Genomic DNA, 71,714 nt, shown 5'->3' on the forward strand with positions numbered 1-71,714 from the left:
CACCAATATTTACTTGCTTATAAATTATATACGGGTACTGCTGGGTAGCGCACGCGGCGTGCACTACAAAGCACACACAAGACATAAATTAAAAAGGGGATGAGAAGATGAACGCAGCGCTAATAAACTAAGAGTGCCCGCAGCCCCGCTCGCCCCCAGCACTGCGGGGCGGCGCAGGGGTCCCCGCCACACGCCCCCCACCGGCGGCGGCGCCTCCCGCCGAGGAGGGCTGGCTCCTCCCGCCGGCCCCGCCGCGGCTGCTGGGCCCGCCCGGCGGCGCATGCGGCGCGGGAGGCGGGGGAATGGCCGGACATGGCGCTGGCGGCCGCCACGCTCCGGCGGTACCTGCTGCTGCTGGCGCAGGAGCACCTCGAGTTCCGCCTGCCGGTGAGCGCCCCGCGGGGCCGGCGCCAGGACTGGGGTTGGGGCCGGGACGGGGGCGGGGGGTGTGCGGGAGGCGGCCGGGCCCCGGCGGGGCCTCGTTGCTGCCCGCCCCGGGCGGCGCGGGGAGAGCCGGCGGGCCCCGCCCGGAGCCGCGTCGGTGGGCGCTCTGCGCTGCCCCTCGCAGCGGGCGCGGCCTTCCGCTCTGCCCCGGGCGACGTGGGGAGGTGGCGCTGGGGCAGCACCTGCCTTGCTGCTCTCAGGAGCCTTTGGGGCCAGGAGAGGTTGCCAGTCAAGTACCTGGGGCTCCAGATAAGAAATGGGAACTCTGATTAAAAAAAAAAAAAAAAAAAAAGAGTCTATTAAAATCTCTCTAAGGTCCTGTTTTGGTGACTCTTTAAGCTGCGTAGCCGCTCCCAGCCGTGTGATGTGGGTGTGATGTGGGTGTGTATGCGGCCCGTGCTGTGCTGGCGACACGAGAGACCCTCTGCCCCCCGCGTTCATGGAGCTGCGCAAGGCAGGAGGGTGTGGGTATCGTCATCTTCAGGAAGATGGCTTGAGGAGCGGCCCACAGGGCTGCTCTGAAGCCCCAGGGCCTGCACACATGCTGGGATCAGACATCTCCAAGGCCTTGGCCGTTGTCTTTGCCATCAGCCTCCCTCCTCGGTGTCGCACCGGTGGGTCGGAGGACCGCTGGGTTTTGGCTTGTAATGCTGAGTGTTTACTCAGCCCGATGCGGGATCAGGGAGAGCAGACCCGCTTTGCAGGGGGATCGCAGCCGGTCGGGTGTGGGAGCCAGCGAGTCCTGCCTCTGCAAGTGCCATCAGCTTGTCACGGACAGGTTTATGCCAGTTGGTTGCGAAATTTGGGGTGCAGAGTTTGTTCCCTGACACTAAATCTTACCAATTGCTATTCACAGAAGTCATTTTAAAAAAAAATAATTGTAACTTATCTGAAGCTCCCTGGTATTTTCAGGCCCTGGTGTTTTTCATGGGTCCTTGGTAAACGCCTGATTTAGCACACACTCAATTTCCATGTTTATAAGAAAACCCTCTTGTTCATAAATTTAACTTTTGATGACTCACAGAGTTACTATACACTGTAGAAATTTTGATACCTTTGCTGCTCTTCTGGGCACCATTTTGAAGAGCCAGTAATATGAGATCCAGGATAATATCTTCTTGTTTAAAATAGTGCTGAAACGCAGAGTTATTTTTTTAGAATCAGTAGGTCATCATTACACGTTTTACAGTATTTATTGTGTATCGCATCATTTATTTTCCTTGTTTTCATTAAGACTTTCTTCGCATTATTTTTTGCTATCTACTTTGTGGGAACTGGAACGTGATTTTATTTATTTATGATCAAACCAATTTTTCTTTAGGCAAGGTCATCAGATTAAGTAAAAAAAAAAAAAAAGACACAATCTGTATGTAACACGGAAAGTTGTTCTTTTTTCACCAAGGCTGTAGTTGCACCTGGTTGATTCGGCTGCTGAAGGAAGCAGTTCCATTGCCCTTCTCTTGTACTCTGGTGACTGCTCAGCCGTGTGTTTGGCTTTGTAATGAGCTGCGTTAGGGATCTGATTTGTCTGAGAACAAAATAAGCGAGGACAGATTTTTTTTTTTTCAGCCAAATCAGCTGCCCAGTCTCCATCTCTGCCACACCTGCATATGGGATACAAGAGGACAGCTTTTCTTCTGGTGGTAGTGCTGGGTCACAACAGCTGAAGGTGTTTTGGAAGTCCACACTTGTTAAGTGTCTGTAGAATAAAGTTCTGTGTTTCATATTTCTCAGTTGTTAAGAATCTTCGTAGTCAGGGGTCTCTCTTTGGTTAGGTCATATATTGAGGGGTAACATCACGTATCCTGTTTTCCAGCACTGGGTGTCTCTAATGGACAGACTGCTGCATGTCAAATGTTTTCTTATCAGTATCTTCAGGATCTTCAAGATCTGTTCCAGTTCTTCACCGTCTTTACTCTTTGAAGTTCTTCCCAGCCTCTCATCCTGAGCACTGCTGTGATCTGAACCCGGTGTGCTCATCTCATCTGTAGCAAACATTCAAAAAAGGTTATTACCTTCCTTTATCACAGCAACCTTTAGCATGTGTGGAGGTCGGGATCTCATTTCTCTCTGAGTCTTTCCTCACGGGTCATGTTTTCTCTGCTTCTCATTCCTGTCACTTTCCTATAGGTAGTATTACCAGTAGTGTGTGGAGATGCCACCAATTCATGTGTAAAATCTCAGATGCTTTTGCTGTCCCAGGACCATACAATGAAATTTATGCATAAACTTTTATTCTCTTGGAGCAAACCTGCTGTTTTTTCCAATGTTTTTTATGTCCTTTCTACGCAAATGGAAAGATGGGAATGAGTGGGCTAAAGGCCCCCTAAAGCCATGTGCTAGTGTTATGTAGGGGTTTTCTTTTCCTCCTTTTTTTGAGATACTTTATGGTAGTATTTTTATTTACTCACTTAGCTCAAATATAAGCCAATATAAAAATTCGCTTCCGTATTCTTTTGCCAGTAACGTTCAGAGGCTGCAGTGTGTCAGTTCTAGCAAAGAGGCTGCACCAGAAACATCCTCAATGTTTACCTCTCATTTCAGTTCAAAAGCCTTTTTAGTGGTGTGTTTATTTGTTTATTTTATTATTACATACCAGCTTGTTTCTTGGAGATGTGCTGTTTTGCGTGCTCAGTTTATGGTCCTTCATTTAGTTTACTCTGGAAAAGACACCTACTGAAGAAAAGTGTTGAGATACCTGTAAAGCAGAGAGGTAACAGAAGAGATTGATGCTCAGTGCTGGGCCTGGCCCTGGGTTAGAGTGGTACTAACGAGACATTGCTTTTATGTCAGTTAGAAAAATACGTTAAGAATAGATAGAATAATATTGCAAGAGGAATATTGTTGTGAGAGTGTAGGATTGAACAGTAAAGATTTTGATGAAAGAGAAAATGCAAACTGGTGCCATGCGGTTACTTAAGTTTGCCGAACTTGATCTTCTTGTGTGGTATACTGTGCAACTTTTCATAAACAAACCATAGCTCGTTCCTTTGCAACTGAACTCTGAGAAGGGTAATCAGCAGATTTTTATAGCAGGAGAGTTATTTTTTTTCAGTTCATGAGCAGTACATACAAGCTGAATTTATTTATGAACCTCTGCCCTATCCATACAACTACTCTAGGAGTGTTTCACTGTCAATTCCCACAGTAAGTTAGTAATAAACACCATTCTTTCTTCTGTTGCTGTCTCTAACATTTTGTTCATAATCCCCATGGACGTCACCATCTGCATTAGAATTTATGGTATGCTGCTTTTCCTTTTTTTTTTTTTTTCTTTTCTTTCTTTAAGACATTACTTAATGCTCATAAAGCCTGAGCTTTTTATTTCCACTTTAGGAAATAACATCTTTGCTCTCACTTTGTGGTGGACAATTCAGCAGCGAGCAGGAAATTCGTGTAAATGTAAGTAAGGACCAAATATTTTAGTTGAGTGGATGTATGGTATACAAGGATGTTCTGTATAGTTTTTTATTACATGTGGGTAGCTGAATAAATTTTGAAGTTTCTTAGGAAAATAAAGTATCTTCCAAAAATGACTAGTTCTCAGTTTTAGTAAGGACTCAGTTGAGTAAAAGACGCACAGAAGGCACCTCGGGATGTCTTCATTTAACAGTGTGAAAATAAATAGTGCCATCTGCTGGGAGGCTCTTTTCTGTTCAGAATAGCTGCACCACAAAAACATTCAGCAGCAGTTTGAATTTGGTGTTTCCCTCGCAATCAATGAGGAAGCGTATCCAGGAGAGTGAAGCTGGATGAATCTGGTCTCTGTGCTTCAGTCAGAGAACATCACTGAGTTTTAGTTACTGGTTGTTTGTAATGAAGTATTAATATTCTTTAGAGCATGTGTAATCTAGAGGAGCATAAACAAACAAATTATATTCTACCAAGTCAAAGATGTGGTGGGAAAATGAAATACGTAATAAAATTTCTTAGACATTCAAGCAGAGTATTCATTTAACCTCAAATGAAACGTTTTATCCTCACATGCTCTCTACAGTTAAGAGATTTTTTTAATTTATTTTTTTTGTCTTCAGCATGCATGTTCTGTTTTTATCGAACAGAACTGTTGAATTGTGTAATTTGTGTGACATTCTCCAGCTAGGCATTTACATCACTTATCTTCTCTTTATTTCAGTCTCCATTTTTGATTCTCAATATTCCTTCAGAAGAGATGGCAAGGGGACTAATGAAACGGACAGTATGTGCAAAGTAAGAGGTGAAAAATTCTATAAATTATAATGTAGGCTGTGGAAAATTTTCTGCTATATTGTGTCAAATACTAATTTTGTACGGAGTTTTGAAACAGTCTCTGATTACCTCTTGAATTGAGGAGGTGTTACTGGAGCCTGTAGGACTGATTATGTAGCATGTCAGTCCTCTTTGCTTTGTGTACAATCAATGCAGCAGCTTGAAATGATATCTTTCACTGCAGAGCCAGTACTTGTCTTGTAGTGTCACCGACATTTTCGTTGACTTGAATAATGTTTAATTAGTGGATTGTTCTAAAACTTGTATGTAATTAAAAGATAAAACCAGTGATAGGTAAAAACCGAAAATGAAGTTTGGAAGATAAAGGTGGTGATTCCTCGTGTCACCCTCCTAGTGCTGGTATCTGAGCCCTCAGCCCAGACCACGGCAGCAGAGATCCTTCTAGAAAATTCAAGAACACAGGAATGTGCCACAGAGTGATTGTTCCAGATGCTTTTGGTCCTTTTTAGAGGTGTCTGAATAAGTTGCTTTCCAATGCAGCCTGAGAGGTGGTTCAGGACGAGAAGCAGCAGAGCCGTGGTATGGCTCTCTGGCCACACTAAATTTGGGTTATCTGTGCTGTCCTGTTCAGGGCTAGTTGGGCACCTCTGCAAAGTGTTGCATAGTCTCTGTTGAGTGCTTGTTGTGTCAGATACTCAGTTTTACCTACAGTGACTTGGGCTGTCCCTGCCTAAAGAAACCCCAGGTATACAAAACTGTCGTTAGGACAGTATGTTTCCGATGGGAATAAACTGTACTGCACTTTGAAAAGCAGCCTTAGGCAACTAGGCAAGTAAAACATGACAAAACAGCTTGCAGATGTTCCATACACCATCCTCTTTCAACTAATGTATGCTTATTTTATGTAGAAAGCATCACTGGCCCATGAAGACCAAGAAGAAATTCTTGGTCTACTACTGGTTGTGGTGACATGTTAGTTTTAGAGTAAGATTGCTGAAGCATCTCCGATGCACTACTAATGAAAGTTAAAAGCTCTGAAGTGTACATTTATCAAAATAAAATCTCCCCAGCATTTTTTTTTCCCAATACGTATGTAAATGTTAAAGTGGGACTGAAGGTGTTACAAAAGTTTCTCCAACAGTTGAATAAAATCTGAAGATGGATGTTCAGTTCTCTAGTACAGCCTATGCTGTCAGCATTTTCATTGCTCTGTCTGTAAATAATAGTTTAAATTCTCACAGTAGTTGCATCAGGTGCTTTTGGAAAAAAAAATAGGCACTGTGAAAAATGTACTTTTTTCAGGGTAAATGCAGGTTAGAAATGTAGGTTTAAATAGTTTATTCAGGATAGGAATACTTTAACAAAATAGCTTACCACTGGACCTTGGTATCTGCTACTGTCCCTTAGTAAAACGTGGTTCTTATTTTTGAAGTGAGCTAAACCTTTGAACATTTTGAGGATTTTCCTGCAGGAGTCATCTTTGAAAAGGTACTAGTGGCCCTGCTAATTCTTAGAGACTGTGTTTATGGTGTGTTGGAAGTGCACATGAGTGTCTGACAGTATATGCAGTGGCACTGGGATTCCTGTACTAAAAGAATTATTCCCTTTGATATGGAAAGGGCATTTGTTTGGTATATTTGAAGGCTGGGGAAAAGGTCTATGATGTGCTGTTGTGCCTTCATTACAGTAGCATCAGTTCTCTCATCTTCCAAGGCAGTGCTTTTCTTAAAGCCGGCCGTATGGAAACAGACAAAAAAAAAGTGTAAGAAGACAGCATAGTGTTTAAACATCTGAAAATGTCAGACATCATGACCATATCTTAAAATGAGACAGAACTTCTGATGATGTCACTGTACATAGGATGTTACAGTTCCACAATTTGTTTTACTCCAGGGTAGCGTAGCACTTTGAAAGTCTGTTCTTGACCTTTATCAGCCTTTGCTTACCCCACCAAATTGGTAGGTACAAATGAGTTTTGTCTCATTTGCTAGTATCACTGTATGCCACAAAAAGGTCTGGTGGTATCTGAGGGTATTAAGACTGAAATGTACCTTTTAGTATATGTTAGCAAACAAAAAAGCATCACAGAAATATCAACTTAGGATTAAAAATAAGTGTGTCCCTGTTAAGAAAAAACTTAAGCGCGTGCTAAGAGTTAAATAATGTGCTTCAATACTCAGTGAAGCAAAATCTAAGTACATGGACCAACAAGGTTAAAAGGAGTATCTGTAAGGCATTTTCTTACCCCTCGTATGGCTGCAGTCTAAAAAACTTTTTAATTTCAGGTCTATATTTGAACTGTGGGGTCATGGAAGATCTGCAGGGGAGCTCTATGCGTCTTTGAAGAATTGTCCAATGGACAAGATGGTACGCTTGTAAAGAACCTGGATCATATGGTTCCTTAATCATACTGAATAGCACTGCAGCTGCACTAATGAAAGTGTCTTTGCCTTTTTTTTTTTAGCTTCCATATCTACAGTCAGACTCTACTTACAAAGTACATATTCATACATTTAATAAAACACTGACGCAAGCGCAGAAAATAAAAAAGATAGATGTAAGTAGATGTTTAAAAAATCTTTGACATTTAATGTATTCATGTTATTCTTATTGCAGGCTCTCAGTGTATTTAAGTTTGGATTTATTGAAGATCTTAAAGCAGTTCTTAGTTTGTCTTATCAGCCCTACATGAGACCTTTGTGTCTTTGCTTGATCTCAGTATTAGGCATTTATTGTTGCAGAATGTGAAACAACTGACTTGAGGTGCAAGCTGTGGATTGCGTGCTGCTTTCTTGTTCTCTCCTTATGCTCTTGTCTCCACTTGTGCCTTCCTCCTGACTATATCGGTATTTTAATTAGACTGTTAATTTTTGCTCTTCCACATTCCATTTTGGCAGCTATTTATCCTGTTTACTTCATTTAAAGACACTAGAATTATCTGTATTAATAGTAGCTACTCTTTCCTGTTTGTTCAGTTTTTGTGTACATGAAACTGCTGCACATCACTGAAATTTTAAATCCCATTGTTCATCATCGGTGTTGTTTTTATAACTTGAAGTTTGCATAATTAATATGCACCGTTCATTTCCTCTAAATTTGGGTTCTGTTCAGTTAATAAAAAATATCATGGTTCCTAATTTCTAATCCTTAATCATTTGAGCTACCTTTATTCAGTAGAAGGGCATTTCAGAAATCCAGAGAAAACTGAGAATGTACTTTCAGTACTAGTCTGTCATTTCTCACAAGTGGAATTGTGGTTTGTTTTCTGGTGTGGTGGTGACGTTTGGTTTTGTTTTGTTTTTTGTAGGGTGTGTATCTCAAAAATTTGACCCTGGTTTATTTGTGGGTGTTCGGTTTGGTTTTTTACTCTGTTTTTCTTTATTGTATAGGCCCTTGAATTTCTGCCATTCAAAGGAAAAGTAAATTTAAAGAATCCAGAACACGTCTTCTGGATTTTGGAAGATTATGGTATGGACCCTAATAATGTTCCAGAAGAGCCCTTTCATCTGTATTTTGGTAGATGGGTGCGTGCGTGCTCTTACTTCAGTTCTTATGAGCTTGTATTTTCAGGATCATTTTCTTCAATTTAAATGTAAAAAAAATTGTCTTGAGTTTTAAGGGAAGCAGACAATATAATTATGGCTGAATCCGTCACTGCATGATACACTGATGCAAGTCTTGAAAGTCCTTATTGTGACTAGGAAAAAACAGATTAATTGAGCAATTTGGAGGTGGAAAAAATTGAAGTCGTATCTGGGAACACACCTTATCTTGCCCTCTGAATATTCTCCGTGCCTGTGATTAATGTGAAAACACCGTGGGTTTGTAGCAGTACTGCAAACCATTGCAGCTGTTTTCCCATCTGTGCTGGATTCCTGAAGTGTTTAAAAATGAGTAAACCAACCTGAAAAAAATAGACAAATGTATTTTATTTACCTAGTAAGACTGATGTTGACCAGAGCTGGGAAATAGTGTTGGAAGAACTTTTGAATCTGTTTTCTTCCAGACTGCTTTGGTTCTCTTCAACATATTTTGGAAGTCTGATGTACAAATGTTAGCATTTGGCCTTTGTTTATTTTCCAGTAAATTCTGATCTGTCAACGCTATCCTAAATTTAGATTTTGAGCGTGACAGAAAAGCCAGTGAAGGTGGAAATTCTGTGTGACCTTAAGCGTGTGCGTGTGTATGCGCGCAGATGTGTTAACATGCATTCCTACTCATCATTTTGAAATTCTTTTAACTCTAAGTTAGCTCTGCCAGGAATTACTTTTCTGATACCTAGAATAATAGCAAAATTGCTTTCATGGTTATTTCTTCAGAAGAACTTTCCCTCTAAATCGCTCGTATATTTTTGATCTCTGTCTTGAAGAATTTATCTAGGTGTTGAACTAAGGTATTTGCTGCTTGGAAAGAAGTTTGTCATCTTTGCAGGTGGCAGAAAGCAAGGTGATGTGTCATGAAATGAAGAGTTACCTGTGTATTGGATGGTGTCATTTCAGCAAGTCCATTAGCCTGTCTTCTTATATCTTGTTTCTAAGACCTGACAGTGATTTTAAATGTTTCAGCAGATTGCAGATGGCCAAAGAGAACTTATCGAGTCCTACAGCGTAAAAAAGAGACACTTTATTGGAAATACGAGCATGGATGCTTGCTTGTCTTTCATTATGGCAAACCATGGGAGAGTAAAACCCAATGATGTTGTATATGATCCATTTGTTGGAACAGGTATGTATTTTTATTTCTGCTGATGGGAAGAACTGGGAGATTGTGTTTACTCTTTGCACCACACTTCTACCTGGCACAGTGCCTTCTGGTGTCAAATGATATTTGACATGATACCGAAAGCAAAATGGTTATCATAAAATGAATGTTTTGTTAACTAGAAAGGGATTTTGGGGGAAAGAGACCAACTTCAGAAGGTGTGAACAGTTTATTTTACACTTCTGACAAATCTGTCTTCACTATATTATTTTATGTAACATGACTTAAACACCAGTTCGTGGCGTCACGGGCTGCTTAAGATCCAGAGTGACTAAGAACTGGAATTTGGCTAGAGCACTCTCTGCAGCCACTTCCAGAATGTTACAGGGGCAGCATTTTGGGAGGTGGCTGTTTAGTGCTGAGGGCTCCTCTGGGCGTATAAGCCTAGCAATAATTAAGGCATAGCATTCAGTAGCCATCACTTCCTGGTACCATCACCTCTTGTCTTCAGGACAGTATTGTTCAGACCACATATTCGCCCCCAGCTGAACTTATTCTTAGTTATGCCAGGAGGGGGAGCTTTTATTCCACATATTACTGTATCTAGCATAGAAGTACTTTTTACTTAAGTGAAACTCAGGTGTTTTGTAGGTAAAATAGAAGATCTATGGTGTCAGGTTGTGCCATTTAATCATACTGTGTTAAGCTACCTATAGTAGTTTTTTTGAAAGGCATAACAAAGACTGTGTTTCTGACCTGGGTTTTGCTAAACTTTTATCAAGAAGACCACGTGTGAGATGCATACAATTAAAAATACATTAATGAGAGGATGAAGATAATTCACTGTAGAGAAGTTAGGGAGAGAGAAAACAACACTTCAGGGTAATGAGGAGGATATATTCTTATTGGCATGGGGCTTCTCTGTGCCATGGAAAACAGACCAGGGATATAATATTTTCAGAAACACAAGGCTTCGGTGAACTGTATAGGCATTTTTTCGTTTTTTGTCTTAAATTTTGCTTCATATACCACCTGTTTTGTTTTTTTTTTTTTTTTTTTGCATGCATAATAATGTCTTAAGAAATTTCCTCTTCCTCCTTGTGCTCGTGTTCCTTTCAGGTGCGTAGTACTCTGAAAAGTTGGGAGAATTCCTCTACTTCATCTCTAAGCAGTTTGTTTCAGTGTCTATGGTTTTGTATCTTTTTACAAAAATCTGCTAAATCTAAATCACAAGAAATTCTCTGAAAGCATTCAATCTCTCAGGAGTGAAAATTGAAGAAAAAGAAGGAAGGGTAAAGTTAGAGGAAAAAATCACATTGAAGTGGCGAAGATATAGAAATTCAAGATAAATATTAAGTTGTGTTTCAGTTCAAAAGGTAATATATACAAAATTCTCCACAAATTTCCCAACGATTTTAATTGCATTTTTTGTGGCATTGTTGCACAAGACATCTGTAATATACAGGTTTGAGATTAAAGGTACATAGAGACAGTGGAGAGGTACTGGGTGGCATGGCATATGTCAGTGAAGTGTATTTATGATTAAACAACTAAACAGGTGTCAACAGGTGTTTTTTGGTGCTGAGGGGTGGCACAGGGCAGGGCAGCCACCTGAGATGCTCCTCTCCATGCCACTGGTGAATGGGAGAACTGGTGTCACCTGCACAGTCACTGGTGTCACCCTCAGAGCCAGCTTGCGCGTGGTTCCCTGTGCTGTTCAACTCTTTGTCCTGAAGCCAACATCTCCTTCATTTTAGCAGGACTGTTTGCATCCACAAGCAGTTGACGTCAGTAGTGTGGGGTTCACAGCCATATTCTCAGTCACTGTTCTGTTTTAAACCATTCTGTTAGCTACATACCTCCTCATTCACAACTCGACAACACAGCGCTTTGGTAATCTTTTGCTGTCCATCCTTTGTTTCACATGGAAGCTGTTAAAGAGATAATGTCTTTTGCTCTTTTCTGACAGCTATTCAACCATTGCACAGTTTCAAGAGGAAATCACACATGCTTTTTTGGTAGGTTTTTTTTTTAATTAGGAAAGTACATCACAATAGTAGCGATTAAAAAAATTAGTTTTATTGCCTGATGAGTATGCTAATAAATGTACTGACAAAGTAGGTGATATGCACAGATGCATATTTTCTCTATAGCTTTCACGGTGCAGAACAATTACAGAAACTTTTTTGAGATTGCGGTTTACATTGGAGATATTTACATTTAACAGGTTCTTGACCATTGCTTCTTACTCAAGGAATGGCCACATTATACAACAGCTTTGATTTTTAGACACAGTTGAGGAGACTGACTTTGAGAATAGACGCAGTAGAACTGCTTTTCACTTGGACACGATTTTTCAGATTATTTGCCAACAATTTGAAGTTCTGCCACTTGCGAAGTAGAATTAGTTTTGGTTCATGTAATGATTAAGGGATCTTATTGCCTTGAAATATAGAAAACCATAAACAAACTCAAAAGAATAGTCTCTGGAGATAAGGAGTGACATAGGGCATAGCAAGATAAGGAAGATCAGATATAGCAGACAGGGACTTAGTGTTATCTCTGATTATAGCTGTTTAGTGATTCTAACCGGTTGGTAGTTTTGATTCTTTTTTTTTCCTCTTTCTTTTCTTTTCTTGGGTCTAGCTTTGGGTCTAGTGTGCTACTGGTGTAAACTCCTGAAGCTCCTGAGCAAAAAATCCTAACACAGATAACATTTATAACAGCAGTTTATACTTTTCCCCTTTTTCTCCCCGTTATAGGTGGCCTTCTAATCTCCTCAGCACACTTTGGTGCATATGTGTGTGGTACTGATATAGATTACAATACAATCCATGGATTAGGTATGTTACATATTTCTACGCCACTGAAATCTTACTCTCTGGAATTTAAGAATACTGATGGTAGTGAATGATACTTTGTGGATTTTAAAGCAACATTGATCTTCACAGGATTTATTTGGTCATGCTTATTTTTATTGACCAGTTTACATGTGTCCTAGATAAGCTATTCTCTTATTTTTTTTTTGCGTGGGAAATATTTAATAAAAGGAGTAATGCAAACCATAACAAAGTTCCGAATAGTAATTTCAACAGCTCTGCACTTTCTTAGCCTGTGATGTAGAAAGATTCTTGTAACCTAACACAGGAAGTCTAATCCCATTCTTAATTCTCTGAAAAACCGCAGTGCAAATTGTATCTGACTTATTGGACAGCATTATGACTGATGGTTAGTGCAAATGTCTTACACCCCAGCATTTTTATAAAATGTTCTGTGTCACCCTATGCAGATGGTGCAGCAGACCTGTTCTCATGTATTTTCATTATTCCTTCCTACTTGTGAAGTTTACTTCAAATACTTGTGACAATGAATAGAATAAGGCAGGAGATAAACTTTGGTTTTGTATGTGACATTTAAGTATTTTCTTTTAAAATAAGTGGTAGAGTATATGAAAGCTTTTCTTATAAAATAGTTTGAGTATGCTTTTTTTTCTGTTCCATGTCCCAATCCCCAGGCAAGGCAAGCAGAAAGAACCAGAAATGGAGAGGGCCAGATGAAAATATCAGAGCTAATCTCCGACAGTATGGTTTAGAGAAATATTACCTTGATGCACTAGTTTCTGATTCTTCAAGACCAATATGGCGAAAAGGGACACTATTTGATGCAATCATTACAGATCGTAAGTTTGTTAGTGCTTTTGGTTTCCTAATAACAATGACTAAAGGGTTATTGATTTAATGTCTTGATGAGTGCTGAGAACTGCAGTTTCCATATCACAAATATGACCATTGAGAGCAGCACTGCGACAGTTGGATCTGTATTTCACACCTCTGCATTTATTTTGATAGTTATGAGTGTGTAATAAAGCTGGCAATAATACTTTCTTCCATGGAGAGAGTATTATGTTTGTCAGTAGACATCAGTATGGCTGAAGATCATCCTCTGAAGAAGTCTTACTCAGTAAAGGCAAAAATTTGTTGATGCGTGGAGACTTGTCAGAATGGTCCATGTTGCTGTTGGGACTTGATCTGCAACACACCAAGTCTGCCGTGCAGCTCTGATGGACTTCTGGAGACTTAAATCTTAAGTGCTTATTGAAATGCTTCCAAAGGGAAATTTTAATGCATTTCTGATACATTTAACTACTAGAAGTACTAGTGGTGAAAGAATCATCTGCTTTTTTAGAAATCTATTTACTTAACACCATATGTCATGCGTGAGAGGAAGTAGAGGCTAAGAGAATAGAAAGACCTTGATACAGCCATTTCTGATCTCTAGTGCTGGCTCTTACAATGAGACATTCATATTAATTAAGAATAGGGAGTGTGACTTTTCTTTGTGGGTTTCCTGCTAATTTTTATTTGGCCTGATTGGCAATAAGACAATGTAGAATATTAATACGACTTAGAACTGAGTTTGCAAATTATGTCACAACTTCTGCATTTATAGAATAGTGATACTGGTGCTTCCATGATGCCGAAACAAGTTTCACAAAAACAAATGTGTTGAACATGAAATAGATATGTTACGCTATTAGAAATGTGCAAAAATGTATGAGAAAAATCTATTTATGGCTCTTCTTGTGTGTGTGAGAATTACCGTTTGTGTAATACGTTGGCAAGAAATTCCAATATACACAATTTCATTTTGAAAAAGGTTAGCAAAGTGCTATAGGGGAGGTGTTTGTGTCTGTCAGACAAAAGAGGATGGGATTATTTGTTACATGTTAGGAATGTAAGGAATATCTTTTAATGAACAAAATAGAAAAGCGTTATCTTTTGTAGTGTAGCAAACATCTAGGCAGCTAGAAGTATCTTACAGCTGAAGGGCTTTCTTTGAAACAGTTTTAAAGTAACCTTTTGGAGCAAGAAACTTTTAATAGATCATGAAGAAATTACCCTTACTGACTTTTACTTCGTAAAAGCTTTTTTTAAACTTTGTATAAACCACAGTTTGGGCACTGTTGTGTATGTATAATTGTTATTTGGGCAAAGGATGAGGTTCTTATCTCTGCATTATGCATTTACTTTTTTTAGCACCCTATGGTATCAGAGAAGCTACTCGCAGAACAGGTTCACCAAAGGAAACAGTTAAGTCATCTGAAAAAAGGTAGGTGGACTGTCTTGTCTGTTGTAGAACATAAATATCTTAATGGAAAGCCAGTCACAGTTTTAGAATCTTTATTACTTCTTGGTTGGCTCTCAGTAGTTAAAAAGTGATAGCAATAGTAATCAAAGAAGAAAATCCCTTTTTGATTCCTCTTGCGAAACTAGTATGTCACTTCCTGATATCCTCTTGGTTTTGTTCTGCCTACTTATCATTTGCATGTGTTCAGATTTCAAATCCTATTTCTCGTCTCTGTGAGCCACCATTACGTTGTTTCCTGTTCTCAGAAAGTTCAGTTCCTGCAAGCTGCAAACTCAGTCTAAAATGGAATACCTCTATTTTACCATAACCTTCTCTCTTGAATTTCTACTGCTCCTTTCTCTTCAGAGACAACATATGGCTTCTCTACTGCCTGGCCTTCCTTGTCATCTGCCCCGTACTCTAAATTGCCCTTAAGAAAGATGCTGTGCAAAATAACTGTTCCCAAGATGCTTGTGATTCTTCAACTTCCACAAGTACTAAAGATGATAGTCTAAAGAGCCTGCAGGGGAATTTGGGAAGTTATATTCCTTGTAGTAGAAGTTGCACTACAGGATTGTCCTGGGTCATTTTGTAGATCTCAGATCCCCGTGCTATTTTGTGGGGTTGCGCATGGTTCTGTGGTGTGTGGTGGTGGTTTTTTTCTGTTGGTTGGTTGGTTGAGGTTTTTTTGTGGGTGTTTTTTGGTTTTTTTTTAAGTTAAAATGCAGATGTTACCTGTGCTTTTACATTTACACTTGGAATTTTTTGTTTAGCACAGAAAATCATATCTTCGTTTCATCCAATTATCACCTAAGTGACATCTTTTTTGACCTGTTGAAGTTTGCAGCAGAATATCTGGTGATGGGAGGAAGATTAGTTTACTGGCTGCCGATATACAGGCCTGAGTACGTATTCTTGATTTCTGGTATGTAGCTTGTCAGAACGGATGTTGCATTCTCACTGTGCTTTCCTTTGGTACAGCTGGAACTTCCGTAGTAGTAGCATTTAAGAGTAATGCTCAGACTTCATATTGTAAAACTTCATATGAGGGAAGGCAGATTTTGAAATAAAGTTTTTGGATGGAGATAATTCCTGTCTATTATCAAAAAGAAAAAAGCCTTCACATGCCTTTGCAAATGCATGTCCAGTGCATTGAGGTTTAGGCTTAGAAAATTAGAATTGCAAGGTGCAGATAGATTTCTAAGACAGCAGTAGCAAGGCTCTTATTAATATATTTCTACTAGAGTAGTTGATGGAGGTGCATGACAAGGTCCTGTAAGAGAACAATATTGGCTCTTTGTGGTTTGGCATTGCTAATTTAGCCTTCTGAGAAATCAGAAGTGACTGAGAGATGGCAGTGAGAGGCAAGGAAGCGCAGGGGAGCGGCCCTGTTGGGGACCAGAGAGGCCAACAGAGACTGCAGGATGCTCCGCTGAGTAGTGAGGCCTGGGATTAGAACCGAGTTTCAGAAAAAAGACATCTTTTTGCATACCTTACTGCAAAATCTCTTAGGTAAGGTTTTGAGGGGGTCGTATGTGTGTGTTGGTTTTCAGGAAAACAAACAAACAATTTCATAGGAAACTGAGGAGCTGAGGTACGGTAGCTGTTTCTAGAGTATCTTGCAGATATATATAAGCTCTGAAGGCAGCTTCTACAATGTCGTATGTTTCTATGATATATAAAGTGGTTGTTGTCCCTGGTTTCACCATAGAAATGGTTTGTGACAGTCCCACATTTAATTATCACATGCTGTTTTGAAAATTTGGAAATCAAAAGGAATCATTTCTGTTACATGCTTCCCTAACAGAAAAGTGCACTTAGTAGCTTGCATTTTTTTTTAATGATAGAATTGGTATCTTAAACTTTTTTTTTTTCTTGTGAGACTATTCAGAGACAAAGCAATGAATGCCATTAACAGTATTATAGATAATTGTTCAAAATGTCAGTCTGTACATGCTTAACCCTGACAGACCGTGTGTGGTTGTGAATTCTTAAACTTCCATGTCAATAAACTCTGTTTGGAATTACTGACTTTATTCTGGTTGTCAAGATAGCAGAGATTTTTGTCTGCTCATTGAACGCTGATAAGAGCATGCTTCCTCAGTACAGCAGGATAAAGTGTTTAACTTTAGAGAACTAAGAACTGCACATTCTGGTTCTACTTCAATTGCTGTTTTGGGGAGCTCAGCTCTCTCAAGCTCTAGATGAGTTGCTTCTTAAAAAGAAAATTTGTACATACTACTATGAATTGACATGCAGTGAAGGCTAAGATACTGAAGTCACTATATTAGCACAGAATAGTAGTAATAGTCACTTTATTTTCAGCTGTAATGATGAACACAGGAACAAATATTAAAGCAAGTACACGGGGGGAAGATAAAATACTGTTTACTAATAGGTTGTGCTATCAAATATCCCTTGGCAACACCTGCCATCAGGTTCATGTGTTATTTGAGATACTTGTGCATTACCTTAAATAAGAAACCAAAACTGGATTAAAATGGATGTCTGTTGAAACCACTGGTACTATTGTTCTTATTTGATAATGCTCTGAGTTTTACCTGAAAGAATGTAGAAGTATATGCATTAATGCTAACAGACACAGCTTTTTAACAAAGTGATAATGATCTCGTCCTCTGCAAGATAGCATCTCACTCCAAATTTTACTGTTTCAATCTGACATTAAAATCATTGTTGAGTCTGAATTCTTTTAATTCCTTTGCAGGCAGGCTTTTATATGGTTATGAAGAGAAACTTTTAAGATGTGGTAGAGTGGTTGCCTTTGCAAGACAGAGAGGCAGTTTGGTGGTACTAGATGCAGCAAAAGTTTTGTGTAATAGAAAAAAACAGTTGAGAATTAATTTGATTCTCCTTTGTTAAAAGCATGTTCTGACTTGACCTAGCAGAGGTAATGACATGAGAAGTGGCTAAAAGGCTGTTTTGCGATCTGGGAGTTTTGGAACAATGCAAAGAGGCAGTACTGTTTGGGATTTTTCCTATTTACAGGTCTGTATTTGGCATTGTCTTGTTTAACAGCTCACTATTTAAGAAATGTCAGGATTTCCATCAGCACCTAGATGGATCCTGTGTTGAGTTGAGTTGTGTTTGATTTCTCTTGCTCCCAGAACAGTACATTTACTTTGTAAAGTGCATTCAGAAAGTTCACTTTACAGGAAAAATACAGAGCTCCTCCTTTGTATCTTTTAAGTTCAAGTGATGAGTGTGGAAGTTGTTTAGTTCTGTTTCTTAATGTCTGACTTCTGTTGACCCCCAAGCATTGGGGAATCATGAAAGCAAGCATTTTGTATGAAATCATACTCGCTGACAATATCAAATACCATTTTCTGTATTATGTTGTAGTAACTATTACAGGAAAGCTTATTACAAAAACTAAGACTAAATGGTTGATGTATATTTCAGTATAGAGGAAGAATGTCTGATCTCATATTTATCTTATCAGCTAGGTCAATACTACTTGCTCCTATGGTCCCATGCAAAGCTCTTAATTCCTTAAATTTCTCTTTCAGTATTTGGAGAAATAGAAGGATTGAAAGCAATCTAGAGTAAGGTATTTCTCTAGAAAATAGTGTGCTGAGGAGATGGGGGCATTTAAAACACTAACTGCTTGCTTCTACAGGCAGGATTTAATTGCAAGCCAGTGTTGCTACCATCTGATGTTAAAAGATAATGTTGTGGTTTGTTCGGGTTTTTTTTCTTCCCTTTAGAAAAGGTAATTACAACGTGGCGCATTTCTGACACCAAGCTCTGAGGTGTTGGAATGTCACTGTCTAATACGATCTGGTTTAACATAATTTGGAACTGAAGTGTAATGGTTTTCCTTTTAGGGAGACAAGAGTTAAGGCTCTTGTTCCTGCATCGTCATATATGTTGACTCTGGAATACATTTTTTAAATCACAGCTCTGATTGGATAAGTTATTACTCTTGGTTGGCTGAGATATTTTCCACTTGAAATTATACAGGCAGGCCTGTGTGCATACATTGACATCCTGTAAATACATGTAGAAAATGTATGGGAAGGTCACTTTACTGTGAAGTTCTAATTTATTCTACGCATTTTATGTCACAAGACGTTTGAAATGTAAAAACTCTGGAGCACCAATACCTGAATTTATTTCATCAGATTAAAATGCATAGCAGCTTTCTAGCATAAGCCATTTTGTGAAGAATCTCTATGAATTTTGTTTCAGATGCAAATCTTCCAGTTCATGAGCTTACAGCTCTATGAATGTTTATTTCTTCCAGATATACAGAAGACATCATTCCCCGTCACCCGTGCCTGAAACTTATTAGCAACTGTGAGCAGATGCTTTCCAGCCACACATCAAGGCGCCTGATAACCATGGAAAAGGTGAAAGAATTCAAGGTGAGCTTGAATTCTTGATTATATTGTGTAAAATAGTAGCTATTGCATTTCTGAAAAGTTTGTGCTATTCAACATTTGGTCCTTGTTTCTATCACAGTTGAGGTTTTTATTATGAGAGTTAGAGTTTTTGTAAAATTGCCACACGTTTCTTTAAAAGAAATTGGGTAGTGATTTAAGGGACCATTCTGGTTTTGGTCTTTTCTGTTTTCTCTCCTCAGTTTTTGATAAACTTTTCATCCTGAGCAAACCACTTAATAGTATGACAGCAATCTTTGAACTTGTGGTTACTTGTGAAAGTTGCATATGCTTTTCCTGGAAAACTGAACTCTGTGAATCCCGTCCACAGATATACCTAGATGCCTAAGTTCCCATTGATTCCAAAGTGTAATTTGGTGCCCAAGTAAACACTAAATGCCTTTGTGGGTCTTGCAGTACAGGTAAATCATATTAAATTCTGTTACTTCATTTTTAGAGTGGTACTTTTTTAGCTTTTGAGATACTATTGTAGCTGTGATGTAAGTACAGTGAAGCATGTTGAAGTTTTTTGTTTGTTTGTTTTGGGACACCCTAAGTGCTGCTCCTGGGGCACTGAGACCAGGGAATATTGCATTCAGGTCTCCTTTCCATTATTCCTGCTTCTCACACCTAATACTGTTAGAAGAGATGCCAAACAAAGGTGGAGCAAATTCTTAATGAAAACACAAGCAAGCAGGGAGCAAGTAGTTTTTAGTACATTCCTTGTCAGTTGGAAGAGCTACTTTAAATGGCAGGAGATACAGTCAGACTGCTGTGTCTGTGTGTTGCTTGCGCTAATAATCCAGCAGGGTTTCAGTGCTACGTTTGTAATGCTGATGATGACTTGACATCCTCAAACAACATCTGAAATTTTTTAAAACACTGTATGTGGAGCTTAGAGTCAGAGCTGCCAACTTCACCAGTAGCAAACCCAGAGGGTAAATTATGGAAGTTTCTGGCGTGTATGTCTAAGGGTGTTCATGGAGGTTTTCTGCAAGAGTTTTAATATTGCCAGTGCTGTAGGATAACATGTTCTGATTTAAAAAATATATCCACCTTTCTGTGAATAGACTTTCATCATTTGTTATTCATGTTCTGTGCATCACCTGTTCTTCAGTACATGCTTGGACAAGTTCATGTCTGGAAATGCTTAGCTCTGAGCACCTGATTCTGGTTGGCAGTCTTACTGCTTAGATAAAACTGTGCAGGTGCTTACACTTGGGGCTCCATATGTCTTCTGGATAATTTAACAATAGAAGAACCTGTGTACTGTTTCTGATGATGCAAAACTTGTCTAAATATCAAAATACATACTGACTCCTTAGGTAGTGCCTGCTTGGTTTAGGGTCTTGTTTGATATCTAAGTATTGAAGATTTCCCCATCCCAGTCTCTCTTACCTGGGACATGTCTTTTCCTGTCTTAATACCTTGAACAACCCTTGAATTGGCTATTTCTGACTTCCCAGATATGATGATAAAATTCGATAGTTGGAGCTTTGTCTGTTTTTCTTTTCCCCAAACGAAAGAGTGAATTTTTATGAATATACAACCATTTATGTTTTCAGACAGTTCCTGCCTGCTTTACCAAATGGGTTTGTAAGAGGCACTGACAAATGCCTTTTAATTCAGCTTAGCGTAGTACTTGCAAGTGGCTAAGAAGTTTTACAAATCATGTAGCATCGTTATGCAGTCCTTTGGTGTCCCCAGTGTTTGCCACTGATAATGAACTGCAGATTTCACAGCACATTCCATTTCACTATTAACAATCTCAGCTCTTAACTGGAGATGAATTCAGTCAGTTACTGAATGTGAAACTGGTGGTGCAGTTGCATTGTGCTTGTAACATAATGGACTCCAAAGTGAATGTAAAAGGCGAATGTGTTGAGTTGCTCTATTGATCTCTCATAATTAATCATAAGCATGAAGAACATAAAGGTTGGATTAAAAACATCACAAAAGGTGGTATATAACTCACTGTCTTGTAAGCATCCAGTCTGTTGTATTGAGGTTTATGATGAAATCGTGCTGACTGGAAAAGATTTCTGACTGAACGCAGTGTTGATACGAGCAGACTTTTTCAGCATGTTCACAATATGAGCAGAAGAGTTGTTTGGTTTTAAACATTTAAGGCCTTGTTTTTGGACAGTCATGGTGGTCATTAGGAACTCCCTTCTCCCCAGTCTTAAATTATAGTGATAATAATAAAAGTGAATGAAGGTAGTTGTTGTAGAGGGCAGCTAGCAGTAGCCAGCTAATGACTTCTAGTCTTCTAAACTCTGAAGGAAGAAGAATTAGAGAAGTGAAAAATTAGCGAAGTGAAGAACAGGAGTGTGCAACAGGGGAGGGAACAAAATAGAAGTGCTAGGAGGTGAGATCTTACTAGCCTGAGGTATTACTTCTTTCTGTGGACATTAATGTTCCTTTTTCTGATATTAAATGGATACGGATCTCCCCAGTATCTCTCTAAACCTGAAATAAAACTTTCTAATGGTTATCATAGTGGGCAGGGCTGTGTGGGAGTCTGCCCTCATTGAACTGTGGACACCAGTTCAGCTTTCCGAAGACTGCGGACTTTGATATGTGAGAACTGAAATACAGTGGTAGTGGAAGAATGAGCAGCTATTGGACAAGCAGTTTTGTGTTGTAACGTCTGTCAACTGTGATCTAGTAGGAGTCCAGTCTTCTGCCTTAGGTCAGAGGAGATTTGAATCAATTCTTCCAGCTTGAATCAAGTGAAAATGTACTTTGCATTGTGCCAGTTTATTTTTTAAAAGCTTTAAAAATACGTAAGATTAAAAGGTCTAAGTCTGTGCCACCCATATCTGAATTGTCATTATTTTGTTTAAATGTCAAATAAGTGGTTAATCAGTAGGAAAAATTGGAGTATGAAAACTTGAAGCACTATTACTACAAGGGGTCTTGGGAATCTGTATCTGGTGATCAACCCACTGTAGGGTTGTTTGGTGTTCCCTTTCTTTACCAACAGTATCTCCACCTTTGTGTTTTCTGAGGCTCGTTGATTTCTCCATGCTGAATTATTTCAGCTGTTGCCAAATTACTTGTTTTATTCCTCTGCTGGCTGCCTTACAGAAATACATAGTATCTCTTTGGCTGGTAAATGCTACCTGGTTCTGAAGTTTCTCATCAGGACTTCTTAAAAAAATATATCGGAGGAGAGATCTGTAATTGACAAGGGCTAAGAGAGACACCTAGAAATTATGTAGCAAGATGAAGGAGAAAACCTGACTGAAGGACAAACTTCGAGCATATGACTGTCCATGAAAGAACTGGAGCAGTGGGCATACAAATCCACCACGCTGAATGGGTCCAGCATTTCTACGTCACGTGGTCGCTCCAGAGTCGTTACTGGTGTAGAATTTTTCCTACTGGATTTAGCAGCATCTGTTCCTGGATATGAGCCTCTTGCCCCTGATTTGGAAATTGCTCAGTCTTGTTTATAGCTGTATAAAATTAGGACAAGTGGTTTCTATAGCTACTGTCCAGCACCAGATGTAGAGTGGTAGGAAGCTGTGATAAGGCTAGGAAGACTTTTTTTAAACAAAAACTGAATGTGGATAATTACCCTGAGGCTGAACTGAAGCCATGCTAGATTCATAAAAACCTTTAGAATATCACGTAATGCCAAGATTTAAAGAAAAACAAAGCTTGCTTGTTATCTTTAAGCTTCCTCCTCTTTCTTCCACCTCTTTCATTATTTATTGGAGATCTGTAACACCTTTTTTAGTGTTGTCTGTACAATAAGTAAGTATCGAGTTGAAAAACTCGAATTAGCTAAAGGCGGTTTGGTAGCACGCGCTTTGACCAGAGCTTTGTTGGTTTTCAGTTGTTACAGAAGTCATCGTAAAACATTTCAGAGCAGAAGTTTTATGTGATAACCATTGTTTGCAATTAGTCTGCTGTTTTGAGAATTTAAATTATTCAAAGTGAGAACCAAGGTGGTGATAAAGAATGACCAGGAATTAACAAACATCTTCAGTTCTGACTTTTACAAATAAAGGAAGAAGTCTTTGTCTTCTTGGTAGTGCTGGTAGACTGGGGAAAGAGCTGACTTAGTGCCAAGTAGGCTGATCATTGTTGCTCAGTCTTGGAAGTTATTTCTTGGGAAGTCTCATTGTTTTGTGTTGAATAATCAATTACAAACTTGATGCCTTGAGAAATACGTACAGTTGTTTTAAAGGAAATAAGTGAAAAAGCTACTCATCTCTAGATGCAGCTGTGTATCACAAGCAGTACTTCTTATTCCTCTTCCAGAGGAGGAAAGAGACTGTCTCCCTTAAAACACTGTGGTTCTATTCCATTCCCTGAATTTAAATTTTTTGTTCTGATATAAAGCAAGAGGAATGAAAAAACATCCATATTAACTGCATTGAACAGTTAATGCACTTGAGGGAGAGTTGACACCGCCACTGACACCCTCCATAAGAGATCTTCTCTTACTGAAAAACATTCCTGCTAAATATTTAGAGTGCATATTCTACCAATTTATGCTACTTGATATAGAGCTCAGCTGGGGATGTTTGACCGGCTTCCTTTCTGAAACGGGCTCGTGCCCAGGCAAATTGTAGTGCAAATAGTCACAACAAATTGTTTCATGAAGATGGTTTTTGACAACGTTTTATCTCTGTAGAGTTAAATGCAGCCTATCCCTAGGGTTCAGATTATACCCATTCAGCTCCCTGTGTAGATATAAATACCCTACGTTAATCAGTTCAGAAATCATTAGTTTCTGAAACCAAATTCCTTTTACTTTGATCAGTTCTCATGTTGCCCATAGAACTTTTGACTGGGAAGTGTCAAGTGAGTGACATCTCCAGGTAGTTCAGGGTTTCTTATTTTCCTTTCCCTTTTCAAGAAGCAATTCCCGATCTGTTATTTTTCTTTTAAAGCAGTTACCATCTTTCTTGGGCAGTCGTGTCTGTACAGTGGAGAGGTAGGGAACAGGAGCCCTTAAGCTGGAATTATTGTGATGTGAGCCAGGAGCTGCCTTTGTCAACTCTTCGAAGAATTCTGTCCCTGCCTGCAGATCTCCTGTCGTCCAGTGAGCGATGATTTGCACAGCTTTTGATGAGGCCTGGATTTACCAAGGGGATTCTACTGTGGAGTGATGCACCAAGCCCGTTTCCATTTGATGGATGCAGATGCTGCTCTTACAGCTGTGATTAACTTGAAGTTTGTTCTGTTACACATCACATCCTCTCTTTGCCCTAACCAGCTTGCGGGTAGAGGGGGGGTAGTTCCTTTCTTCCTTCCTCCCTTCGCCCTGAATCAGCATTTTGTTGCTTAAGGCATTAAGTTGAGTGGTGTACAGATGTATGACCTCTTGGAGGGTGTGAGGATTAATTTTTATGTTCAAATACGGTTGACCCATGTATCATTATCTTTCAGGGTCAAACATCCCATCCATTTCTCAAAACAAGCAAATTATGTAGAATTGTCATTAAAACACATCACAAAGTTATAAAAATATATTATATATTTTGGTCAAAGAAGGATTACTGAACTGCAAATTCAGGGGAAGAACAAGTGCTCTTTGCCTCAGAGTGACCCTGTATAAGAGACCTAGAGAAATGGGTGAAGGCTGGCCGTGAGAGGAGTGTGTCTTAAATCGTTCTTGTTTCCTGACTGCCAGTAGTTTGTGGTGTGTTGGTTGTTTTTGTGGTGTTTGTTGTTTGTTTTTTTTATTTTGTTTTGGTTTGCTTTTTTTCCTCCCCTGGACATGTTACAAGCCTGTTGATTATTGGCCTAAGAATAGTCTTAGACATGTCAGTCTCTCCCAGGTGACCAAAAGACAATAGATACACTGTGAGTGCAGTGGCTTTACTGAGGTTATTTTCTCCTGCTATTTTCCAGCATTGCAATATTTAAATAGAACTAATTGGCTGCTGCTGGTGTACGTGCTTTACATGTTAGATATCCACATGGCACTTAGCGTTTAGCAAGTTAGTTTAAGCCAGTGGCATGCTGCTGGTATCTGCTAGCATAGCAGCCGAGAGCTGCTTCTTAGGAATATCTCGTTGTGTCCAGAAGAGGGCACTTGTACATGCACATAAACATCTTGCTATGTTGAAAAACCTTTTGTTTCACTCCTTTAGAATGCATATTAGGATATCCAAAGCAAGATGAGGTGTTGATGTTGCTAGGTGAAAGCCTGGACAGGCTACAGAATAGCTGAAGGGGGAGATTGTCCACTACAGTTCAGTTCATCCTTGCATTGTAATGCTTCTGTAGTATGAAAATATTGATTTAAATCTACTTTTATGTTCCTGTGACTTATGCTAGAGCATTCAAGAGCAACCGCATTTTCAAATATGAACAAATAACCCTGAACTGAAACTAAGTAGTGAACCAATCTATGTTGCTGCACTGCTGAAAAAAGTGACAGTAATGAGGATACATTGAGAAAAAACATTTAGTGGAACAGAGCTTTAGTTCTGTTGTATGCTTGTTTTTATTTTTCTCTTTGCACAGTTCAGTTGTTCTATGTTAGGCTGTTTATCTCAGTTCTATCTTGATATTAAGTATTATAAGCTGATGTCAACTATAAGCATTACATGTGTTTTTAAAAAACTGATGGCACTCAGATTAAAGTAGGATGTATTGTGATTTACTGTGTCAATTTTAACTTTCAGAAGGACATGAATACTGCATAATAACCAAATCCTCTGATAGTGCTTCAGTACCTGTAGGAACTCAATTTAGTTATTTGTGTTCCTCTTCTGTTCATATCCACTTTCCACAGACCTCTGAGTGATTGAATTCTCCAGATGGTGTTTTTTCCAGAAACTAATCTTTATATTTTCCTTTATAAAAGTCTGTGTGGCATAGCACGTGCGCTCTCATTTATTCATGCAAGGATTGGATTCCAGTGGTGTTAGCGGAGATATTTCCAGTGAAGCAGCACTGTTAAAACTTCAGATGTCTGGTATTGACAACTTGAATCAGTTTTCTGTACAGAGCTGAATAACGAAAATCTGAATGAGTACATTAAAAAAACAACCAACCAAAACAAAAAACCCCACCCAACAAAAACTTGTATTTGATCAGTGTCAAATGAGAATCCACTGCATATGGATTTTCATTTCTGTTAAATGTTAAGACTTGGCAGTAGGCTGTATATGTTGTTGTTAGTCCTTATGGAAACCTTAGCATTCTATTTTTTTAATTCTGTAATCAATCTAATGACTTAAATGTTTGCCATTGAATTGTAAAAAGAGAAAAAAAAGCAAACAACCAAACCAAACAACTTTCCTCTTGCTTGTAATTGTCTGAAAAAGTCTTGGGGGAAAACCAGTGGTGATGCATGCTGAACATACTACTGTAAAACCTAATGCTTGCATTTTGATACCATGCAGGATCAAGATCAGAATTCTTACCAATTGGATGCTCAATATATGCCATACAGGGGACACAATTCATTCCGTGAGAAGTATTTCAGTGGTGTGACAAAGAGGATTGCCAAGGAAGAAAAAGACAATCAGAAGTAAAATATAATATAAACAGATTGAAAAATGAGGAAAGAATGAAGATCGTGTTTCTTTGTAAGGACATCTGGATATGAACATTCATTTGGATGCTTCAGAAAAATAAATACTGCTTTTAATTTTAAAACAAGATGAAAACCCACAACACAGGTTGAGAGCAGTTCTTTTTAATTAGCTTTGTTTATAGCAGATTTTATTGTACAAGTTTTTTGAGTCTTATTTAATTTATATTTGTACTTTCAAGTACTAATGATGATTGACTAAAACCATTATTGTTCTTTCACCATTAACGTTTACAAAAAAGTAGTAGTATTATTTGGCTTCTTAAACTGTGAACATCTGGCTGGTTTAGAAACACGTGGTGGTGATCAAGGATTGCTTATTAAGAAGATCATTTTCATTTGTTTTGTTTTTTTGTAAATGGCATACAATAAACCAGAAAAGATTGGTTTGAGTATTTTTTTTTTAAATTGTTGCATGCAATAATTGCTCCTATGAATTCAGATTGCTCTGGCTGAGGCCAGCAGTGTTTAAAACAAACAAAAAACACAAAGAGACAAATGTGCACACGCACCCCCCAAGAAAAAAAGCTTCTGTGACCCGACAAACTCTGGAGAGCCTATTAAACCCTGTGAAGCCTGTCCACATCTGAAGCTCATCTGTACCTTGGATTTGCTTTTGCATTCCTAAACCTTGACTCTTGGTCAAGCCAACTGTCTGCAATTTTTGGTTCAGAAACTGATAGTTAAAGCAGTAACAACAACAGCATAAAATCACTAATGGCTCCCTAATGGTATTAAGCCTAATCAAATCTTTGAAATTGAAGCTCTATTTGTTAAAGGGCAAACTTTGCTGAATCCACACCATGTCCATCATGCAGATACCTCATTGGAAAACCACTAAGCCCATTAATTCTGGATGTTAATGGCTCTTCTCATTTTGGTGGTCAAGTATGGTCTAATATTCTTCAGCAGGGCGTTGGTGAATGTATCAACTTGCCCCAGCCTCATGATCTTTATAATCTTTAAGTGGCTCTCCAAAAATTCAGTGATACCTAGGAAAGCACGAGTCATTGTGCGTGTTTGATCGAGTTCATTAACGGAGTTTACTCTTCTATGTGTTGAGGTCCTCAGCTGCAACCGGGTGAGCTCACATACTCAATGACAACTTTCTCTGACCTTCTGGATCTAATCTGTGGTGTGTTAGGAGGTTCTGAAATAGTGATTTATTTTCTGTGTTTCCATTATAAATCACTTTAGTTTGAGACTTCTAATGTCAGCCATATAATAGTTGTTCTGGGCTAAACTTGGAGCAAGATCAAAGCTCAGAAAATTTTTCAAAAGCAGAATTTGAATTGATCACTTTCAAATATTACATCAAAAAATTACTGCTTCTGAAAACCTGTCTTCATGTAACTTCTGACTCCAATTTTAGCATTACAATTTGGCATTCGGCTTTTATTACTTTACAAATTAAAATTACTTTCTCTTCTTCATAGGCAAGGAATTTTTCTAGATGGATTTATTATGCATTTATAACTTCATTTTCATAGAAGTTACCCTACACAGACATGATCTAAATGGTTATACAAGATGTAAGGTAGTGGCAAATCTGGCTCTGTCTATTCAAAGAGAATGATTTAGTTTTTTTCCTCTCTGCGTGGTCCAACTTTTAGTCCATTCAGCAGCGGTGGTGCGGCCTCTGTTTAGCAGTTCATACATAACAGTGCTATCATTACTGGAGAATACCATTATGAACAGAAACTGTAAGTGTATTTGGGGTACTACATCAACATCCGCTAATAAAAAACAGTTTAGAATTGAAATCAGATGTTCAAGCTGTGCTGATCCCCAACTTTAAAGCTATCACTTGGAAATATTTCTGATCGCTAAATTTCTCCTTGCTTAACGTGCGTGCTCAAGCTATTGTAGGTGCAGACGTGCAAGGCGGAGGCGTTTATAGCTGAAGAGCTGTACAGAGCCCCTGTGCTCACTCCCGAGGAGGACTGACAGGCGGGTGAGTTATCCTGTCGGCGGGACTTGGCCATCGATGGCCGCGGTTTCTGGCGCTTTCGTTCGATCCGGTTCCATCCAGTCTCCTTCCGTGAGGTTCCAGTTTCCCGTCCCTGGCAGGGAGGGTCAGTTCGTGAGCCCGCGCTGAACTCATGCCATTGTCATGCTCTCCTCCAGGGTGGTTTGTGCCCTTTTCCAGTTTTGAAAAATAAACATTATTTTTGGAGCGCTTCGTTGCGCTGCAGCAGATTGGGTGGAGGGAGGAGCAGAGAGCGGCTGCGAGGTCATACGGGCAGAGGCTGCCTGTTGCCGTACAGAGCGATTTCTTGAGGCAGCAAAGAGAAGGAGCCCCCTCTTTTCACAGAATCTCTTCACTGGGCAGTGGTGTTCCCGGCTCCCAAGCCTTCCAGTACCTGTGGCTGAAGGAAGTGAAAAAGTAGCAGAAATAGATTTTCTCTGCATTAATTGTGTGCCTACCTGCTTCTCTCTCTCTAATACCTTCTTTAATTTGTGGCCAATTTGAACAAGTTTGACAGCAGGTCAACGTTTGATAGGGTCTTGCAGATAACAGGGAGCTACAAATTTTGTTGAAATAGGCAAAAGTATTGAAGAAAAAACCTAGTTAATCTCTTGCAGGGAAGAAGTTGTAATATGAGTTCAGCTCTCATTAAACGTCAGAGAACCCACACGGAATCAAGACCTGGAGGCAAAACTCTAACCGTGATTTTTGTTGCCATTGCTGGTCCTTCTGCTTCTTAACTTTCTCTTTAAAACAGAAAGACTCAAAAGCATACAAAGAGTTTTTCTAGAAGGAGCATAAAGGTCTCATCTGAACTTTCCACTGCTTCTCAAGCTATGAGACCACCTCACAAACACTTACACTTAGTGGTTTCTTCTCATCACTCTGATGAAAGGAATCAAGCAGATGTGTCAAGTTGCAGAACATCTCAAGGAGAATGCAGGTCTCCCTTTAAACCAACCTAAGAAACTGGTGTCTGTTATTGCGACAACATCTGGCTCTGGGTCTCCTCTAGTAGAGCAGGCTTTTTGTTTCCACCACGCCCGTGCTGGACTTTGTGCTGGTACCGTGTGCTAAAGCAACTTCGCTCTTTGGATATGGCAGTCCTACAACAGCTCTTGAAGTTTGGTTTTGGTGGATCCTCTCTACCTGTTCAAATGGGACTGGAAGACTATGGTGGAAGTCCTTGACTGTTGGGCATCTCTTCTTTTTCCATCAGAGTAATATTTTAGCTTAGAGTTGTGACTTATGAGAAGGTCATTGGTACACGTGGAAGTTGGCAGTAGGCAGTCAAATTTTTGTGAGTTCTTAGTCAAGGCTCATCTGTCCAAAAATACTGAAAAAGGCTGCTAAGAAGAAAAAGTACAGGATTTCTCTTGAGCTGTTTTGATATTACAGTTAACCGTAGAGATGTTATAGGGAGGAAACACCGTAATAATTCTGAATCTTGTTTTTCCTTCTGTTTTTCTGATTCTATTTTTCCTTCCTTTCTTCTTTATGGTTATTTCCACTGTCCTCAGGACAACCCCACAGCCTCAGGGACACCAACCAGAGAAGGGTGTCACAGCGAAAGTGACCATGTGACTTTGCACTGTCCTCTGGCCACAAGTTTTCCGGAGTCAAAAATATCCTGTGGGAGAGGGCAAGACTGGAGCAGATGATCCGCACTGGTTACCAGTGTCCATGTTGGACAAGAAGCAGCTCTGGGGTTGGCTGACAGGAGGCTGATGAAGTCTCTAGAAGGTGAAGGTTGTTCTCTGCTGGCTCAGTTCTTGTCACCACCATGTTTCTTTTTTCTGACTCTCTAAGAAAAAAATAGTGAGTTCCACTTTGCTGTTTAGCTTGGTCTCCAGTCTAAACTGAGGTCCAGAGTTGAACAAGCTGTCTTTTCAGTCTTGAAATATCTTCCCTGCTCCTAAAAAAAATATAGTTGTGGCTGCCCAGGAGAATGAAGAGGCTGGTATCCCTCTCTGGCTTTCTTTTCTGTTTGCTATTTGGAAGGTTTTTTTTTTTTAACCTTATTCTTTTATGTAATTAATTTTGGTGGTCACATCATTTAAACCAGTGAAATATAACCTACCTGCCTCCATACTACCCTTTTTAATATGTTTCTCTGATGTTCTCTTATTGGCTTATTGGACTGTAAAAATCTCTGTTTGTGTATGTATCCTCACAACTTTTCATTATCGTTGTCTATCATTGCTGCTGTTATTTTGTACAGCTCCTCTAATCAGTTACAGCTTTCCTGAGCCTGTGTATGTGGAGGACACCTCTAGAGAGATGTCAGCTCTTTTTCAGCTAGAAGGCCCATCAAACCCAAAGTCCCAGAGAAAGGACAATCTCTGGCTACACTGAAGGGTATTGGACTTCAGGACAGATTTCCCAAGTAAGATCTTTTTAAATTCTTGTATGTTGCTTAAAATGAGGTGCATGTCAGGTTTGACAAGGAGAATTTTGAGTACAGCTGGGTGGAAACAGGAGGTTTTGCTTTGTTTAAAATTCCCCAAAAGTTATTTTTTTTTAAATATCAGTTTTCAAGTGCTGGAAAGAGACTATTTCGTACAAAGATACAATGATTGCCAATGATCATCTGAGATTCTAATCCGAAATTTCTGTTACTTTACATAAAAATGATTAAAACAAAAAGCCCCCATACCTTGTAAAAACATCACAACAGCATAGTATTATCACTGTTGTAATTCTCACCAAACCTACATTTTATTTAAAAATCACTTTTTTTTTTCCAATGAAAATGCCGCTTGCTGTATAAAATTCTAATTTAAAACATTCTTCATGGATTCATTCTAATAAATTTTGCACTAACGAAGTGCAAAATAACAGGTCGTGTATGTGATGGGATGATTAATTAATTCTAATCAAATACGTTACTCGTAACTGAACAATCTCATCTCCATAAGGGAGATACCATTTGCAAAATAGTCATGTAGCAATTAATCATAATACTTCCTTCTGTATCAGTCTGTCCCAAAAGATGGGATGTCTCTTAGGGATGACTAAGAGTGAATGTTTAGTGCCATGACTGGACAGCCCAGGGTGTCTTTGCTGTATCCTGGGACTGATTGGAGAGATTTCCACTGAAGATTGGCAATTTCACCTATGATTGCATTTTGGAGCAAGACTAATCCTTGATCTGTTTTCTGTTGAATGCAACACTAGGAGAGACACAAGCAGGTAATTCCAGTACAGGACAAATTAACCCATGAAAGTTCTTAATAAGTAATAGGGAAGGTTCAAAAATGTGGGTTTTGGCTAGAAATGAAAGATGTTTTTTGTTTATGTGGACAAAATCCTGTGAGTAGTTGGATGTGATCAATTAGAAGGACAGGTCCTTGCACACAGGCAGTCTTCTCCATTGAGTGTGGCACTGTTCTTCATGTGAATGAGGGGTGACCTCATCAATGTTTATAAGTATATAAAGGGTGGGTGTCACGAGGATGGAGCCAGGCTCTTCTCGGTGACAACCAACAGTAAGACAAGGGGTAATGGGTTCAAGCTGGAACACAAGAGGTTCCACTTAAATTTGAGAAGAAACTTCTTCTCAGTGAGGGTGCCAGAGCACTGGAACAGGCTGCCCAGGGGGGTTGTGGAGTCTCCTTCTCTGGAGACATTCAAAACCCGCCTGGACGCCTTCTGTGTAACCTCACCTAGGTGTTCCTGCTCTGGCGAAGGGATTGGACTAGATGATCTTTTGAGGTCCCTTCCAATCCCTAACATTCTGTGATTCTGTGATTCTGTGAATGTACATGATGGATGGAATGATGCTTCTCTGGCTGAAGTTCATGCCTTTATGAATTGTTCTGCTCTATAGGTTTGTTTTGAGGCTATTTGCATGACACTGTGAGATCCTGAGATTAGAAGTGCTGGGCAGGTGCAATGTGTTTATTGCAGTACCAGTTGTGGCAGAGACCAGGCTAACCAGCATCATGAGCAGCACCATGGGGGACACACTCCTGTCTTGGAGAGAGCCTTTTGTCTTGCTAATAAACAAACCCCTAGCAATTTAGGAAAGTTTTGGGAAGTTTCCACTCTCTCTCCAAACTGTGTATGTGGCAGCGAGGGCTTATATGCTTTCGCTTGTACCTCATTCCGTTATAAAACACTCCTTGGAAAAAGGGAATGAAATTACAGGAGAAAAAAAAAAAGGCTGGTTCACTTAGTAAATACTTGTCAAAGTTGGCATTTGCAAAATGTCATGTTTCAGTCTCCACGGCTTGCAACAGGAGCTGTCACAGAGGTGTGTGCGCACCCATGGGTGGTTCATGGAAAGAAGCTTCTTCAGCAGCGTGATGGCTTTGCTCGGTCCTGCGATTGCAGAGCAGCTGGTACAGAATCACAGAATGGTTGGGGTTGGAGGGGACCTCTGGAGATAATCTAGTCCAACCCACCTCCTAAGGCAGGTACACCTAGAGTAGATTGCACAGGAATGTGTCCAGGAGGGTCTTGAATGTCTCCAGAGAAGGAGACTCCACAGCCTCTCTGGGCACCCTCTTCCAGTGCTCTGGCATCCTCAAAGAAAATATGTTTTTCCTCATATTCAGATGGAATCTCCTATGCTTCAGTCTCTGCCCGTATGGACAGTGGTGAACACGCTTCTGCGTGTTGGATGAATATACACAAGTGCCTGAGCACCACCTGCGTTCGTTCTGCCTCCCTGTTCTGGTGTTCCCTGGAGTGACCTGACAAGCTGCAGCACTGCACTCGATAAACTACTGCTGGTTGCTGCGGGGAGTGACCTGCCAAAAAACTGCACAGGCCCCATGCCGCTGGGGCCAGGGAAGCGGGAGCTCCCCTCTCACCCCCAGCCGCCTTGCCTCTTTAAAAATCAAAGCACATTTCAACTACAGTAAGAAATTAATTTTATAATAATCATAGAATAGCATTTGTAGCCTTATGTAAAGATGTCAAAGGTGACAAAGGTATGGACTATCTCTTAATTAAATATAGATTTTCTTTTGGGTTTTGTTTTTACTCCAAAAGCAAACCAAAATATGTTTGTGCCAAGAACTGTTATATCCCACCCCCCTTTTTCTCTTTTTTTTTTTTAAATTGTATTTTTATCTGCTTGGCAGAATTAATGATGAAAATCTTTCCAGCTGTGACTTTGCCAGAATCCCTTTCTGAAGCTCCTACTAATTTGGATTAAAACTGGATGGATGAAAGCCTCAAACAGCAAATCCTGGCAGTCGACTTGCTGAGGCCCCACAGCATATACTTCTCCAACTGTTCTTATCTTCTGAGAAAAAAAAGAAAAAAAGAAGAAGAAAATAAGCAAACATAATTTTGTAATTACACAGTTGTTAGTGCTCTCCCTGCCTTTCCCCTCCCTGGGCTGGGGCAGCGGGTATCTGCTTGCAGGGCGCAGAGCATGGAGCCGGTGGCTCCCACCGTCCCAGCAGCCTTCCAGGGCTCCCTTTGGCAGGACAGACCTCTCTGGCCTTCACAGGGCAAGGGTTTGATGGCAGGGTGGTGGGGTTTTTAAGCACTATCTCATACCAGCTATTCAACCGGCATTTTAGAGAGAGTTGCCAGCACTGGGAGGTAACTGTTCAAAATGGCAAAGGTGGATGTACAGCCTTGCTGTCTCAGGGATGTGAAGCCACCGAGCACCCCGCGTCCCAGCTGCTGGGCTCTCACCTTGCTGGCTTAATTCCAGCAGCATTGACACCGTTTTCTTACTGTCCAGTCTTCCTGGAGCCAGCAGCTGCAAGCTCTCCTACTGCCACAAACAATTAAATTAATTTCTTTAAATGGGACAGATTGATCTCTGGCAAGTGGCCCATGTTCCTTCCTCTCCTCCTTCTTGCCAAGAGAGACTTCTGGAAACTTGTAAACTTACTAAGACCTTGCTCAGTGTGTTCCTCTCTTCGTGACCACACTGAGGCAGTGCCCTGGTCCCCTGACCCATGGCCTTGCCAGAGGATGCCCTCTCCACCAGCTCAGACCCTCCAGGTGTGAGGCTGTGGCTCACGAGGGCATCCAAAAGCTCACTGGTGAGCATGTGAGCTTTGGTGCCAGTGCTGGCTGGAGGGGATGGCCAGAGCTCCTCGCCGCAGGTGCTCCGAGCGCCTTGCTGACCTGCCTGGAGCACCTCCAGTGTGGAGGAGTACTACCAGTTATATTTATGGCATATTCTCTTGATCATTATAGACAATAGCAATGCCAGCTTTCCCTGATGGACTACTCAAAATGTCTGGTGAACCTGAAGGCTGTGAAGGAGGTGGTTGCTGCTAAAGCGTTATTTTCAGCCATCATCTTGCATATTTCCATATAAAACATGCACAGTTTTTGAGCAAGAAGTATTCCTTTCCTGATTGCCACCTTTGCAAATGCATTTTGAGTTCTGTAACAGCAAGTGGATTTTTTTTTTTTACTTATCCTGTTATGAGCAGAAAGAGTTCTTCAGGATAATGTATTCTCTTCACAAGTTCTTTATAAAGCTGTTGCCTTCAGATTGTGCCCTTGAAAACATCTGCCACAATTTGCCTGTTTATAGTATCAGTGCAAAAACAAGGCATGAATTTGGACCTACTTCTTCTTAAAGATACATTGTTTAATCATCTTCTAATTATCAACAATCATCAAATCTTGAATCCCAGTTTTGAAATAATAAAAAATATTTTAATGGATTGCTCTGCTTTTCCATCTACTTGTAACTCTTAGGCTGCCATGTTAGAATCTGAAAGCTGATAACCTAAGGCACTCGTCAGTCTGTTCTTCTAGAGCTCGTGGATGTGGATGACTCAGACTTGCTCATTTAAGAATTACTCTACGTGATAATGTCTGGTTTTTACTGAAACTCTTTGTTGACAGTGAGGCCAGTTAATTCACCTTCATTTCATATATGCATGTCAGCTGCTGCTTCTGTAATACTGGATAAGAATATTTATGAAATAGTTCTGCCTCTTCGTTTAAAACTACTTTGTCCATCCAAAAGTGAACCAATTTGTTTTTGATATACAGCAAACCCCAAGAATTTGACAAACACACAGGAAAGCAAACATGCAAACATCAAAATCTCTCCTTTCTTAGTGTCCTTTGGTGGTCACAAAATTTATTTCACTTTGTCATTTTGGCTGCCTTAATGCCTTTCTGGCTTATGAGTGGGGTCTGTTCAGCCTGGAGAAGAGAAGGCTGAGAGAGGATCTCATCAATGTTTATAAATATCTCAAGGCCGGGTGTCAAGGGGATGGGACCAGACTCCTTTCAGTGGTGCCCAACGATAGGATGAGGGGCAACGGGCACAGACTGAAGCACAGGAGGTTCCATCTGAATATGAGGAGAAACTTCTTTACTTTCAGAGTGTCAGAGCCCTGGAACAGGCTGCCCAGAGAGGTTGTGGAGTCTCCTCTGGAGACATTCGAAACCCGCCTGGACACACTCCTGTGCAGTCTGCTCTAGGTGAACCTGCTTTAGCAGGTGGGCTGGACCAGATGATCTCCAGAGGTTCCTTCCAACCCCAACCATTCTGTGATTCTATGAGTTGCTGCCTACTTTTTTTTTTTTTTTTCCTGAGTTATCTAAATATTTGTATGGCTAATTTTACTTCCCCTTTCACTAGATTGTTACTAAATATGATGCTTTGGGGAGCTGATGAGTGAGATACAAATCCTGCATGGGAGTACCAGATTACATTTCATGAAAGGTTCTGCAGATGAATTATTGCTCCACAGCAAGTCCTCAGCCTGCGGTTTCACAAGCAGGGAAGCCAACGTGGGAGTGTAGTGCTGCTGAAAGGAGAGGGTTTTGGTGCCTTTTCCCTGTTCTCTGGCCCTGGCTTTTCTCCTGCCGTGCTCAGCAGAGTTGCCCACACTTGCACTGACTCTCGTTCTTACTGGAGCCTTGTGCCATTTCAACTTACTAAGCCAGCAGAAAACTATTCTTTTTGCTGAAAAAGTTTGCTGCAAGGGAGTGAATTTCCTTCCGTCGGAGGTAAGCTGTTGGATCAGCTCACTGTGGCCATGAAACTGTGGTCTCTGTCACACTGCTCCTAGACGTCAGGTGGAGACTGTGCAGCTCCTTGCTGAATTGCCTGAGAACCTCCTGGCAGAAGGAAGGCAGCTGGTGCTCTTTTGTGTCTTGGTGGGTTTTGTTAAACATAAAATTGTGGAAGGTTGAAGAAGAAAAATCATTAGCTGCCTTTCTAAACACAGACTGACCATGTCTGTGAGAAAAGGAAAGATACACTGAAGTGAAAAGGATTGCCTTTGGGGATTATTTACTCACTTGCAACTTATGCTTTATTGTGTTTTTCTTTTGAATGAACAGCGATGTTGTTGCAGCTGAAAGCTTTCTTTTCTTGTGATCCAGGGACAGGGTGTACCAAAGTTAACTCAGAGAAACCGTGACGATCTGTAGTGGAGCCGCAACTGGGCTTTTGGTCCGTGGGATTTGGCACCTTGGAGGAGCATGAAGAGGTTTGCAGCCATGGGGCACTCGAGCCTCTCTTCAGGTTCTGGAGGCTTTTATGTAGAAAAGCTCAGCCACAGTGTTTGTGACAGCAGCAAAAACTTCCTTTTTGTGTGTGTGATTGTGGATCTTTTAGGTGTTCAGTGCTTTCTTTTTTAATAGCTCCCAATTGTTACTTCTGTTTTCCTTTCAGAAATTCTCTCTCCAAGCTGATTTGTGTCATAACACTTTCCAGCCCTGTGAAACAGGCCCTTTTGGAGCATAATGCGTTTCTGATTTGGTTGTTGTCCTGTTTGGATTTGCATCTCAGTGGCTACTGATTTTTACTGAGAAATCAGTTCTTTCCTCTCTGTCTGTCATCTGAGGGCTGGCCTGGGATTCCTTTAACTTAGATACTGCAACTCTTTGACCCAGGCATTTCAAAGAGCATGCCTGGGTAGCCGGTGTGAGGATGTGCTGCGGGTTTTTTCACTCTCTCAGTGTGGCTTGGTGAGACAGTCCTTGTCTGTGTGGGTAAGGTCTGAGTAGCAGGGCATAATCTAGACTCAATGTGTGAAATCACTGACTAGTTAATCCCACCTTTAGTAGGACGGGAGAGGAGCAGTGTTGTGGAGCGGGTTAAGCCGGTTACCCAGCAAACAGCAGCACACAGAGGAGTTTTGTGAGATGTTTGGAATGAGATGCTTCGTAGGTACTTGTGGGGGTATTTGTACCCCATATGCTGAGGTGATGAAGCAGTACAATAGTGACAGAGCAGCAGTTGTGACTGCAACAGGTACCGCAGATTTTATATCCTGCCTGAAGGGGTTTTCTGTGTTTGAAAAGCAAGTAGGCATTCATCTCTGAGGCTGAGAACATGTTCCCATGTGGAACATCTGCCTTGAGGAATGCAGGGTGGAGACTCCTTTTATATAGTGCTGTGGCTATTCTTTCTACAAATTATATGAAAACCTAGGATTCCTTATCCTACAAAGCTTCAATCCACACAGGTTGAGTAATTGTTTTATGTATTTATATAAACTGTCAGGCCTGGGGCCCCCAGCATAAGAAAGTAGCATTTAATATTTTAGTGCTTGTGGGCACCGTTTACATTGATTTGCTTTCTAAATGAAAAGAACCAATGATCCATAGGAATGTACTGAATGTACTGGCTGAAGGATCCTGCCGAAGCAGCTGCTGGGAATTGCAAGACTGGTTCTATAATATTTGTTCTGCTTTATTTTTCTCTATGTTTATTTAGTAGCGTTAGTAAAACGTTTTCAAATTTTCCAGCTTTCTTCTCTCTGTTCTTCTTTTCCTTTCCTCTCAAAATCGCGTGTCCTTAGTGAAAAAGGGGGCGGGGGGTGGAAAACGGAAGGGGGAAAGAGGGTTAAGGAAAATACATCTGCCGTGGTTTTCGATTGTCTCCCCGTGATCAAACCACGACAGATTGCTAATGTCAAGAAAGAGTAATTTATCTATGGAGTCTTGCTAGTCTGTGAGGATCAATGGTGCTGGGACTAAAATGTACTCATAAAATTTCATGAAAACTGGTAAGTAATTCCTGCTTATCACTCTATATCTAAAATAAGTGCCTGCCTTATTTGACTCAGTGTTGTGCTGAGGAAGTATGACAGACACAAGAATAACATTTAATTTTTAAGAAAGCTTTTTCTTATTTATGGCAGACCTTCACAGGAGTCATATGAGAACAGAGATGTCATTTAAAACTTACTCTTCTTCCATGTCACCTTCAGGCACGTTTTGCCAGATCTGAAATCTAGAGCAGTGTTGACACTATTCTCTCACTCCAGAGAGAATAGACCATTCAGATCCTCCTCCATCACTCAGCAGAGCTGTGACAAGGTGAAGAGAAAAACGTCACAACATTTCAGAGAGTCTGTCTTAGCCCTCTTCACAGGATGCAACACATCAGCGCAAAGAGAGAGGACAGGGTGGTGAGGTACCTCCAGCACATGCCTAGAAGATTATTTTCAAAGTTTGCTGTTTGTTCTTCTAGAAATGAATTCCTACGCTATGATGATGGATATTTTCAGTCTTAAAGGCAAGAGGCTAGGCTATCAGATTACTAGCTACCAGATATGGACAACCGATCGTGTTGACTGTTCCAGCAGCCCGTTTTTTTACGTTTGTGCTTAACTCTACCTTTCTAGCTTTCACTGCTACAGATGGTTACTGCACTGCTATTGCTAGGTTAAATTAGAATAATAGACGCTAGAGTTAGAAAAGTACTTAATGGTCCATTCTCCTATAGCTGCCAAATAGACTTTATTTTTAAAAGTGCAGGCAAATATCTTCCATGGCAGTCCTTTACCTTGAAATATTACATCCTCTTTATAGTCTGGGCAGAGAGCAGGAAATCTAACCACTTTTTGGCTTAAAGTTTTGCCAGTCAGTAAACTTGGTACCCAAAGACTATTTTGGTACCACTTGCCTTTTGCTTTGTAGATTTGGAGCATCTAGAATGTTGGTCAAGGCAGTTTTAGTGTGTCCAACTGATCTGTTGTGTTGCTACCTAAATTCTGAAAAAGGGGGTAAAGAATATCCTTTGAATTGCAAACATTAAGCACCCAGTCCCACAAGTTGCTGTATTTATAACTCAAAGCACAAGCACTGTAACTTTGCAGTAGTCTCTGCCATAACTGTAGGATGGATTTTTTTAGCTGCAATGGCTGGATGTACTTCACTTTGACTCACTGTCAAAAATATATTGTAGCTGTTCTGAGTGGGAGAATAGGGGGGGCCTTTCTGTGAAATGATCCCTGTCTGCTGGCTGTCCTATCAGAGACATAACTGCACTGTTGTTTCTGAGTTTCCTCAGAACTGATCTCAATGTGCGTTTTTATAAACCAGGGTTTTCAGCATTCAAAGGTGTGTGTGTTTGTGTGCGTGGAGGTGGGAGGGGAGTGTTTTTGTAAATCTGGACTCTGTAGAAGTAACTAAAATGCCTCATTTAAGTTATTGAACCTGTAATGGAAAAAATGCCCCGCAGACACTGTAAGAGTTTAATTGGTATTCAATTGCTTGTACTTTTTCAGGCTTTTAAAGAAAAATATCAAAGAATGAACCATAAAACCAGACGTATATCTCCAGAGACTTAAATTCTCCAGTTTCCAGGGACATGCTTTAATTCTCCTCCCACTTAGTAATTTTACATTGGCATAAGTCCTTTGGATAGGAAAGGGCAACTGACCCCTTCGAAATTACTCTTCTTACACTGAGCTGGAAATGATGGGATCTCATGAAATCTGTAATCTTATTAGTTATAATTATATATGTATATTTTTTTAAATTCTGAATGCTCTAGTTAATGTCTTGGAGGTGATCCAGAGGATGATTTCAGTCTATGCAGTTTTGCACGTGCTTAGGTGCTTAGCTAGCTTTAGAAATTACTATAGGTAAGGGATTACTGATGAACAAGCTTTTCCACTCCTTTCGCTGTTCCTCCCCCTCTCCCTTCCTCACATCGTTACTTAGATTTCAGTTAGTTCAGGTGCTCCCTGTTACATCAATGTCTGCTTGAAAGAAAAAAAAAATCAACAAAACTGAGCCCCAAAAAAGCCCACCAGAGCCTGGGTTTGTGTTCTGAAAGTCCCAAGTCTTTGTTTCATTTGGTCTTTGTGAGAAAGGGGGTCCTGCTGCAGCCGGCTTCAAGGTGACACACCAGCAGCCTGGAATGGGTGACAAGTCCCCTCTTCTGTGATTAGCACCAGCCTAGATGGTTAGAGGTGGAAAGGAATCTGTGCTCAGGTGTCCATTCTCCTTTCTCCCCACCATGGTAAGAAACCAGCACTGGTCTATTGAGCAGCTTTATTTTGTGCTGTCGATACATCTTCTGTTGAAACAGGGCATAGTGCCCTGAAGTGCAGGGCTTGGAAGGACCAAAATGTGCTGTGTGCTTGGCTCCAAACACATCTGCTTCATGCCAGTAAAACCACCCACCCCTTTCCAGATGGTAGAGCAGCCAATCTCTTGGGCTGGGCACTGATGACCTGAGTTCTACCTGTGCCAGCAGTTCTGGGTACATATTGTGGCATTTCAGTCAGGTAAATGGTTGGGACCTCTACTTATAATGTGCAACAGAGCAATAAGGTGGGGTAGGGATTTAGACCCAAATGAAACATCCTCTGTTTATATGAATTGGAAGAGAGTTTGAAATCCCAAGGTCTCATCTTGTTCTGGTTTCTTTGTGGGTTCACCTTCCTCTTTCCTACTCATTACTTATGACAGAATGAAGTTTACAGAGACTTTCATTTTCCTGACTTCTGTCCCAGAAGCAGAAATTCAGAATAAGGTAGGATCTATGCCAGCCTTGGTTTCTTTTCTATTCTCCATTGGTTATCATCTGAATATTAACTACGTTGATATACATACAATAACATATATATATATATAGGAGAAACAGATACAAAGTATGGTTTCTGCAAAAAATGATCACTTTATTTATTGTGGAAACCACGGTCTTGCCTGTTATCATTGGTTTAAAATATGACTAATTGTTTGGACAGACCAGCAGTTTAGTTGGATGGTTGGCTAAATTGTGTAAGTTGTTTAAGAGTGAAGTCGTTGATTTTGATGATTAAATATGCTCGAATATTATTACAGTTGTGCATTTGCCTGAAAATTGAGGGGAAAGGGGCTTTTTCTTCCTTTTTTTGGCTGAATTCTTGGTTTTCTTGGCCAAGGAAATTGTTCTGTGTCAATCTGATTTGCAAAGAAATTGTTCAGTGGAGACCCGTAATTGTTTATTAGAGCTGTTGGGGTAATGCTGAGATTGAGGACTTTTTGTTAGAGATGGAGGACAGAAATTGCTTTTGTTAAAGAGTCTGAGGAATAGAATTAGCCTAAACTTATTATTAATTCTACTTGCAAGAGAAGAAATTGGAAAACTGCAAAATAAATGGTCACTCATACACTTCCAGCTCCATTTCTATTGCAGCTAAGATTTTGGGAGACATTGATCTGTCTGTTTTAAGGTTATATTTTTCCCTTCTTAATCTAGCTTTGAAAGTCATATAGGAGAGAGAAGGGGAATTTGCAATGTCTTTGAATATTTTGACTAACAGTAGTATTTCTCAACCCTTCTTAATTGAAGAATGATCTAGTCTTATAAATGTCTATGAACCTTTTTGTATCCCAGTCTTTGTTAGATAAAGGGGTCAGTAATAATAAGAAAATCTTTGGCAATTGAGCTAATCACTTTGCAAAATCCTAGCTTAGTCTTGTAATCAAACAATTTGATTAGAAGTGTTGATAATAAAAATGTCTTTATGCCCGCCAGTGGGTCCTGCTGACCTATAAAACTGATGGCTGAGTGAGTGGCTCCCACAGTTTTCTCCAGCAGGCAGTGACACTTCCTAGCAAACCCCCTTGGAAGCTGCGGGTGTGTTTGAAGCAAGGTGTAATCATTTTACCAGCTGCCTCCTGATGTTGTAGAAACCCCGGTGCTCTGTGGACCTTGAGCTGAGTAGCAGAGATGAGATTGAGCAGAGCTGTGGCCCCTCACAAGCACTTTTCCTTCTTTTCACTCTTTTATAGAATTTCTGCTTTTGAGCTTTGACTGGACAAAGTGGGGATGCATTAGAGTTGCTTCTTGACCAGGAACGGGGAAGCAAATCCAGTGTTTCCCGAAGGAAGGAGAGCAGCAGTTCTGGAGCAGAACAGTCACTTTTCCTGTATTTTGCCTGGTGGGGTGATGGGCCTGAGCCTGGGGAAAAGGATGGAGAATCCTTCCTTGGTTACATCTTGAAGGAGTGAGTGTAGAGAAACACTTAGCGTGCCGCTGTCCTTAGGCCATGGCTAACCTAATGGGGCTCACTGCAAGATGTGCACGAAGTGATAATAAAACAGCAGAATTGGAAGCAATGCAGATTAACTTGTTCTACAAACCAAAGGTTTTCAGGACCATTATAGTAGAAATCGAAGGTGCTTTTTCAACTAATTACAGCACTACCATTGACAGCCTCTAGGATAAACTCTGAGAATTCAGAGTTTATAGAGCTGTATTCAGAGGTGATGTGTCAATTATTCCATCTTCCACAGACCCAAGTTTTATCCAGTCTTCAGCTGCCTCACATGAGGTGAGCCACTTTCTGTGACCCTTCCAGCTGTAAAATGAAGTCTGGGTTGTTGTCTCTAATGCACTGTAGACCTAGAAGTAAAAATAGAGCTCTGAATGTGCATTTCTACCTATGTCTGGAACAGAAGGAGATCCAAGCCCTGCAAAAGAAGTTTGCTGCTGGCCAAGTGACTGAGTGGGGTTAAAAAGGAGGCATTACAGTAACCTACTGTTTGGAGTCTGTCACTCTGAGTATAGTCATCATTTCTTAATCTGTCCCTGGGTCTGGTTATAATTTGCACCTTGAGCAATCATTCTGCATTCGTGTTTTCTTTTTCTGTTGTTAGACCTGTTTTAATCTTATACATTTTTCATTCTTCTGCAGCCCAGAGACAGTGATAGATGACAAGGTTCAAACACAGAAGGTCAATTAGATCATCCAGTGTCCATCTCTGCCAGCACAGGATTATTGCTTTCATGGTCTATTCGCTATTGTTTTGTCCAGCCAATTGCTAAATAGGTCCTGTTTATTCGACAAAGTTTTGCCACCAAAAATACCCCACATAACCTCAATTATAACAAGGGATTAGCCTGGGGTATTGTTGAGAGGTGGGACATGGTCTCATATGGTCAGAAAAATTATCTGTTTTTTGACTCTTCTTACTCAGATCAGATTCAGTAGGTTTTTTTCTGAAGCACATTTCATTAGCTGGTCAAAGCAAACATCTACATTGACAGCACTGTTTGAGTCCTGCTTATCTCAATCCTTTCAGTCTAAAATATTCTCTTAGCAGAAAAAAGATGGCTATTGGCATGCACTGTCATTAACTCAAATGTTCTTTTGTTTACTGAGAACATGTTTGCTTGTGTGTTTACAGTCATTCTGGGCAAAGAGGTTTGCAGTTTGCTTTCCCCTGGTTTCAAATTGCAGTGGTTTATCTAGTAGAGAAGCCTGTCTTAAGGCAGTAGATAAGACACTACTGAAAATTACTTGCCTACAGAAGGAAATATTTTTTTACTGGCAGCCACAGAGGCAGAAATCCACTGAATCTGAGACTGGAACTGATGCTGCATTGCATTATGAAAATGACTTAGTGCACATTTATCTCAAATTAAAAAACCCCCAAACACAATAAAAGTATAAAGCATATATAATTCACACCAATTTCAAAATGATTTTCCAAGGTTAGACTTTCAAGATTATTCTAAATTTGACAGTGAGAAGTATAAATTATTGTAAAGCAGGTTTCTTCAGTTCCTTAAGGTCTGCATACCAACCAAAATCAGTGGAGAGGTTGCCTGCAAGTGGTATACAGCTGTCCGTATTTTAGCATTACATAAATAGCTTCTGCACATGCAGAAGCATTTTACTGTTAGCTGGATAAAATCACATAAATGGGATACTTGTAGCTCTCAGCTGATTTCACGTAAATATTACTCTTGCACACTTAATAAGCAAGCCTAAGGAGGAGGCAAATTTCTGGCAAAGTTCAACAGATATTGCATCCAATATAACAGAAATACGCAGCTGTGCTTCGTTTCCTCAGGGAAAGCAGAGACTCTTTCACAAGGTAGCATGCACAAGGGGAGATAACAAGAGTCTATCCATCAATTTTCCATGCCTAATGCAGGGGTGAGAAAAAGCTGACAAAGAGCTGGCCGTGAAACTCTTCCACATTAAACTTTTACAAAGTTCATCTGCGTCTTCACGTGACTGTGAGTAATACAGGCAGCTATGGGATTGTTGCATTAGTATCGGATGGGTGAATTTCTCAGGGCACCTAAATCCTGATTTCTGGCACAGCTGAAAGGCTGTGCTGTCTACCTAAACCTCTGTCTGTTGCCACACCTGCTGCAGCATCAGTCTTGGTGTGGCTGGTCTTTTCAGAGTTCCACTTACCTCCAAGTTCTTGCAGAGCAGCTTCTCAAATGGAGCATGTCTTCCCCCATCACAACTGTAGGTTGACCTTCATACTTATCCTCAAACTGGGTCTCACTTTTGCAAGCAGCCATAAATTAGGCTTTTCAGGATGTATTGGACAGATGTTACCCAGTAGACAGAAGGCTGACCAGGGAAATGGGTTATTTTTGCAAACTCACACACTCTACCTGATTGGGAACAAAAATTTGAAAGCCATACTCTGGCATCCTCTGTTGGCATTCAGCTCACTGATCCACCTGGTGTTTTAAGGTGAGCCTTCCTCAGTTTATCCTGTTGAAGCCATTTCACTTTACATAGTTACTGGGGGAAGGAGAGGGAGCAGGTGAACCTGATTTGGATGTGAGTCCTTGCATGCGATGTGCAGGAGTCAGGACCAAATCCTTGCCGCAGATCAGGCAGCACGGAGGTTTAAAGCAGGTTTCCCTTTTTTGTGGAGGGCGATCTAGCTACTGAAATACTGAGTTCAGTGGGAGGCGAAGAGAAGAGCAACGTGACTTTTTGTGACAAAGGGCTAGCTGGACTTGAACACCTACTTTTGGGAGGAGGTTCAAGACTGAGCAGTGAGAGAGATTTTTGCTGCCTCTGACTGTGGTCCTGTTCTGTTCTGCTGTGGTTTCTCCAGGCCAGTGTAAATAACTTCATGCTCAGTGTGCTGGTTTCTAGGAATACTATTCTAAGGCACCTAATTTCCCTGGGAATTGTATCTTGACTGTCTAATTCCTGGCTGAGGAGTCTGCTAGGCAACAGGAAATCTGCAAATTAAAACATTGCAACATCTAAGTCCCTGGCTGTACCCCAGCTTTGCTGGAGGACCAGTTTTCATCTGTTTGCCTATGAAAAATATACTCAGATGTATATCCTTTCTCTTGCATCATCTAAATGATTCCTCATGTTTCCCACTGGCTATTATTTTTATTACCCATGTGCAGTCACTTTGCTGCTCATTTTATTCATTGTTATGCAGCCAGTAGCACTCTTGTTCCTTGATCCCCAAAATGTGTGGTTTAAGGTCCCACATTAGCAAAAGTTGGTTAAAGTTAAGTGGGCTTAGCCCTCTAGCTTCTGCTATTTTGTGGTAGGAGCTGGAGCAGCTCATTTACCAACTGCAGACATGGACTGTCCATCCTGATTCACTGGGCGGGATGGCTTCTCCTCTTGCCCAGCCCTAGTCTTTTGTCTTTGCTTCTAAAGAGGTTGGAAGGGACTGTGCGCTGAGTGGCTTGCTGACAGCAATCAGTACGACACTAGTCATCTTCACTTCTTCTCCCATTTACTGTCCACTCTAGGGTCCTCTCTTTATGAATCCAAGAATTATTTTCTCTTCCTTCTCCCATAGCACAAGCCTACAGCTCACTAACAGCAATGCTGACCTGGTGTCAAGAAGGAGCTTCACTCCCAGCAGTGTCCTCTCTGAGAAGACAGAGTAATCTGTGGTCCCATGGCTGAAACACTCAGAAGTACATAGGTGGAAGGGTCAAGTATTCCAGTGCACGCATGGATGCCTAGGGATCCCATAAATTGTTTATGTAAATCGAGTGTAAATCTCCAGTCAATCAAGTGTCACTCCAGTCTTCAAAAAGGGCAAGAAGGAGGACCTGGGTAGCTATAGACCAGTCAGCCTCACCTGCATCCCTGGGAAGGTGATGGAACAACTTATCCTTGGTGCCATCTCAATGCATATCAAGGATAAGAGGGTCATTAGGGGCAGTCAACATGGCTTCAGCAAGGGGAAGTTGTGCTTGACCAACCTCATAGCCTTTTATGAAGACATAACGAGGTGGATAGATGATGGCAGAGCGGTGGATGTGGTCTGCCTTGACTTCAGTAAAGCATTTGACACAGTCTCCCACAGCATCCTCACAGGTAAACTGAGGAACTGTGGTCTGGATGATCGGGTAGTGAGGTGGACTGTGAACTGGCTGAAGGAAAGAAGCCAGAGAGTCATGGTCAATGGGGCGGAGTCTAATTGGAGGCCTGTATCTAGAGGAGTGCCTCAAGGGTCGGTACTGGGACCAGTATTATTCAATATATTCATCAATGACTTGGATGAGGGACTAGAGTGCACTGCCAGCAAGTTTGCTGATGACACCAAGCTGGGAGGAGTGGCTGACACGCCAGAAGGCTGTGCTGCCATCCAGCGAGATCTGGACAGGCTGGAGAGTTGGGCGGGGAGAATTTTAATGAAATATAACAAGAGAAAGTGTAGAGTCTTCTATCTGGGCAGGAACAACCCCAGGGTCCAGTATAGGTTTGGGAATGACCTGTTAGAGAGCAGTGTAGGGGAAAGGGACCTGGGGGTCCTGGTGGACAGCAGGATGACCATGAGCCAGCACTGTGCCCTTGTGGCCAAGAAGGCCAATGGCATCCTGGGGTGTATTAGAAGGGGGGTGGTTAGTAGGTCGAGAGAGGTTCTCCTTCCCCTCTACTCTGCCCTGGTGAGACCACATCTGGAATATTGTGTCCAGTTCTGGGCCCCTCAGTTCAAGAAGGACAGGGAACTGCTGGAGAGAGTCCAGCGCAGGGCCACAAAGATGATGAAGGGAGTGGAGCATCTCCCTTATGAGGAAAGGCTGAGGGAGCTGGGTCTCTTTAGCTTGGAGAAGAGGAGACTGAGGGGTCACCTCATTAATGTTTATAAGTATGTAAAGAGTGAGTGTCACGAGTATGGAGCCAGGCTCTTCTCGGTGACAACCAATGATAAGGGGTAATGGGTTCAAAATGGAACACAAGAGATTCCACTTAAATATGAAAAGAAACTTCTTCTCAGTGAGGGTAACAGAACACTGGAACAGGCTGCCCAGGGAGGTTGTGGAGTCTCCTTCTCTGGAGATATTCAAAACCTGCCTGTACGCCTTCCTGTGTAACCTCATCTAGGTGTTCCTGCTCTGGCAGGGGGATTGGACTAGATGATCTTTTGAGGTCCCTTCCAATCCCTAACATTCTGTGATTCTGTGATCTCGTCAACACTTTTTCTGCACTGAAGAACAAGTCTGAATGTTCAAGCAAATTCATGGGCATTGGTGTTTGGACAATCCTGAAGTTCTTGGAGACTCCCAAATTTTAATTGCCAGGTAGACTGTGTCTACTGTTGCCCAGGCCTTTCTTTTGGGAGAGAGATTTTTGCAGTTTTGCCCAGAAGGAGAGGAAGGTATCTTGCCTCTGAGTGACACTCAAAGGCCACCTTTGGAAGAAGGCATAAACCAACAAAAATAAATGGCAGTATTTATTCTTCGGGGTATTTTTTAGTGTGCCCAGAAATGTGTGCACCCTCTTGTATTATTTGATTTCTCTGTCCTTCCGTAGTAGTATGATGCTTAGCATGAAAGAAGCTTTTCTTTCAGATGACATGCCTGCAGAAATATGAGAGTGAATCACTGATATTCTCTCTAGATTTCTGATGTTGACACCTTCACACACATTGCTCTGGGGACCTTTCATCAGCCTTCTACACTTGCATTAAAAAAAAAAAAAAAAAAAAAAAATCTAACCAGAAAATCAATGTTGATATTCAGGATTTTCTGATTAACGAGTATTGAAACCCTGGAGTTGGGGGCAGAGCATCTCTGCCTGAAGGTGTCCAGTTATCTGCTGCACAGAGACTCGGTATTCAAAGTCTGGCTGGCTTACTGCTTACCTCTGATGGCAAAGTAAGATAGACCCCAAAGGACTGGGAAGGATTTTAGGCATTTCCACTTTTATGTGCTTACCCAGTCTGTAGGACACCCAATTTGAAACCCCTCCTTTGCCAGGGGGAACCAGGCCTGTTTAACCCACCTTCTAGGAGAAAAGGGTTAGAAAACTTTGTTGGGGGGGACCTCAGTCTCCCTGTTGAACCATTGAAGCTGTCATCTTTAGGTTCAAGGATTTAATTATCATGTTCAGAGGAAGCACTGGCAGGGGCAAGGCTGTCTTGCCAGGCAGCGAGACCTCTCCGGAGACTGCGGAGATCTGGATCCCGCTCTCCCAAAGCACCAAGTCTTTCAAGCAGAGACAGGAACCCACTTCTCACCGTCCCAGGTGACTGTCACAGGTACTTCTTTAGTTCACACAAAGCAAAAGAGCTTGTATGCAATGGAGGGAAGACTCTGTTTTGGAGTACTAGTATGTGGGAAGGGGAGGAGAAATTGAACCGAAAAGCTCAACATCTTGCAAGAAAAAGGTGAATCATATCTATTTATGCTAAAAAAATGTATGCAATCAGTGCAGAGCTCAGTGTTGCAGTGTTTCATGCCTGCAAAGCTGGACCTCTGGTCTGTGTAGCTGAGAGACAAATAAATTCTGGATTTGGAAGGACTTGTCTTGAGCCATAGGAATAAAACTTGTTTACAGCACACAAGGTAAGATTTACTGAGCAGTGTCACTATTAATAGTGTGAACCTATGTAATGACTTACTCTTTTCTAGCTGACAGTTCCCTGGCCCAAGCTCAGAGTCCTGGACTGTCATCAAGGACATTGTTATGCATAACGTATTAATAGCATTGCTTCAGATGATTTCTGTTTACAGCTCTCTCTTTGTTCCTTCCCAGTTTCTTTTTTTCCCAGGTCTGCTCATTCCCACTCTGCTTGTTTCCCATCTCTTCTGGCTGCTCAGCTGCCAGATTTCTAGTCTGTTTGTGTGCTGCCCTGTAATCACTGCACCCAGGACCAGCCATGACATCTTGGAGAAAGGGGAGTGTTGCGTCCCCTCTTGGGTGGCATAGTGAGCATCTCCAAGAGGAAGGGCAGCCACTGGCTCTCCAGGCCAAGAGATGAGAGTCTGGCCCCGTGTTCATATGCCAGAGCTCCAGGCTCTTGGCTACTGTGAGTTAGCATTGAAACAAGCAGGGGAGATTTGTAATTTATATTAGCTGAGAGTCTACTTCAGAAAATGTGTCAGATTAAAGGATATGGAAACTCCTCCATTATTGGAATTCCCCAAACTTCAGCAGTCAGCAGATTTCACATGCTAATAATATGTGTGACAACAGGGAAGCTACGTGAGGATTAAAATTAGGCTGGAGGTAGAATTAACCCAAATTCCTGGCTTTTGCCAGTTACAAATAGCGCTCCACTATTGAAATTTTCACCTTAAGTTTTTAAGAATCAGTACACTAGAGCCAAAGGTGATGGGAGCAGTCTTGCATTGCCCTATGAATTCGGATGCATGAACTAGGATCTCTAGCTGGTGTGTAAAGTGCATTAGCAGAAACTGATTTACTTAAGATGCCATCTAAAGCAACTGATTTTAATAATTGGACAAATGCTGAGCCAAAGGCCTAGATTTTCTGTTTATCAGCAACTTTTGCTGCTTCGTATGCAAATTTGATAATATAATGAGTGCTGGGGCCTAGTTTGGCCTTGAGTGTATGTGCAGAGCTGGCTGACCCCAAGGACAGGAACAGGATACATGTCTCCAAAGGCCCAAGGAGGCCTCTTGATTTGCTCTATATAAATCTCATTCTTTAATGACTTGAGGGAGAATGTTTGAATACTTAAATGAACATTATTCTTGAACATGAAGTTTTAATAGTGCACATTTTAAGTTTGTCATCAGCCTGTATAAATTTATAGCAGATAGGAGTCTGTGTGCAGTACATTATCTGCTCTGAAGCAAAAGCCTGTCCACAATTGAGGAGTCTACCCTCTGTGCACTAGATCCCGCAGAAATCAAGTCCTCAGCCTACAGCTTGCTGGGAGAAACTAATGATGAGCAGCAGCTGCAGCTGCCATAGTAATTCCGCTTCTAGATTTCTGTCAGTATAGTGAGGAAAGAAAAGCTAGAGGACTGGGTTTTTTAATCACAGCATTAATTTTTTAGGCTAGATGTTAGTTGCATGTCAAAACAGAAATCTTTGTAGGTGGAAATGATATATTTACTGGACACGTTTGAAAGTCTTATAATTCAAAACAATACAAAATAGTTTAAATATGTATTTGGTCAAATAAACTTTCAATAGTGTGAAATGTGTAATAGACCTGCTTCTGGTTTGATTTCAGAACAGTTAGCTTTTGTTTTCTGTCTGAAACTGCACACTGTTGCGGCTGGGTAACTTTCTCATAGGGAGGGACGGGAAGAAGCCACGGAAGTGTAAAAACCCACTTGCAATCTCCTATGAAACAATAAAGAAAACCCAAACCCACACAACTTCAGGTGCTTCTGCTGTTGGCAGTGGCAGGAGTGACACCTGCGGGGCTGGCCAAGCCTGGGAGCTGGGGACGTGTCCCTGGAAGCGCCTGTCTCTGAGTCACTGCGGCAGCTGAGCTGCGTCTAAATTGGAAACAGAAATACCGATCGTCGTGTCTCCCGGATGCTCTGCCTCCAGCCAAATGGTAGATGGAAAAAAAATGCAACCAGATGTTCTTATGTTATTAATATTGTTATTATTGTTATTATAAATAATATTCTGTACTCACTGGCTTTCACTCCTGGCACATCTGGAGCGCACATGCTTGGGAGGAGAGCCCCAGCAGCCCGTCGCTCCTCTGTTTCCGTGCACACCTGTAAAAGAGGCTGGGCAGACCCTGCTCCCTGCGCTGGAGGGCGAGGGCAAGGGGGGCTGCCCTGCAGTGGGGCATCCCCTCCCCACTCCCTCCTGCTGCTGCTACTACCTGCCCCAACTCTGCAGGCATCTTGGTGATGCTCGTTCAGCCCAGGTCTTCTTTCCATTTTTGTCTTTCCAATGGGGGGAGATCCTTTCACGCACAGCCCTGCTTTGAGAGTTTTGCATCTATACACACCCCTGGGTTTATAAAATGAGATCAAGCTCTGCTGATGTTCCTCTTGCTGGACATTTTGCTTGTCAGAGATGCTGATGCGACATTCCCATAGTGTGAAGCACCTCTGGCCAAGAAGGCAGGATGCTAGGTGCCACTGTGGTGGAGGTTCGCTGGCTAAACCTCCTTGTCTAATGTTAGACCAGAAACTCTCCAAAAATGCTTCCGTGTAGTTGCTCCCGCTCCCTGTCACTAAAAATAATGGACTGATTTTGGAGGTAAAAATGGAGAGTATGGCATCACTCCAGTCTCACCATGGATGTCTGGAAACTCTATGTCTTAAGGGTGCGCCAGCTACCAGGCACTGTTAACCGTAAGCACCAAACCATTCCTGGAGTGGAACTTATCCCATTATACCCATTTAGGCCAACTGTCTAGGAATACGGAAACAAGAAGAGAAAAATACTGGAGTAAGTGATGACAGTGGTTCATTAAAAAATAATAAAATGCTAGGATACTATTAAGCATGGCATACCAGTATTTGTATATCTCTAAGCTGAGGAAACACAGCTCCAGTATAAATAGATGGAGCTTTAGAAATGGACTTTCGTGGTCACACTAACTGTGTAATAAGACAGTGTATTTTTAATTATTACATTGTGGTGACATACAGGATGAGTAAAGTACTTTCCATGGACACAGGAAGATACTGTGCCTGCCACTAGGAGTCTATGACTGACAAAAAATGAAGTACAGCCCTCTGAAGGTTGGGTTTGCCTGGGGTGTCTATACACACAGCATGTCTCCCTCCATGTGGCACTGCTGCCCAGGCAGCTGAAGGCCCGACGGGGCTCTCAGCCCCCAACCATGGGTCACAATTCCCACCTGTGGTCCTTGTGTTCCTGGATAGAAAGGGGAGAGGTGCCTGGTGCAGATGCTGAAAAAGGGCAATGCCCACAGTGACTGGAGAGCCTCTTCCCAAAGGCAAACCTGGGTGAGGGACACCTTGGCCAAAACAGCCAGCTGCATGTTGGGGGAAATCTCAGCTGTGCTGTGCAAAGGAGCTAGCTGCAATCACAACAAAACCAGTTATCACATCTGCCTTCAGTTGCTGTGGGTCTGTGTTGGAGCAATTCCTCTGCCAATGGCTTTAGTAATGATCGTCTTTTCATATCTACATTTTGAGTAAAGTTCATCCTATGCGATGAGACTTCCATGCAATCAAGTTTTCTGGAGGATGTCTCCCTTTTCTGGCTGAAAGGTCTGTCCAGGCAGAATAGAAGAGTTTTACACACTGGCCAGGGTTTTTCCAGCCCATGACTGTGTGAGGATGTTTGGGATTCTGGAAACAGAGAAGCTGTAGGGAAAGGGCTTGGGTCAGACACAGCCCCTCCGTGTGCACTGGGAGTTTCCCAGGTGGGTCATGTAGACACTGCTGGTCAGGAACCCCCCCGGGAACCGCGGGGCCCTCCTGGGTCTGTGGCTGCATTCCTCTACGGACTAGCTTGGTATTTCTTCTTTCCCCCCCCCTCCTCCTTTTGCACCTCTGGGGAACAGAATCAACCAAGTATATATTGGTGGAAGTGGCTTTTTCAGACATCTCACGTTCCCTCAGTGCACTGCTGGAAAACAAAGCTGGTGCTAGTCTGAAGCCATAAAGAAACAGCAGGAAACCTTTTGTCTATTAAATCAACAAGGTATTGCCATTGATGTGAACAAGTCACAGACTTCATGCTGGCCACCTGAGAGGCATTCACTCATCCTGTGGCAAAGAGAGAAGTAATTAGGCTAATTTGTGGGCAAATAAAGAGATAAGGGTGTTTGTTCCTCTCTTCCTTTCCCTGCTATTTTAGAACCCAGTAGTTTTCTGCTCAAAGTGGAAAATAAGTATCATTACTGTATTCAGCCTTGTTTTTTGTTAGATGCTTATAAATCTTGCTAATTAGCTGTAGAAATCATAAAAGCTCAGCATCATGTTTTAATCATAAGCTCCTCAGGCCACTGATGTTCATGTTGTTCCCTGGATTCTCATTTCCATGTACAAATTACCGAGCCCATAACACTTTGGCAGCTCATCTCTCATGCCAATGATATTTCCAACAGAATTATTATTTCAGTAACTAAGCCACAAGCCTGCACCTGCAAAAAATAAAAATAAGAGAATAACACAGCAGTGGAAGGTCGCCCCTCCTTGTACTGGTGGAATATTAAAGCTTCTTCAAAGTAATTAAACACAGGTTGCAAGTATAAAGCCTGGCTGACAGATCAGTAAAACCATTTTCTCTTTCCTAAGAAGCTAAAGAAAAGTTCCCCAGTCAGCAGCCAAGGAGGACAGGAAACCATAAGCACTTCACTTAGATACCAGTGCTAACATGCTGGGAATTTCTGGGGCAGTACAACAGGTCCAAGGCATCATGGACACAGCTGTGAAATCAAACCTTGGTTGAATTCTTATCCAAATCACCATAAACGAAGTCAGCATCTGCTAAAACGCTGGATAATAACAGTTTGCTTAATTATACATTTTGCCTGTAATTTAGTCCAGACCAACTTTCCTAGTGGCAGTGGAGGAGGGTATTTTCCAGTTCTTTTATGTTCCTGTGATTAGTGGATAATGCCCTCGGTATATGTGCATGCATCTAATTTTCACTTTCAATGTTAATGCAATTTAACATTGTCAAAATAAATATTATTCTTCACTTTTCCAAATTTTCTTTCAGCGCTTGTAAAGTAAATATTTTGCTTAAGAATGTGGAAAGCCTGTGCCTGCTTACTGATGGTCTTTGTGAGGGGGAGAAGGAGCCCGTCCCTCTATCACGGCAGCTCAGGATCACCCTGCAGATGACAATGCTTCTCTCAGGGAGGACGAGGCCTTCCTAACCTGTGGCAGAAGAGTGGGCTGGATGGCCAGTGATACCTGCTTTGGCCACTTCTGTCAAGTTTGCCTTAGCTACGGCCCAAATAATAAAGGAGAATAATGGGATAAAAGCTTATTTTTTTGTTGTTCCTTTATGTGAGTTGCCATACCAAACTGATCTTTGTACTGTTAGACATCAGTCACATTCTTTTATTGTCAGCAAGATGATAGCTTCAGTCAAATTTCTGAGCAGCTCAGAGCTCCTGCGCTGAGCTCGGCTATGAGAACTGCAGAAAATCGAGCTGAGCTGAGCTTGACCATTTGGACTCCCCCACCTCTGCAATGGTGTCGCTGAGGTGTCACAGGCCTCTGCTTATTCCTCATACACCTGAAACTGGTTGCTGGTGATGAAGATCATCATTGAAAAAAATATCCTGGTTTGCAGCTGCAGGAGAAAAACATGGAGGACCTGGCCTGCCCCGAGTGTGCATCTCTGGCCCATGCTGGGTGAGGCTTAGGTGAGCAAAGGGAAGCTCTCCATAACTGTTCCATTGGTCAAACAAAAGCACCTCTCAAGACAGATCAGTTACATTTGCTAAAAAATTGGATTAAAAAAAGTCACTGATCATGCGTTTCTGGTTAAGTCTTATTTTCTGAGCTGTTTTCAAGCAAAAGTGAAAATTGAAAACTGGCAGACTTACAAGATCAATAGGGTTTACTTAAATGACTCACCAATTAGCATGTCTGTGGCTTTTTGTAACGTGTTCTTGCCAATGACACTGGTTTAAACTTTTCCTCATATATAAATTACACACCCAGATTCACGTCTCCTTTTCTCTTCTCTTCTCTTTTCTCCTCTCTTTTTTCTTTTATTTTTTCCCCTCTTTTATTTTGTTTTCTTATTCTTATTTTCTTATTTTTTCCTTTTTCTTATTTTTTCTTTTTTCCTTTTTTCTTTTTTCTTTTTTCTTTTTTCTCTTTTCTTTTTTCTTTTTTTTTCTTTTTTCTTTTTTCTCTTTTCTCTTTTCTTTTTTCTTTTTTTCTTTTTTCTCTTTTTTTTTTTCTTTTTTCTTTTCCCCTTTTTCTTTTTTCTCTTTCCTCTCCTCTCCTTTCCTTTCCCATTCCACTGACACTGATGGCCCCAGGGAAGTCTGTCTGGCAGGCGAGAAGCATGACTCGGGGACAGATGCCCTGCAGAGTTGGTAGCAGGCAGGACTGAAGCAGAGACAGAGAACAGATCACCCAGCTCCCTATGAGATGTGTAACCAATACCTCTTATTTCAAGTTCAAAGGTCTGCAGGGGGTAGCAAGTCTTAATAAAAGCTCTTCTCCCTCCGAGTCTGGCCAGCAGATCATGACTGTTGCTGTTTTGGAAGCAGCCCTAGCTAGTCATCCATGCCTCGACCGACCCCTTGCTGCTGTGGTGGCAGCAGCCCCCTCCCAGGAGGCTGGCAGGAGAAGGTGCAGACGGCAACTGGCCTTGCCACATGGGCAGCTGGGCTGGGGCTGGCAGACGATGGACTGTGGACAGATTTAGCTTGCACGGAGGCTCAAATTGAGTGTAAATTCCTAGTTTTAGATAAAATGCCTACAAATAGCTTGGAGCTTGCATGCTCGAGAGACCTGTCCCTGTTCTTGACTCTGTACGTCCACTCATCCATTTGATTTGACTCTGCTGTCCAGGAGAAAGAGCTGGGAGCCCAGTGCCCTTCATGAACCCCTCTTTGCTTTGACATTCACATGTGAGACACGGAGCTGCCTTACCCTGGCTTAGCGAGCAGGGACACAGCTGCTGAACTGCAGTGACCCGCCGTACATGTCCTACCAGCCCCTTGGGCGAGAGAAACCGGAGCCCAGGGGCGCAAACCTCGGCAAGGTCAGCTGAAGCTGCGCCATTTCACCTTGCGCTCGCCATGAGCGAGGCCTGCTCGTGTCACCGCTTGCTGCATGGCAGCTCATCAAGTGAGGGGAACCCGATCCTGTGTCTGAGCCCTTGTTCAGCCTGAAACAGACTGGATTTGTTGACTTTAAAGGCACACTGCAAACCACATTATTCCTCATAGGCATTTGCAGAGGTTATGAGCCTGGGGAACGTGTGGTTAAAAGGGAACTAGGCCATGTATTTACATGGTTTCATTTTATTCTATTCCTTTCCCCATGCAGCACATTATTTTATTTACTATGAAAATGCCTACGGCAATCGAATAGTCACTTTTCTGCGTGCAAGAAATCTAAAGAAATTAAAAGTCTTTGAGTGGCTTAAAAATCATCTTGTGTTTAGCTAAGATGAAGTTTAAAAACAACCTGGACTATGATTAGCTTATACACAGGCACATAAAGCTCCAGGGTGGTCTTAGCGGGTCTGCTGAACCCACCCTTCATCTGCAGCACTCCAGCCATCTTTCCTGCAGAGAGTTTGCACAGGTGTCTGCATAATTTGACTCCCAGCATACTCATTTCTTGTGATGAGACACCAGGCTGAAAAAAAAATCACCTTACACCAGCTTAGCCCAAGACCAGTTTGCTGGACTAGCAGTCAGGTGAAACCCTCTGGTGAACTGTTCACATCTGACAGGGAGAGTGGAGAGACTGTCAGGTTCTAGACCCCTCAAAACCATTTTTGGAGATTTACTTTCCAGGGCTGACCTGCCCTGAGCATGACATAAGGGAGCCCACACAGTGAGTCAGTGCTGGAACTGAGTTCCTGGCGCTTGGTCCTCTGCTCACTCTGCTAAACCACACCAAGATTAAACCAACAGAGGCAAAGAGGGAGCCTGGATATGAGGGAATTTAGCAGGGAACCTGCCTTGACTCATTAATGGAAACTTTTGAAAACAGGCAGCAGCAGTAATTTTATTATATTTTTTCCCCCATGCTGAAACAATTTGTGTGCAGTAGAGTCATTCCCTGGAAAAACATTTCTTTAATTTATCTTCTTTAATTATCACTCATCTTGAGCAGCATCTGGTTCTGATATTTTATTAGAAAGTTTGCATGTTTGAATCAGGCCTGAGTGGTATTTCATTTTATCTTGTTTCCATTTTCTACTGTGATGGTACTTCCCATGGGGAGAAGAGATTGGCTTTGCTTTATTTCACAAGGCATAATAAACCATACGGCTGTTCTACTTTAACATCATTATTACCATGTAAGCATGCTCAGTGACATATTCTGCAGATTGCTTGGTGTATTTACTTGAGGTTAGAATGCCAAGTATTACAAACAGCAGACTGGGTTCCTGTTGTGAAGATGTGCATACCACTTATGGGAAGATGTACTTTCTAGCCAAGATTTTAGCATCTGACTGGTGATGCTGAGAAGGTTATGTTGTCCATTTTGAAAAGCCTCCTTAAAATTGGGCCCCTGTAATATTTCTCAAGTCGTGCATCCAGAGCATGAGGTACTCAGCATCCAAGTCCCTGCTGAGATTTTGAACTGTAGTTTCTATGAGCAATTGTGGACAGAAAAAAGGTTGCTGCTCTTATGGGTCGGTTCTTCCCTTATTAGTATTGCTTTTCAAGATTAGCTCCCTGCAAAGGGACAAGGTGCTGCGTAGACTAAGGTTGACAAGCCTTTTGTTTTTGCTGCTGATTCTTTCTCCAGCTAAATGTTGTTTTCTTATGATCATATATGAACCTCTCTAAAGTAACCCAGTGGTGCTGGTCAAGAAATTGTCTATTGGGTGAACACTAACTCACCTGTAACAGGAAGATACTTGATTTTCTGAATAGGAGAAACGTGTCTTTCAGAGAATTGCAGATGCAAGCTGCCACCATTTTACATCTGAAAGAATAAAAATGAGATCATAAAGCAAACTGTTAAAGGAGACCTTTAGATAGAAATAAAAAAATGCAGATGTCAGTTGAACATTTTCGGTACCTACAGTATTGCACTTTCAGTGGCATCTGCTTACTCAACATGCTGGACTGGATTTTTGTGGCGTATACTTAGTTCGTGGTCTGCCTGCCTTCCCTGTCATGCAATATTTTCTTCTGGTTAGACAGAATTACGGCCAGTGTGGTCAGGGTAAATTAAATATGACCTAGCAGTCTCTTGTCCTCATATACATAAGCTAGTGAATGTTCGCTCTTCTCCAGCAAGAGCTGTGTCCTTTCTTACTGATGCACATCTATAATGCCCACAGAAGTCTCAATGAAATTTCATCTAAATAAGCAGTTTGGTTTTGGAAAAGAGCTGCTAGTCCTGAAATGCAGCATGGAAAAGTAATGCTGTGGGGATATGCCCAAATGATCATAAGCAGGGCATGCATTAGCACTTCTTGTTACTGCCCTGGAGCTGGACGGCAGGCACTGAGCAGGCCTGGTGTCTTCCCCATCACAAAAGTAATGCAAAATCATTGCTATAATAATAGATTAAACATGATTTCAGGCAACTTAAACTAGCCTAATTTACTTATTTCCAAAGGATACTAGTTCCTAGCAAGAGGCACCACTTTCTTCTGCACCAATAGGCAATAGTCTTCTGAAGGTATTAGCTTGCCCTAGGCGTCTGTTCAAACACAGTCCCACTCAGGCTGACTGCAGGACCAGCAATGCTTCTGTCTCTCTGGTGTCAGGACTCTGATGGGCTGCAAAGCCCACAAGAGGAGAAGACAGTTTGGTTCAGACATCAAGTTCTACCTAATGCTCTTCTTGGCAGAAGAGATATAGAGGAACCAACTGCCAGTGTTGAAGCAGGGTGATTTAGGACCATCTAGGCTCTGGAGCTCACAGGGTGGCCTCTACATCCACATTCCCACCAGAGTTTGCTAATGGCAACTGGGTCTTGCCCAGGTGAGGGAGGTTTCAAGAGTCTGGGGCTCTTCTTGAGTTGCCAGGAGCTGCAGTACAGAGAGGAAAGGTTTCATCAAAACATCCAGCCATGTTTGATGCCTGTGAACTTTTCTTCAAGAATGGTATGACAAAAGAAGCCCACTAAATGTCAAAACCATTTTCTCAAAATGCATTTCCTTTTCCAAAAAGCATTTATAAAATGAGCAATTCTTCCCCATCCTCCAAGTTATCCAAAGCCCTGCCCCTTTGGCAACCGAGGCAGGTCTCTCTTCTGCAGACACTACAGCTAGTGCCTCAGTCTCGGTCTGGTGCCCCTGAACAGCTCCCCAAGATCTCCCTGGCTCTGAAAAGAAAGTCCTGCTGCTGCAGCCAGAGTTTGTTTGTGCTTCTCAGTTGTCAGACTTTTGGCTTCATTTTTCCCAACCAGTTCAGTAGGCCCTGCAGGAAGCTGAACCAGACTCCTGCGAGCCCATGACTTTCCCATTGTCCTGTATTAACTGCAGAGCTGGCTGAGTTCAAGCCATTTTTCTTCCTTTCTGATTGTTTTCCTTACAGTCTGCTATTGAACTTAACCAAAATATTTGTGCAATAAACAGTTATAACGCCAACGCACACTGTTAAAATTATTGCAGAGTAGCTCCGTGTCCATCACACCACGCACTACCCAGCCAAATATGCAACAGGCCACACCTTGTCCATCACATATACAAATTGCCCTAGGACATCAATTTTAGAGTAATGCAGCATGATGAAGGTAGAGAGACACTTGCCTTGACACCTGTGCTCTTCTGATCAAACTAAGCACACTACAGGTTCAGGGGTGTTCCTGAAAAAGGTTTTAGTAAGAAGGTTTGAACTGAGGCAAAGTGGTAATGCTGAAGTTTGGTCTTGGATGGGCTTAATCTTGTATCACTGATTTTGGAACAACAGTGAAGAGATCACCCCATTCTAAGGTGAAGTACAAATAGGCAGCAGCTCAGTTTAATCGAGGGTGTAACATCAAGGTAGTAGAAGGTTGTTATTTGTTCAATGGTCTGTGTTAAACACGTGGCATCAGAGTGTCATTGCAGTAGCTGGAGACCATCAGCTTTTTATCCAGGTAGCAAGAAAAACTCGTCTCCAGAGTCTTTGCTGGATCTTAATAGGTAAACCAAACCCAAAACTAGCATGGGCACTAATGTACTCTTTCATCTCTAGGTGAGTTCCATTTTGGCACCACTCTGGGAGGGAAGTAAGTTTTTGGTAGAGCTAGTTTTGTGAGGGGTATGGAATGAGGAAGGCATTATGGAGAGACTAGTAATCCCGACCTGTGGATCCCTACTCTCCCTGCCTACCACCCAGAGGAGACTGAAACGGCTCCTAGACACTCCGCCTGTCCCAGCTACCCCACCTGGGGTGACTTCATCTTCCTGGGGTGCCAAACGAATAATCTTTTGCCCTGACAAAACCACTGAAATAGAAGGAAACACAACTCTCCCTCAGAAAGGTGGACATGTAATTAGCAAGCTGGATCTATTATTTATTTTTCTGCACTGTTTTTCAGCTGTCATGGATGTAAACTCGGCCTTGTGGTTGAAATGGCAACAGCTGTAAACTTCAAAGAATAAAATCTTCCATGATTTTTTAATAAGCATCTACCCTCATCAGAAGACAATCTGCATGGTTCAGCTGAGTTTCTAATTCTCCAGTACTTTCATGCACAAAGTACAAGCTATGGTTTCCCAGTCTTGTTTTAGGACACAGAAAATACCCATTAAAAAGAAATTTTTCCATATTGCGTACTGACAGAATATGGAAGGAGTGAATATTTTGCTGGAAAGACCGGGGTTATTCCCTGACAAATTGAGTGTGGTATCTGTGGTTTGGCATGAACATCAGCACTGATTTGTCTCACTGTAACCCAGAACCACCGTGAGATATTTGAGTGCCCCAGCGGCATGTAGGCAGGTTAGTGCACTCCTTCCAGGTATTTTTTTTCTTTCTTTTTAATGATTCACTCCCACAAATATCCTAGAACTGACCCTTGGTAAAGCAAAGAGTCCCCTCTTTGTCTGTCTTCCTTTTCAGCCATTTTTAGCTTTCTTATGTCAAAAATTAAGTGGAGAGAGAAATAATTAGACTGTGATATTTAGGCCAGAGGTCCCCTGGCTTTTTTATGGCTTAATTATAATAGTAAGCACTTGTTTGTACTGTTGAACATTTTTTCCTTTCCCTTTAATATTTTCCTCTCATAAGTCTTAGTGGTTCAGTGCTGCTGAATATTGACTGTATGGTGTTTGGGTCTTGGATCATACCTTCACAAAATTTGGGGAGACCATCCTATGACTTCAGCTCTCAGAAACAATCACAAACAAAAATACCTTTACATTACATCTAACTGAATGATGTGGGGACATCTTGACCTTGCTGAGGCCAACTTCAAGATCATAACTCATGACTCATGGCTGGTCAGTGCCGTGGCCTGTGACTCTGGGAAGTTCCCAAACACACTAAAGAGCCATCAGGATCCAGTTGCCACCTCATTGTCATACTGAGATACTTTTCTTGTGTCAATAACAGTAGATTTCTCTTTCAAAGGGGCCATTTCCTGCTTCTTCCTTATCATTTTCTGACTTCTCTGGAGGAAATAAGTGCACCCATTATTAGCACTGGTGATCTGATCCCAACACCCTATACTTCTGGCTGTTACTGACAATAAAGAAGTACTTCATTGCTTCAATAAAGCAACTTTGCAGATAACACGCAGGTCAGCTTGGGGAATCTGGCCGTTTGCAAGGCAAGTAGTATGTTTGGAATTAATTTCCTTCTCTTACTCTCCACCTATATTCATGGCTTGACCTTTACTAGAGATTTTTAAAGAACAGATTGAACATATCACTCTCAGCTGTATTTAGCTTGCCTCACATTAAAAGGATGGAGTAAATGACTTCTTGAGATCTCTTCCAGCCTTGTTTCTAGGATATTTCTGACTCTGACTTTACTAGAACAAACACACTATGCAAAAATGTTGCTCTGCATTTTACATGTGCTGCCTGTGAGACTGTTTGTTCAAGCTGGACCCCTCCCTGGGTGGCATTCCTCTGGCTGTTTTCAGTCTCTATAGGTGGACTGTTCTACAACTCAAGATGCTTCTTTTATGCATACTGTACATTTGTTTTTTGCTGTTTTGTCTCTTTTAGGATGTCCTTTTATGCATTTCAATTTGAGGAATCAGCTTCTTATTTTCTTGGTTCCTTTTTTAGTAGCTACAAGACCTCTACAGTAGGTCAGTTAGATTGTGCTGAACAAGAATGAGAGAAAGCTTTCAGGCAGGTTTCCTTCACTTCTTTGAACATAACCTACTCTGGAGACCCAGCTCTGCTATTTTAGGCACTAATAATGGATGGGTTTTTCAAAAACCCTATTTTTATTATTGCAGATCATTCGGAGCTGGTACTAATGCAATAAGGCTTAACGATGCCATGAATAATTACCACGCTTATTGACCTGAATTTCCATATGGGATCAAGTAAAATTCTGGAGGGTTGGTTGGATCTATTCTGTGGATAAAAATAAATACATAACATATGAGTTGCTTTTGGTTTTGTTTGCTTGTTTGTTTTCCCAGTTGTGCCAAAGTCCTGGACAGATCCACAGAAAGGGTGTTTAAAAGGCTCTTTCAGGAATAGCCGTTCCTAAGTAGAAATAGCGCCTACCTAGGTCAGCCAGCTTTCAGATGTATTTCAGGGGTCACAATAAGACACTACAGCATCAGTGATAAGTGTCATTTGCTGAAATGTTAGAATCACTGCCCAGATATATAAGAAGACATTTCATTTTGTCTCTGAAATTTAACCTAGTCAGCTGATGGAATGGATCACAGAGCTTCAGTTTTGAATGCCTTTATTTTGTGGGTAGCTGTTGTTTTGTAGGGATATTTCTACTTAGTCAAGTAAATGTTATTGCTATTTGGTATCGAAGCCAGATACCACTGTCTGCTTAAGAAAATGCTACTTTTTTCGTACACTGTGATACTAAGTAGACTTGTTAATAGATAGCACCATGTGTACATCGTTCCCTAAAGTCTCTTCTGGTGTCAATAGTGGATGAAAAGAATATAGATGTATTTACTGGAATATCTGTAGATAATCAGAACACTTATACTTGCAAAAAACTGTCTTATTTTGCAATCTTGATCAATCAGAAACACAGTCCAGACGCCCAGGGGACAAAAAAAATAGACAACTCTGTAAGAACAGTGAATGAACAAGCTGCAGATCATTTTTTTCTGGGGGAACGATGAATGAGGTATTGATGAACGCCTTCCCATGGTCTGTTTCAGCCACAAATGTTGTCTGCAGAGGATGGGGTAAGTTAGCTCCAGGCACATACTCGCTGTCCACATCAGGGGAACAGCAGGGACACTTTGCAGTTACCTCCTGGACCATAAGTTGGGATTTCCACTGCATGGGATGGAGGGGACTAGTCTGTAGCTGGGTCTGCTCCCTAGATAGCATTGGATGCAGCTGGCATGAATACCTTGGCAGAAGAGCTCAAAAGCACTCCCAGGTCCTGCCAGACAGACATGGGCAAAATGCCCAGTGCTTGTAAAGTGTTCTGGAGCAGGGATAGATGATAGATAGCAATTCTTGCATGCTTAATACTTACAAATTACCTTTCCAAAGACACACTTCCTTCCTTTCAGCCAGCTGTTCTGCCTCAGCACTCTTAGCTGGTAGTCTTCCAGAGCTGTAATGCAAGTTTAAATTAATTTCTTGAAAAATCTTCCTCCTTGCTGCAGTTTTCTTACTCCTCTTTCCTGAAGCTCTGTCAGTCGAGCCTGCTGTGCTATATAAGAAAGAGTTAGTTGAACCAAGGTTATTTTCAGCAATTCATGTTCTATTTCATAATAAAACTTGATGAGAAAATAACTGGTCAGTGAAATATCTTTACCAACCTTTTCTGCCCGCTGTTTGCTGTCAAAACAAAATGTTTTTGAACATTTTCTTTTCATTTGTATTACATGGGTTCAGGCAAGGGCTTAGTCTAATACTTAGCAAAGGCAAAAGAGTCCTTTATCTACAGGCTTGCATCGGCATTGGATCAGCCCATAACTGGCTGCGTCTCTATTTTTTGCAATGGAAGCTGAAAGCTTGGGGGCCTAGATTGGAGCCCTCACACAGGAGAAGAAAAGAGGGAAATTGCAATGGGTAGAAATGGAAAATGTACTTGAACGGCACCTTCACCCTTTTTCTATTTCTCAAAGTCTGGAAGTCTGGAGGGACAGCGAGAGATTTTAAGGGCTTGCTAACCCCAGCCACGCAGATACTCAGCAGTAGGTATTACACTTTCACCACTCCTGGTGACTATCCCTGTCTCTGTGTTCTAGGATCATAGACTGTGAATAGATGACTCGTAGGGTAGAGAGGGAGGACAGTTCCCCAATCTGATATGTAGAATAGTGCGCTCAGATCCCAGTATTGTCAGTCTGCTTCTCTGATCATTCACACAGGTCTTTACATCTTTATCTGCCTCAGCTTCTTATCAGTAAAATGGGAATAATAACCTCTTGAGAAACAACCATGGTGTACTACAGCAAATGTCCATCTAGCCCATTATCTTCTCTCTCTTACCACACGGTAGCAGATTCTCAAAGCAGGAGTTCTTGGTCACAACCTTGGTGATTTATGTGGGAGTTTTTAATAGATGACTGAACATTTTTTTCTATCCCATCCCATCCCATCCATTTAGCAAAGAGATGTTAAGTCTCCTCCTCAGCTGTCATAATTCACAGCCTAGCATATTCACTTAAATCTTGTCATTCTCACTTCACCTTAGCACCCTGGTCTGTGACCTGTGAACAGATGTGTGCTCTGATCCATGGTCCTTGCTGCCTAGTGGCTGATGACTCATGGGAACAATAACTTCTGCAGCCACCACCACTAAATTTGGCAAGGACTGTGGATCAGAGCCCCAAAGTTAGGGGAAATGAGTGAAACTCTATGTGCATCTAGCTGTGAATACACATCACACCTGTGCACAGGCTTCACACACAACCTCCCCCTCCAGGTTATTTATATAATGTAATCATCCTTGTGTGTTTTGGAAATGTTTAACCTTTCCTTTAAACCAGTCTGATAATTTTATTCTTGTTTAAAGATAACAGCTATGAAGTATCACAGTATTACTAAAAATACCCTCTCCAACTGTGCAATGCATTTATTTCCAAGTCTAATGGTCTTCCTTTCCTTTCTCACTATGTAATCTTTATTAGGGACTTCCATGATTAATTTTGGAACAGGAACACGAAAGGGGCAGCTCTCCAAGAATGGCATTGTCTGCATTCACTCTCAGATGTATTTTTTTTATTTATTTCTTTGTTAAAAGATATTTCATTCAGAGAATCCCTGCTGAGCTTTTTATTGCAGAAAATTAGGGATTATAAATCGTCTCCCAGAAAACTATAAATCCAGTACTATTGAAACATTCCATGGGCAGAGCTTGGCTCTTTGATGAAATCACTTCTTTTTCTTGTATAATTTATGAGCTTTTTTTTCAGCATGGGGGGATTTATGCTTTTAAATTGCTCACCAGGGTTTTATTGAATATAATTTGCTAGCAAATTTATATGAGCCAAATATATTGCATTTTATCCACAATTATGAGCAATAAAATTGATGGGGCTTTATTTTTCATTTTCTTCTGGCAAGCAGAGGAAACACGAGTTTATCCTGAACTTGGAGTGAAGTTTCTCAGGGATACACGTGTACAATTAAAAAAGAAAAGAGCATAGTCAGCAAGGCAGAGATGCCATTTTGGAAACTTTATTTGGTGTATGGGAGGTGGCAAGCTAGATTTCTCTTGCTCCAAAGGGACTGTAAAAGACTGAGGAAGTGAGTTAAAGCCACTGAAGCCTATGACACACATTGACTTCTGCAGGGTTTGAATTACACTTTTGGCAGGGAAGGTATAGATAAGCTGTCTAAGAGCTGCTTGTCTTTCAAGGTCCCCTTTGGTCCCATTTTCCAGTGGTATTCTGATTTTCATGTGGTTAATTCTGATATATTCAAAGGCAGAAAAAAACAAGTATAACTCTATATTCTATGATTTATTTTATTTAGTATATCTAAGTTGTGTACGTTTCTTTATGCCTATTTTTCTTCAGGTCTTTTCTGACTGACAGAAAATAGGAATAAGTCTCCACATATCATTAATCTCTTTAAGGCATAAGGAGCCATGGAAGTGTTCCATGTCCTGATTCTTAACAGCCTCTTATTCCAGAATATTGTTTCCTCAGAATGAGACTTCTAAACCTATAGTTACTTTCAGAACAGAGTCAGATGCAAATATTGCATCTTGCTTCTGAGTCAGTGTGTGATGTCCTGGGTACAGGAGGTCACTTAAATGTCAGGGTATGTGACAGGAAGAAAAACTAAGATACAAGACTACACCTGGGCAAAATATCCTGTGCCTTGAGCTTTGTGCCAAGGACTTTCACTTGTTTTGGGCCAGCACGGCTGCTGCAGCTCTGCCTGCCTGTTTGTCTGTCTGTCCCTCCTACTGTTGGCTTCATAGGCTCTGAATCGCATCCCTCCATAGGAATACTGAACCCTTACAATGCAGTCTCGGAGAAGAAATGCTTAAGCTGATTTAGCTGAACTGGGGCAAGCTGTTTCATAAACACACATTACAGAGTTTGGGAAAAGGCTGAATTCAGCTGGTCTAAAATGGAAATAACATGGTGGGAGTTTCAAAACCAGGAGGACACCAGCCCCGACCCAGACGCTGTGGTCATCCAAGGGACAGGGGACTGACCTGCCTCTGTAACCTTCCTTTTAACAGGAAGGACACCACTTTCTATCCCACGAGAGATGTTTGGAGGAGACATCCTAAGGAGGGTCCTTGCAACTTTTCCCTCCCTTTTTGGCCTTCTCCTTCAAGTTTTACAGCAGGAGGGCTCAATTTGGCACAGAGTAGGTACCCTGAGGTTTTCTTTGCACTGAAGGAAATTAAGGCTGCAATTTGAAATGAGTGAATCAAAGCAAATTCAAAGTTTAAGACCCACATATTCTTCCAGCTATTTGTCCCACAAGAGCCCAAGCTGTTGGTATGGTCAGTGCATTAACAGTGAATATCCTGTCTGGCTCATGCCCATTTTTTGCCATAGCTGTATTATTATTTAAACATTCTGTAGGTTTTGTACTTAATGTACACAGACTGATGATTGCTGGGGCCATAATAATGAAATATGACTTTCTTAATGAAATTTCAGTCCCAGCTCATTTCACTGCTGACATTGAGGTGACTGCAAATAAACACTTTCCAGAAGAGTCAGTTAAATGGCTGCACAAGCAATTTATCAAATACCGTAACATTTAAATAAATAAAAAATAATATTCAAGTGTGGTATATTACTGCCTGTGGCTTTGTTCCCAATAACCTCACTCCTTGTCTTTCTTACAGTTAGATTCCCACTGACAGAAAACAAATCTCTCTCCAACTTGGAGAATTTTATCAGATTTATCTCTGAATGTCAGATCAATGTGTAGGAAACAAATGGAGTCAGGAACATGATTTAAATTAGAAGTCTAACGATTTACAGTCTCCACTGGTTTCTCATAAACCTTATTAACGTTTGGCATTGGGTACCAAGGAACTATAAATAACATTCCAAAAGAACATTTATATCTGCTTAGACTCTCGTTATATGTCTTCAACACAGCTTAAATAATGTCAGTAATACCTTCATCATGAACAGGAAATGAAAAAGTTACCCCCATACATGTTTTGTCTTTTAATCAAATATTATTTTCTCCTTAGAACTGCAGAACTGTTGGGGTTTTTTAATATTTATTTTATTTATTCAAAACTTATGGCTACAATTTCCACTTGTTTTTTTAGATCTCAGCAGTGTACAAACCCCTCCCATCTGAACAGAGCTGAACAGTTTCCTCACATGTCTCCCTGGAGCCCTTTCCTCCCACCCCTTCACCTCGGCTGCTCTTGGAGGCCAGTCTTTCTCCTTAGGGACATGGGCAGGGACAACACCATGACACTGTGAGCTGCCTGCCGGCAGAGGCAGCACAAGGAAGGAGGGCACCATTGGGCATTTCTAAAATTGGGTCTGATTGTAGCAGAGCAGGAGATGAGAGAGACCCTCTCCAAACTGCCCTCACTCATTTCTTGTATTCTTAATCCTCATTCTTTCTCTTATTTTAGTCTTTTCTCCTGTTTATGCACAATGATTTTATCTCCTTCGTTAGAAGAATGGACCCAGATTTTCTTTTCCATCCAACACATCCAAACACTACTGTCCAAAATTCAGTTGTGTTCTGAAATTATCTGTTCCCAATCTGTTGCGTGGTCCTCACTGTTTTGATTGCTTCTCTCAGCTGGAAGACTAGTTCTTCAGGAAATGATGCAGAATTTCTCTCTGCTTTTAAAACATTGTGCAACTGCCAGGCTCTGCACCTAAGAAGTCTAACCTAGGGTGGGATTCATTGGGCCAAAAGTCAACATATATTTTTGCTCAGTCAGTGAATTCAGAGTGAATATTTTGTGATGGAACTGGCACGTAATCATGTTGCTGGAATCTAGTAAATGAACAGGGCAACAGAGAAGCAATAGACATCACGCATGATATATACCCTGTTTCCTTGAAAATAAGACCTACCCTGAAAATAAGACCTAATGTGATTTTTCAGGATTTTTGAGGATGCTCAAAATATAAGCCCTACTCCAAAAAATAAGCCCTAGTTACAGTTCATTGAAAAAGTCAATTTAAATAGTGCCAAGGCAGCTATACATGTAAGAAAGTAATAAGTTTGGGAGCAAAAATTAATATAATACTCTGTCTTGTTTTTGGGGAAACAGGATGTAATTAAAAAAAAGTGATGAAAATACAAAAAAGAGTTAGTGGTCTGGAAAAGAGCAAATAGTAGAATGAAGCAAAAATACAACAAATGTTTCCCACGTGGACATTTTAAAAATATAAGCAATTCTTACTGATATGCAGTTTAGAGGCTTATAGAATCTACTTCCTTTATAATAAAATAAAATAAATAGGTATGCTGGGAGAGCAATTCATCTGCCCTGTGTAAGATGTCTGCCTTAGGAAGAGGTGAACCTCACTTTAGATGTGTCTGTTTCTCCCCATTAACTACAGAGTGAGTTTAGATAATTAGTCCAGATGTAGATGCCTATTGGCATCTAATAATAGGCGAGATGAGTCTTGGTGACCATAGCAGAAAGGGTGCTGCAACACACACTGTGCCGGGAGCAACATGGCAGCCTTCCACTGTGGGTTACCATGAGGAGCAAAGAAACAGGCTGCAGAGCCAGAACTTCATGCACATTGATGCAGCCAGTCCCCTGGGACTGGTGACAAGTGATACACAATATTTCACCCCACACAGTGGGAAAGAAATTGTGATAATGTCCTACAGACAGCAGTTACCTTCAGTAGCTCCTTGTATGAAATGAAATCAAGGAAGAATTGCACCTTTGTAATTATCTTTACTCCTTTTCAAGATGTCCAGACTCCAGGTGACCTCATCTGCTGGACTCTCATCATGGCCTCTTGCCTTTCTTGGACAGCCCTTCTTTGATTCTGTGATCTGCCTGGGGTTAAAGCAACAGCTCAGTTTTGGGTGACATCTCGTGTGTCAGGGCAAGGAAGGACATGGCAGGAGAAGGCTGGGAGCTCTCATGGGCATGGGGTGCTGAAACCATGAAACAAACCCTGGTTCACCTCCATCCATGGGGGACACCTATATGTGGACCCATTCTGGCCTCTCTGCGATCCTGCCCTGAGCTCTGGGATCAGAAGGGACAATTCCTGGCAGGGCTCACTGGAGCAGGGAGCTGAGCAAAGCTTTGATTCGTGATCTAATCCCCAGGAAAGGGATTACACAGTCCCCTGTTCTCTTCCTAGCAGCCAAATGCAAGTGAGAAATGTGTTAAGTCGCCTGATTGTAGTGGTTCCTCGAAGCCAAGGGCTGGTGCTTCACCTGCAGCCTAGAAATGTCACCCTGATAAGGGTTGGGGAGAAGCAGGTACCATTGCTGAGTGGAAACCTTCTGATTTTGGGCCAAGTTGGTTCCAGCTTGGTGTTCCAGGCCAGGTCAGGAGGGGAACTCCCTGCCAGGCTCATGATGAGGGACAGCATTTGGTGGGGTGGTCGGGGACCTTCTCAGGCCGTTCCCCAGGGAGGTGTGGGAGGGCAGCAGTTGGACCAAACTTCACTCCAGATTCCCTCTCCTGTCTGCAGTGGCCTCAGTGGGACCGGGACACTCCTCTGCTCCTCTGTGATCTCTGGAGGCATCTTGTTTCATGATGAAAACACTTGATAAGGGAACACAAACCTGTCAGAGATCCCTACGTGGGTCCATGTATCTGCAAGGAGCTGAGATGTGGTTGAGCACCAGTGTTGGGTTAACGGTTGGACTTGATGATCTTGAGAGTCCCTTCCATCCGAAATGATTTGAGATTCCTACAGCACTCGCAGGGCCTGCAGCTAGAGCCTGGAAGCTCTCAAGCAGCCAGCTTTCCAGGGCTGTTCTCTCTTTTGTATCCCTCTTGTCAGCCCCTGTCAATACCTATCTCTCTCCAGTATTCCACTACATCTCTTCCCATACAGACGATTACACCTGTGAAGAAAACTCTTGTGGCTGCATCTCCACCCAGCCAGCCACACTCCCCCTCTCAACGCAATGGTGCAGGTGAGACCCTTTTCTAAAGTATTGAGGAAGTCAGCACGCAGTGGTGAAGCTTCATTTGCAGTTTTGGTTTTTAGCCTGGTTCCTAGCAAGGCACTTAGATTCAGAAGGGTCTTTGGAGTCGAAACTTTTTTTTTTCTTTTTTTTTTTTTTTAGAGTGCTGAAGGCAGTAAAGGAAAGAATACAGACAAAAGTTAAAAAGCCACAGAAATGCTCAAAGAAACATTTCAAAGAGGTGGCAATTAGATTTAGCTCCTCTGGATGATGTGACAGTTTCAAGGGCAGAAATATTTGACATTCAGTAGCATAAGAACTGGTGGAAAAATAATTCGAAGAATGTCTAGCCATGAAGCCAAATGTTTCTTCACCTACAGAAGTCAGCTGTAAGAAAAACAAAACGTTTAGCTTGACCTTCAAACAACAATTAGTGACTGATTTATTGACACGGTTTTCCAGAAAATGGACAATACTTATGAAGACATTGAGAAGACTGCATAATAAGTTTTATTTTCTTTGAGCTTCAAGGGATGTAGCCAATTTTCCACTTTAAACAAGCTCTGCCAGGGTGTCCTTTTGTTAGGTCTAAGAATTAAAATCAAACAAAACAAAAGCTTTATTGTAGTATGTGGTTTAGCAATAGACCTGAGGCTACTGCTCAATATTAAATCTCCACAATAAAAAAGAGGAATAATTACACACTTCGTTATGGAAATTACATGATAAGTTCATTAGAAACCTCTCTGAAAATACAGCTAAGTACATGGTGGTTTAGTTTTCCACTACCAAGTTATCTCCTCACTGTGACTTTTTGAAGGAAATCGTGTTCTGCATGG

General features: G+C 41.4%; 1 protein-coding gene across 5 annotated transcripts; it reads left to right on the plus strand.

Annotated features, from left to right (window-relative positions):
* The first annotated feature begins 294 nt into the window (after positions 1–294).
* On the plus strand, positions 295–26,813 carry TRMT11 (tRNA methyltransferase 11 homolog). Of its 5 annotated transcripts, XR_010605965.1 has the most exons (14): positions 295–387; positions 3,781–3,846; positions 4,580–4,653; positions 6,939–7,020; positions 7,118–7,210; positions 8,043–8,177; positions 9,222–9,378; positions 12,117–12,197; positions 12,869–13,033; positions 14,391–14,463; positions 15,255–15,386; positions 18,746–18,866; positions 19,213–19,303; positions 26,255–26,322. XR_010605965.1 is itself a non-coding variant. In XM_065631808.1 (13 exons), exons 1-13 carry the CDS (start codon positions 313–315, stop codon positions 26,384–26,386), a joined length of 1,386 nt encoding a protein of 461 aa, XP_065487880.1. In that variant the 5' UTR covers positions 295–312; the 3' UTR covers positions 26,387–26,813. The 5 variants fall into 5 exon arrangements, 4 of the variants coding, with proteins under 4 accessions (XP_065487880.1, XP_065487883.1, XP_065487882.1 ...); XM_065631808.1 differs by lacking the exon at positions 19,213–19,303 and having other exon boundaries at positions 26,255–26,813; XM_065631810.1 differs by lacking the exons at positions 295–387; positions 19,213–19,303 and adding an exon at positions 2,312–2,451 and having other exon boundaries at positions 26,255–26,813.
* The last annotated feature ends 44,901 nt before the right edge of the window (positions 26,814–71,714 follow it).

Source organism: Caloenas nicobarica, chromosome 3 (genome assembly GCF_036013445.1).
Source record: "Caloenas nicobarica isolate bCalNic1 chromosome 3, bCalNic1.hap1, whole genome shotgun sequence".
In the NCBI taxonomy this organism is placed as follows: domain Eukaryota; kingdom Metazoa; phylum Chordata; class Aves; order Columbiformes; family Columbidae; genus Caloenas; species Caloenas nicobarica.

Bases quoted from the DNA above. Each gene is read 5' to 3' on its own strand.
- TRMT11 (XM_065631808.1), top strand. From the start codon at position 313: ATGGCGCTGGCGGCCGCCACGCTCCGGCGGTACCTGCTGCTGCTGGCG. The intron at 4,654-6,938 runs GTAAGAGGTGAA...TTTTAATTTCAG, and splicing joins AAACGGACAGTATGTGCAAA to GTCTATATTTGAACTGTGGG. The intron at 12,198-12,868 runs GTATGTTACATA...CCCAATCCCCAG, and splicing joins CAATACAATCCATGGATTAG to GCAAGGCAAGCAGAAAGAAC.